Source organism: Camellia sinensis, chromosome 2, assembly GCF_055761805.1.
Source record: "Camellia sinensis isolate YWXY chromosome 2, ASM5576180v1, whole genome shotgun sequence".
Taxonomy (NCBI): domain Eukaryota; kingdom Viridiplantae; phylum Streptophyta; class Magnoliopsida; order Ericales; family Theaceae; genus Camellia; species Camellia sinensis.
Window position 1 is genome coordinate 229940716 of NC_138962.1, and position 72089 is coordinate 230012804.

A 72089-nucleotide genomic window follows, 5' to 3' on the forward strand; every position below is an offset into this window, starting at 1 on the left:
AATACAAACAAAATCATTATTAATAAGTTTTTTGTATTGATTTTATATTTGTATGTCATTACTTTTTTTTATAAAAAAAATTTGCTTTAAATATTTTTTGATATCATGATATGTGTTAATTGATAATTGATGCAGAGCATTACTTCAAAGGCATATAATAACTTTTCAAAGCTATAAAAAGAAAATATTATTTTTAATCTATTTTTTTAAAACTATTAAACGTGTAAGTCAACTATTTAATCATTTATCTTTAATATATGCGGCTCCTCTCTTCCTTTATGATACTTCTCTCTATACTCCACTGTAAGTTCATATGCTTTTAGAAAAAAATCATAGGTAATTTAAAATTTTGAATAATTTTATATAGGAACTTAAAAAATATATTTTGGAATTTAAAATATAGCTATACAAAACCATATCCTTTTCAATATAGCTATATTTATAATTAATTTTAATCTATCTATTACCTATCCTTATTTATATTATTATATAAATAAAAAATGTTGTTCGATAATTGAAGTTGAAAGTCCTAATCTATTTTTTTTTTTAATTTAAAATTGTTAAAATGCATATGTTGCAATATCATTAATTCCTTCCTGTTATAAATTTTATTTAAATCTTATAAGATTTGTTCAATGACTAATATTTAATTTTTGTAAAAAAATTCCAATATATTCCTTCCAAAAGTTAATATAGCAAGTCTACAAAATCATATTTTAAAACTCAAAATTATTAATACTTTTATTTTTATTTGTTTTTATTTTTGTTTTAAATAAGCATTTAAAGTAGAAATAGCTATCCAAATAGAATTATACTTATTAATAAATATGACATTAGTTTTAATTGTAATCACATCTAAATTTAAGTTTTTAAAATTTCTTTAATTATTTCTCTGTCAAAAACCAAGATGACAATTTTTTAAAATTCATATATTTTTATTCTAAAATAATGAAGTATTCGAACTATGTCATTTTTTTTTATAACACAGCATAATTTTAATTACTAATTGTCAATACAACAATTTTAATCTATTTGTACTCTATATATATATTGAATTGAATCTTTATTATATATTATAGTAAAGGAACATTTGAAACAAAACTTTTAAATTTATATATAAAATTTTATTTATAAAAGACAAAATATAAAAAAATTAAGTATAATTATTATATTTATAATAAATAATATATTATTTTATCCCATACACAGCACAAGTAACATACTAATTTTTATAAATGATGAGACAGATAATAAACTTAATTTCCACACCTAAATGAATGAATGAATACATGCATATATGCAAGAAAATGAAGAGGCTCAAAACGCGACAAATAAAATTCGAATCAAATTAGACAACTTTCACGACCAAAGCTTTTGACGCTTTTAATGACCCAAAAAACTAAAGATGCAAATCACAAAATTGATATTTTGACTAACTTTGGGGGCCATTCATAACGATTCTCTTGCTATCATTCATGAATAAAAAATATATATATGACAATTAATAATGCATCAAAGAGAAGATAACATTTTTTTTTCATTTCTCTTTTTTTTTTCTTTTTTTTTTTTTTCTTTTTTTTTTTTTTTTGTGGCATGACTGAGCAGAGCACGTTTTGAAGGTGGCTCAAATGTGTCATCCATCTGGTATCCGCGTTGGGATTACTTTAGAATAGGGCCCCACATGATTATCTAAATCACTTTTCAATCTTTGCCAATCATCCTCCTCCTCCTCAGTTCTCTCCTTCAAGCCAATCCCATTTAGCATTTCACACAAGGGCCCTTGAATTTTTGGGCATTTTACCAATTTAAGTCGAGATTTGTAAAGAATAAAATTTTCTTTCACTTTCTTTTTTATTCACAAATTTTTCTTAAATATTTGATTCAAATTCAGCTAAAGAATGTCATAAGTAATTTTTTTTTTTTTTTAAGAGTGTTGATAAAATATAGAGCAGTATAATAATAATAAAAAAAAAATGGTTCACTACTAAAAGAAACACTTTTTGCGACCGCTACAAACCATTGCTAATAATAAAAACACAATTGCAAAAGACCTTTTGCGATGGCTCATGCAACTGCAAATGGGAGATGGAAATGTGGGGGTGGCAAATACTTTTTGCGACTGCAAAACAATGGTCGCAAATTATTTGTGACCGCCTAAACTACTTTTTGCAACAGTTATTTTTGTCGTCGTAAAAACAATTAAAAAAATAGAAAAACACTTCTAGCGACCATTTTTTACTGTCGCAAATAGTTATTTATTAAAAAAAATCATACATACGTTTGCTACAAAAAACAAAAAAAAAAATCAATTACAAGTACCAAACAATTTTTCGTTAATGAAAAATAACAAAATGAACAAACTAATTAAATTTATAATAGACATATTAACCTATATTCACACATACATATATAAGTACGCAAATAAAATATAAACTTTCATACATGCAAAACAACCACCCTTAAAATCATTGTACCAAAAGATTCAAGTCCTCAAAACAAAAACAAAAAAAAAAAAAAAAAAAAAAAAAAAGAAGAAGAAGAAGAAGAAGAAGAAGAAGAAAGAAGAGCAACATAATGTTTGGCTCCCAACATCACCCACTCGATCATATCAACTACTCCCTCAACAAAACCGGCAAAAACATATATCAAACTTCACTTGAAAATTAATGCACTTCAATGTGTTAGTTTGGCTTGAAATAATCTAAATAAAACTATTTCAAAAGAAATTGTCAAAAGAAAAAAATGTCATTTTGTAAATTCTTTTACGTAGAATAAATACAAAAAATATAAATGCCAGTAATTTGCACAAATAAATAGACAAGTAAATAGTCACCCAATCCAATTAGATTAATGAATAAACCAAAGAATGTGAAAAATGAACATAATTAACAAAATCTCTGCCCTAGCATAAGTTAATACCAGAAGGAAGCAACAACAAGAAATTTGGCTTCAATATTTAGAAGTTCATTATCACTACCTAGTGACATCGAGTTGTTGACTTCATTATGTAATTCAACAATTATATAGCAATGAAGAATTTGGGAAATAAATTCAATCGATCAATAACAAAGGATTACAAAAGTGATTTGCATCGCACTCAAAATAGATGAGAACACTTGCCTTCTCAAATCAAGTAGCCCATTAGTAGATTGAATTGCTATATTATCCAATCTAAAAGTTTTGCCTCCAAACACATACCTAAGAAGACCTCCTACTTAGCTTCATCGTGGACCTCAAAATATGATTTGCCAAATTTAGTTAATGCCCTGAAATAAAAATACTGAACCATCCATGACGATAAGTAAATAACAATATGAATCAGAGTATAACATCCTTTCATTACATAGTACTCGGTTAGAAAAAAGGGTGACACGTGCAAATATACATTCAAAAATCCTAACCCTGAATCTATAGTGTGTGACAACAACAAAGATATGAAACAGAAGTTAAACAAAAAAAAAGAAAAAAGAATAGAAGTGCCCTGAAGGCTACAACTTTCCAAGACTACACTTGGTTACATCAAAATGGATTTAGATCTAATACAAATGCAGCCTTAGGCTTGTACAAAAAAATATTAGCAGGTAAACAAAATGAAGCTCTTGCTCCAATCCTCCCAAGCTACTGCCTTGGAGGAGGCATCTCACCAACACTTGAAAATAGTTTTCTCATATAGGGTGAGCCAAAGCCTAGTAGAAATAATCCAACACAACATATGAATCTTAACAAAGATATAAGGGTGAAATGCATATGCAATATCCATGCCAAAACATTTAGATTTCTCTCTCAAAAACTGTGTCATGCTCAGTTTATATCACAATTCTCAAATTAAGGTCCTTTACAATAGAAAATAAGGGGAAAATTCTCAAGCTGATACAACCTTTCACAAATATTTCGTCTGCCGGGAACCGTCAAATGCTACTATTGCTATGTTACGGATATTTCGTCTACGGGAATTGGCACCCATGTATACGCGGGTTTTTCGGGACTTTCACCTTAAACACACATGCTAACTTAATTTGGTGATACACATCTCTTTCCACTTTCACCACTTTTTCTCAAAACCATATACATTTGCAATGTATTAAATGAGCAACAATGTTCAATGCACATTGATGAGAAATTAGTTTCAATTCACATAATTCTCATGCAATTTCTACTACAATCATAGATATCCTTCACTGATAGCCCAAAATAGATATTTCTAAACAGATATAAAACCTCCAATATAGATCAACTTTCCAAAATTTAAGGTACGAACGATAATACATATCCAACTCCACCATCCATATCAATATCCATCTAATTTCACATTTCCAACATTAATTCCATTTATTTATACAAAATAAATATTTGAGACATTTAGAGCAAAACTCATTTTTCTTTCAAAATTCATTCCAAGTAACGATATCAATAATTTTATCACAATTAAACCTCATTTCCAATAGCTCAACCATTTTCAATGCATCCATTCGAATAACCCTCTTTTAATTTTAAACCAAAACCCTAGGTTTGTTCAAACTTCTCCAAATTCACAAGATTGTTCCGTAAAAACGAATAGTTAAGTTACAACTTATAAAAGAGTGTAGAGAATCCATACCTCAAAGCTAGAAGACCAAGGAGAGAGTAGAGAAACCTCAAGAAAGCCAAAATCCAACTATATTCGGATGAAAATGACTCTCTAGGTGACCTCTACCTTTTTAACAAAAGGACTAGGGTGGAGAAATTGGTAGATCTTGGTGTATTTGTAGAGAGAGAGTAAGTGCTAGAGCGAGGAGCTCTAGATTTAAGGTTTCGAAATGTTTTAGAGAGAGAGAGGGAGATGAAAAGGTGATATAAAAAATGACTTTTACGAACTGATATACGCACAGTCCGCTCGAGCGTCCAGACACAAAAATAAATACCGCTTAAGCTCAAGAAGTGTCGCTCGAGCGGAGGAAGAACCGCTCGAGTGTAGAATACACTTTCCCAGTAGTTTTGTAGACCTGCAAAAGGCCTGAGAGTTCGAAAGGCCACTCAAGCGTAAGAAGTGATGCTCGAGCATAGAGGCAAAATTATGGGCAACAAGGTTTTTGAAAAACAAGGTACCAACCTGTTCCAAACACAGCCAACACATTTCAGTAGCCAAACTCAAGGAGGGACAAGAAGAATAAGGCATGAACAACAATGCAAAACCAAGAAACCCGAATCTAGAACATCAAATAGGCCAAGTCTAAACCAGAATCGCTATATTCAACAAGCTTCAATTCTCCATTGCCATTCTAATAATTTAAAAAAATAAAATAAAATATAGGAAAATCGATTTATAAAAAATCAAACTCTTATTCAGAACAGGGAATTAATAATATGAAGACAAACTAAAAAAATCCAAGGCAACATTTAGGTAGACACATAAAAATAGACTTACAGGTTCTGTAAATTTTTAAGCCAACCAAGCTGAGGGACCAATTCACTAGATAATGTTGCATTTCCAAGATCACTGAAGAAGAGACAAACAACCATCATAGAAGGCCTAAAAAATTGGGAGAAAGTTATGTACTTCATGGAAGTTCAAAATGTTTTCATGTGCATTGATATCATCAAAGAAGATATCTTACACTCTTATCACGTTATTTCCATTTTTTATTGGGGTTAAATGGCATAGATCAATCATTAACCCCATGTACATATCCTATATTTTACATATCCAATTAGTCACGTATAGAGTAAAGAGAATTAGAATTGATTGAATTGAATATCCTATTACAGAGATACAATACCACTTATATACAAAAACTATATTAGTTAGCCGAACCATAACTAACTACTAGCTACTAGACTTAACTGTAGTTAAGTTCTAACTAACTAACTGACTAACTGATTACAACACTTGTGTTTTATAACACGTGCATGCAATTGCAATTGTGGCTGAGCCCTTGATTGTGTTGACTGTGATTGCAGCAGCTCAGGCTTAGGCTTGGATGATGAAGAATCAGGTGGCTATGATTGCAGCAGTTCAACCTTAGTCTTGGATGATGAAGGCTCAAGTTCAGCTTGCTTATCATTCCCCCTCAAACTAGAAGGACTATGAAGGACAGAGAGTTTGTGTTGAAGATATTGAAACCGAGAAATAGACAAGGGCTTTATGAAAATATTTGCAATCGGGTCATTGGTGGAAATATAGCTAATGTTGAGCTTCTTAGCTGCCACCATTTCCCTCGCAAAGTGATAGTCAACCTCTATGTGCTTTGTACGAGCATGGAAAACAGGATTATTAGTCATGGCAATAGCAGATAGATTGTCACACCAAAGAGTAGGTGTAGGAACACTAATATGAAGCTCAGCTAACAGCATACCAAGCCAACTAAGCTCAGAGGAAGTATAAGCCAGAGCCCTATATTCTGCTTCACAAGAAGATCTGGACACAGTTGGTTGCTTATTAGCAGACCAAGAAATCAAGTTAGGCCCAAGATAGACATAATAATCAGTGGTTAACCTTCTATCAAAAGGATAGCCAGCCCAATCAGAATTAGAGAAGGCATTAAGGACAAGGCGACCACTGGAAAAATGAAGGCCATAAGATAAAGTGCCCTTAAGATATCTGAGCAATCTTTTTACAATAGAAAAATTGACTATTGGAAGGAGCTTGCATGAATTGGCAGGCATGATTGACTGCAAATGCCAAATTTGGTCTGGTAATGGTAAAGTATTGAAGAGCACCAACTAATCTTTGATAAGGAGATGGTTGAGAAAAGGGTAGATCATCAGTGGGAAAGTGACTAGAATGCTTAGTCTCCATAGGAGAGGAGTATGTCTTACAAGAACTCATGCCAGCTTTAAATAAAATGTTTGAAGCATATTTATGCTGAGTAAGAATGTAGCAAGATGATGTCTTGACAACTAAAATGCCAAGGAAGTAGTTGTTGAAGCCACGTTCTTTCATAGAAAAAGTATAATGCATTTCTTGAATAAGAGTTTGAATATAAAGAGGATCACTCCCTGTGAAGAGGATATCATCCACATATATGAGAAAAATAGCAATGGATGTGGAGGTTTTCTTAACAAACAAAGAGGAGTCACAGTGGCTAGGAATGAAATCTTGAGTGAGAAGAAAATTGGAGAAAGTAGAGAACCAGGCTCTTGGGGCTTGTTTCAAGCTATAAAGTGCCTTGTTAAGCTTGCCCACAAAGAATGGTTGATTGGCATGTATAGATCCTTGTGGTTGATGCATATATACCTATTCTTCAAGAATACCATGTAAGAAAGCATTTGAAATATCCAGTTGTTTAATTTTCCAATTCAAATGAAGAGCAAGACAAAGTGGAATTCAAATGGTGGGTTGTTTGGCTATAGGACTAAAAGTTTCATGATATTCCACCTATTCAGTTTGAAGAAAACCCTTGGCTACCAATCGAGCCTTGAACCTAGGTATGGAGCCATCTGAATTTTTCTCAAGTGTAAAGACTCATTTACAACTAATAGCTTGCTTGCCAAGTGGTAAGGGAACAAAGGACCAAGTACCTTGCCTTTGAAGGGCCTCATATTCATAAACCATGGTAGCCTGCCATGCAGGAGAAGAAACAACCTACTGATAAGTTTGAGGCTCAACAAGACCTGCAGAAGCAATCAAACATGCATATTGCAGTCTAGTCTTCGATCTAGTAAGAATAAGGTGAAGCATGACAAGGACTAGCTGTAGGACTAAGAACTACAAGCGAAGAATAAGGAAGAGCAAGAGGAGAAGTAATAATAGGAGAAAGATGACTTAAAGAAGATGAAAATGAATGTGATGAAGCTGAAGTAGTTGGAGGCGAAGAGTGTGTAGGAGTTGAACAGGACTATGACTGAGAGGAGGACTAGAAAAAATTATGCAAATTAGAAACAGATGATGGTGATGATGGTAATGAGGAAGATGAAGTTGTAGCTTGCTTTTTATGCTCCTTTCTGATACGATAGCCCTACAGTTCGGACTTGTGGTTCTAAATCTGATTTCACAAGTGCAATGTGAAATAAATAAACACAATTGAGTCCAAATCTGACAAATCTTTTGAAAAATCAATTTTAAATCAAACATGCCAAAAATGGACTGCTTTGCCAGATTTCAGAGTCGCCACCTAAATATTTTTTAGAAATTTAGGAAACCCGAGACTCGTGCCAAAGGTCACTTATCCGTCACCACCAAAGTGTCTCGGCTTGGGAACTTAGGTATGAGAGGGGAAGGTCATGAATTGAGCACCCCACGCACCCGATCAAAGATCGGCCTCTACTAATCATGATGTGATTCTTATTTACATTATATGCCCTTGTTCCGATTATTAGGCTAACTTACTATGTGTTGCACACAAGTATAGACTAATTTGTAAAAGTTGGAACACTATGATTTTATGTTTGTTTTGAAAAGAGGTTTTGAATATCTACCACTCGAAAAAGTGATCTCATATGCACATTAATCAAATTATCCCAACTTAAGCAATTAGCCTTTATCCACCGGCATTCAAATAGGTATGTCAATTAAGCATTTAGCCTCATGGTAACATGCTTGATATGGCAACAATCATACACATGCAATATGCTAAAGCAATAAATGCTCACCTAGTACTCTAAGGCAAGCCAAATGAAGCAAAATAATTAGAAAACATGCATGCTCCTAACTAATGCGACATGACTAATGAGACTCAAACAATCATGCAATTTAATAGGCTCGGCTACTAGCATCATGTTTCCTTAGCATTTTCAAGCCCGACTTCAAATATGCATATCTCCTTCATCCGGACTCAATTTTAGATGATTCTTGAGTCCAAATTGAAGCCCCAGAAGTCTACTTTCCAATGGAGGTGGCTTCACATATAAATTCTAAATGTCCAAAGAGATATGTCTAATTTAGTGAAGGCTTCTCATTTCTATCTTAACGGTTTGATGCTCGACCTTTCCCCCAACTAGTTTTCTTCCAATAAATAAGATGTTTTTAAAGATTTTTTAAAGTGTTCACCTCCCTTTCATTTATTTCCACTTTGTCCTTACTCGGTTTACAGAAAAGTGTAATATTTTAAATGAAATGCGATCCTTGGAACATCGTAGAAGCATTTGAAAAAAATATTTTGAAAAAGAGTGTTTTAAGGTCTAAAATAGTTTTGGTCAAAAATGGGGTGTAAGGTTTGGGATTAGAGCTTCTTCTTGTTGAAGAAATCGAACGTTTATACAGCATAACTTTCATCATCGAGTGATTAACCTGAGGCACCCAAGTCTTAAGGGCGGTCAAAAATGGGGCGTCTACAAAATTCTGAAAGGGAAATAAGTGCTCATCAAAAATCACATGTCTTAGAAGTATAAATTTTTCTTGTCTAAGGGTCAAGATATCTGTATCCTTTAGTAGAAGGTTGATAGCCTATGAAAACACAAGGGACTGAGTTTGGTTGAAGCTTATAAGAGGTGTGGGCTCTCAAGAAAGTATAATCAAGTCTGTGTTTGAACAAAACCTCATAACGGGTAAGATTATTAAGCTTGAGAGATGGATGTCTATTGATAAGAAAGACAACAGTTGCAAGAGAATCATACCAGTAAGGTAAATGAAGAGATGAGAGATGCATAAGAGTGATGGTAGTCTCAATAAGATGCCTATGCTTCCTTTCAACCACTCCATTTTAAGTAGGTGTATGAGGACAACTCAACTAATGTTCAATGCCTTTTTGTTGAAGAAAAACTTGAAATTCTTTACTAAGATATTCACCTCCATTGTCATTTCTCAAAAACTGAAGTTTAGTAGTAAATTGAGTCTCAACTAAAGCCTTAAACTCAAGGAATTTGTTAAAAACTTCACTCTTGTAATGAAGAGGGAAAAGCCAAGTAAATTTACTAAAATCATCAATAAACAACACATAGTATTTAAATTCTGAAACAGAGGGAGAGAAAGGACCCCAAACATCAGTGTAAATAAGTGCCAATGGCTTATTTACAGTGGAATTGGACAAACTAAATGTCAATCTATGACTCTTGGACACACAACAATGTTCACAGAGACTAGAGTCTTTATTTGAAAGTAAAGAAGCTGTAGGTACTAAGGCTTGGTTTGGCATGTTAGAAAAAAGTCAAAAAGTCACTATCCTATTTAAGTCACATCATCTTATTTAAGTTACATCACCTCTCTAACACATCACTTCAAACCCAACCCAAACCCAACACATATTTCATAAAAATTCAAAAAGTACACTTATTTAAATCATCCTAAACAACCCCTAAATGACCATGTGAAATGCGATGATGAAGTTTCTTAGGTAAAGGATGTCGAAAATGCCAATTGGGAGCATGAGTAGAAGAAGCAGAACATTTGAGGCATGCTTGTGATGAGGCTTCAGCAGAGGTAAAAGATGAAGATTGTAGACATCCCATTTTTGACCGCCCGTAAGACTTGGGCACTACTAATGGTTTACTTGGTGGAGAAAGGTGTGCAGGGCAAAGGTTCAGTTTCTTCAGCAAGGAGAGAGTCAAATCCCACCTTCATACCCATTTTGAACCCAAACAATCTTGATCAAAATATTTTAGACCTTAAAACCCTCTCTTTCAAAATTTTTTGAAAATAAAGTTCCTACGATGTTCCGACGCTCGCATTTCGTTAAATGTTGCGCTTTTCGGTAAACCGAGCAAGGACAAAGTGGAAATGAATGAAAGAGAGATGAAATCTTTGAAAAATCTTTCAAAACACTTTGTTTAGGGGTTTGGAGTTGAAGAAACGAGGAAAGGAGAAAAGAAAACTAGTTTGGGAGAAGTTCTGCATGAATCCGGGTAGGACCAAAAATGCGCGGCTTCACCAAAACAGGAATAACTTTTTGTACAGTTTGAATTTTGATGCAAGACTTCCACCATTGGAAAGCTTACTTCTGGGGATTCAATTTGGACACACGAATGACCTGAAAAGGAGTTCATATGAAGGAGTTATGCCCATTTGAAGTTGGACCTAGAAAGCAGAATTTTCCTGAAAAACCAGAAAAGTAGCTGGCCAACCAGAAAAAGTGGCTGGCTGACCAGTTTCTCATGAAAAGTGGTCAGCCGACCAGTAAAAGTGGCGGCCCAACCACGTTAACTGGTCTGCGGCCTTCCTGCATATTCTACAGGTGTTGTGGATGCCAGCTGGAGTGCACAGATTGCATCCTCCATACACGTGTATGGAGGGATTGCATCTAGCTTCAAACTTCTTCAACAAGCTTGGTGCTTGTTTTTTCTATAAGAGAAAAGGCTCTCTCTCTTGTCTCAGGTTCTGAAGTTGGCTAAGGGTGATAGATACATCTCCCTCTCTATATTCTTCTCTCCCTCTATATTTTGTGTCTTAAAGAGAGTTATTCTTTCATTTGTGCACACAACCTCCTAGCCAAGCACTCTTACCTTGTTGCTGAGTTGCTGGAGGGTCTTGTGGGAGTTCAAAAGTTGGTTTTGGCTCAGGAAGCCTGCTGGTTTTGCAGTACTTCAAGGGTAACCCCTTTTCTCCTCTTTAAGCTTTGTTTTTGGTTACTCTCGTAGCCATATTTGCATGCTAATTTGAGCTTAACTTCCTACTAGAAATTTTTTTTTTTTTCAGTCCTTGTGATATTTGTTTAAGGTCATTTTTGCATTGGGGGAGGTCCACCCCCTCTTAGGCCTTGTTAGGCCTTGACTTGAGCCATCCTTTTTGGCTCTTGTTCTAACCTTTGTATGACCTTTCTACCACTAAAATCTAGTGGATTTTCAGTGGTAGGTATGTGGTTTTGAGGCCTCAAATCAGAGGGGGGGTGACCCCCTCTCTTTTGGTTTTGTTTGCTTGAATTTTTGGCCTATCAAAGGAGCATGTGTCCCTTTACTTTTGAGGCTTGGTTCAGGCCCTTTTTTGTGACTTCTAGGACCTTCCTTGACTCTTTCCATGGCTAGTTTGGTCATCTTGTGCATGCTTCTTGTATGTGTAGTGTAATCCCATTTGTGGCTCATCAAAGTAGCATGTCTTTCTAGCATGTTTTGGCTCCATTTCAGTAGATTTTTGGTCATCATTTGACATGTCATGACTCTATTTTTGACTGATTTGGTGGTCCTTTGCATGCTCCATGCACTTGTAGAACAAATCTTGCTTACTAGTCTTGTGTGCATGATGTTTTGGCTCATCATTCTAGCATGTTTTGACTCCACTCCAGTACATTTTTGGCTTTGATTTAACATGCTTGAGGTTTGATTTAATTGGTTTTTGTCATGCATGTTTGGTTTTGCATAGCTATAGTGCATTTGGCTTTGCTAGCCTTGCACTATGGGACCCCTAGCATGTCATATTTGAGCCTCTTGCACGGCATGGCATCATTCGGTAGGTAATTTCAGACCATAAACTTCTGCCATGCTCTCATGTTTATCACTCTTTTATTGTGTTTAAGAGTTATGCCCTCATGTCTTGTTTGCGGGCTAATTCGGGAGCCTATCTTTCTCGCCATCTTTGTTGCGAGCCTAGCATGTTTTTGCTACCATATTGACCTGCATTAGGTCTTTTTTGAGTGCTTTAGGTCATTCGAGCATTGCTTGGTATGGTTGTAGTGTAAAGCCCTTGACTAGCTTTGTATTTCAAGTCTCTTGGCATGCTTTATTTGAGCTATTTGCATGATATGGCTTCACTTTGCATGTAATTTCAGAGCATATAGACTTGCCATGCTCCCACTTTTGTCACCCTTTGAGTGCCCCTAAGGGTTGTGTTCTTGTTGCCTAGCTTGTGGACCAATATGTGTGCATGTATGTCTTGCCTTTTGGTGCCTTAGTCCTAGTGTTATGGCCACTGATTTGGGCATGACTGAGGTCAGTCCATTTTGGTTTAAGTCTATCGAGCATTGTGTATGCCATGTGGTTCATTGTGTTGTGTATGCCATGTCCATTTGCATTATGTATGCTAGTTGTTGTTCATATTGTTGCATGCTTGTGTTGCCTTGCATTGTGTATGAATGCATTAGCATTGTGCATGCCATTAGCCTTGTTAGGTTGTTCATGTTGCATTGCATATTTGCATGCTTGTGTTGCATTGCATTTTTGCATATCTCATGTTACGTTGCATTGTGCATGCCATGTTATAGGTTGCATTGTGTTTGGGATAGGAGTTAGCCCAAACATGGGAAACGAGACACGTTTCATACTCGAAGTGATGAAACATACCTCGATTCCCGGTCGCCAACACTCTTGACTATACATGACGGAGTTCTAGGCTTTAGGTGTTTGTATGTGCATTCATTCCATATTGAGTTGTGCAATTCGGCTCCTCAGCCATCATGCATCGAGATGCGTGATTGGTGGCCCGAGGGTCGAGACCTACATTCCCTTGAGCTTATGTAATGATGAGGAGGGTGGTCGCACATACATGTGTTGCGAATACTTTGCCATGCCCCTTTCTTGCCCTCTGTTGCAGAAAACCAGAAACCAGCAGCAAAAACTGGTCGGCCGACCAGATAAAGTGGTTGGCCGACCACTTTTTCTAGTTTTCACCACAAAAAGTGGTCGGCAGGTGGTCTCCAAGGCCAATACCTGGTCGGCAGCATCCCTACAGATTCCCAAGGTGGAGTTTCATCTCTCTGGAGCTTGGTGCAAGTTTCTGAGATCAATTGCAAACAGAGGCAAATCGGGGCGTCGCGAGGGATTTCCGAACAAGGCGACTCGAGCATGCATGCATCCTTTGTCATCCAAAACAGAGCTGAGGCAGCCTACATCATATAGTTTATATGCTTATTTAATTGCTAACTTAGTTAATTTGTTAATTAGTTAGAGTTGTGTAATAATTAGCTGTAGCTTGTTATTCATTCTGTTGTGTAATAACTAGTTTAATTAGACTAGCTTAGATTAGCTAGTTGGTTCTGTATTATTCATTCGGACCCTCCGTCGAGAGGGCACAACTGTTGTACATAAGTGTGCGTATGTGTGATGCATGTCTTCCAAACCCCATTTCTTTCTCCCTTTTATTTACTAGCTTACGATGGTTAGTTTTAGGACATGTTTCAATTAGCATCCTTATGCTCGCATGTTTGCATCCATTCATTTGTCTTGCATGCACCGGGCTCGGTGCATCATACTAACTTCATTGTATTTCAATTCCTGTTTGAATACATATATCAATTGCATTTCACATGACATTTTAGAATATCCGAGCCTATCTTAGTTGCATTATGTAAGTGTTACATTAGGCATTCTTGACATAGCTAGGATCATGCATTGATTTCTAACATAGCTTTTGTTTTGGCTCGGAGTACTCGGTAAGTGTTTATGCTTTAGCATCCTTGCATGTGTGTGAGTGACTGCCCTGATAACATGCTTGCCATGAGGCTAACTGCTTATGTGATATATAACTGTCTGAATGCCTGTGGGTGAAGGTTGGGTTACTTCAATTGGAACAATTCATTGATTGCAAGTTTTAAGCCCACTTGAGAGTGGCAAATCACCGTGTTTTTTTATCTAAGCCCACTTGAGGGTGGCAAAATCCGCATTTTAGCCTACTTGCGAGTAGCAAACCGCTTTCAAAAACAAACATGAGATGTTTTGTTCCAACTTAGGCGATCCAGTCTATACTTGTTTGTTGTGCGCATCACATAGTAATTCTATGTTAATAACCGGAATAAGAGCACATGTGTTTTCAAAAACAAGATATCATGTTAGTAAAGGCCGATCTTTGATCGGGCGAGCGGGGGTGCTCATTGCATGACCTTCCCTTCTCGTACCCAAGTTCCCGAGCCGAGGTAACTTTGGTGATGAGGGACACGTGGCCTTAGGCACGAGTCAGGGTTTCCTAAATTTTCCGAAAATAAAATATTTAGGTGGCGACTCTGTATCTGGCAAAGCAGTCCATGTTTGGCACTTTTTTCTAAAAATCAGTTTTTCAAAACAATTTGCCGGATTTGGACTCTTTGGTGATTTATCAATCTCGCATTGCACTTTGCAAGATCAAATTAAGAACCGTAACATTGAGTCCGAGCTGTAGTCAGCCCAATGAACAAAACGGGATTTTCCCGGGACGTTCGGGCGCGTCTACAAAGATATTAAAGGATAGAGACCATTGGAATATGTCACGACCTAAATCTACCTCTATAGGTTTAGCATCGTAATCGGCCAGTAATCCTAAGATTATCAATGGCCTCTGAGACAGATTAACAAAATAAAGGGCTAGCGAAAACAAATATCAAATATACAATGTCCATAGAGCTGTGTAGACTTATATGGGATAGAAATTTCAAACTTTATATACATATATAAATGCATCATTCTTACGTCACCCATAACAAATAAAACAAAAAGGGACTTAGCCTTATGACAGGTAAACAAAAACTTGTCCAAAAAACGTAAGAAAATAAAAACTTAAGACTTGTTCATAGCTTAGTCACAAACATTGCCCACGGAAACTTGACCACAAAAGATTGTCGAGAACCTCCACATGAGGTAAAATGGTTGGCTTGACAGAAATAGATCTAGACTGGAAGTCTCAAGCCTAGTCACACGCTTGGTCACCTACATACATAATATAAATTATGAGCTAAAACCCAATGAATAGCAACAGAGTAAAGCTTTTGATAAATGATGTCCATAACAAATTCAGAAATCAGAATTCAGATCATAAACAAATTCTTATAAATAATCAGATCAGTAAACAGTTATACGTGGTGCATCCATTAGCTAACAGATCAAATTGGTCATAAAGACCCACGTGTAGATCAGATAGTTAATTATGCATAATCAATTCCATGAATAGAACCCACATAAAACCTTGGTACCCGGCAACAAATAATAGATAGTAGATATAGATAATGCTAAGGATGCCACGATTACATTTCAGAAAATTGGACATTAATTTATGATTCACAAAATAAGATTTCAAAAAACAAATCATATCATATCAGTCAGAAAATACTTATAGTCAAACATTGCATTATAGAGTTGTTACTCACAGATAGCTCCAAAAGTAGAACAAACAACGTAGACAAATCGGTCGAATGATGGCGCATGACCTACACAAACACGTGATGGATACACATCAAAACACACTTTCTGTAATCTTTTAACTCATTATGCTTCTTTCTTAGTGTGTTCCTACTTCTTATCCTCATTATTATAGTTTAATCATGGTTTAAGAATGCCTAGGATGTAATGAGAATGCAATTATGCACTTTGAAGCACTTACGAAAATTTTAGAAAACAAGGCAGTTTGCTTGAGCGAAGCTTTGGTTGCTCGAGTGGACCCCTTGGTCTGCAAAACTTCCAAGAGCTCTCATTGTACGCTCGAGCCAACTTCTTGGTTTCTCAAGCAGTCTTTTGGTCACTCAAGCCAACCATCAAACTCTACAAAACTTCTGAGAGCTCCAAATGTATGCTCGAGCGACAATTTGGTCGCTCGAGCGATGCAACCAAATTCTAGAGTTTCCAGAATGCGACTTCAACTCCAAAACTCAAATCCAAAGCATCAAACTAATTTTTTAGTCCAAAACTCAAGAAAAACACTTAGAAACTTGTAGAAAAACATGAAATGAAGTTCAATTCACAAAATCAAAGCCCAAAAGCATGCCAATTCTTCAAAACCAAGTTGAAACTTCAAATTTATATACATGCATGCAATGACTCAAGCTCCTTACTTTCAAAAAATGAACATAGGACATGATTAAGTATGAAATCATGGTGAACTCTCAAGATTTAACAAAAATAAACACTTGCATGTAAGAATTGAGTGAAAATTAAACTCAAAATCTATGAATTATGCATGCATGCATGGATTGATTTTCCATACTACATTCTAAGCTTGATTCATGTATTTAATTCCTAAACCCTCTTGAATTCACATCCAAATTAGCTTAATTTCATAGAGAGAGAGTTCAATTCTTACCTAGAGCTTTTTATTCCTTCGATTCTAGCAATTTCTTGAGCAATTTTTTCCAATCCTCTACAATTCTCTCCTTCTTTCTCTTTAGAATATTGAATTCTCTCTCTCTCTCTCTCTCTTTCTCTCTCTCACGTTTAACTCAAAGGATGATGGAAAAATGTGTGTAAATGTTTCCTAACACTCATATTAGCCTTATATAGGCTTGCTTAGCATTTACCAATCAAGAGTGATTAAAACTAATCCACCTAGCTTAATTTAATCGTTTTATTTTAATTATTCTGAATTGAATTCTAATTAAACTTACCATAGCAGTTGAAAAATTCCAAATAACACATTGACTTCATCAATTTCGTGTTCGGATGCTGATAAAGCCTTCAATTTTCATATTGAAACAAAATTTTAGAAAGATATTCCTACAATAGACAAATAGAAACACAATATACACAATTAGCTCATAATTCTTCTTAAACATGTATTAGGCATTCTTAATTACGGATTAGTAGTTAATTACGGATCGGGGTTGTCACAGAATAGCATCCTCCATACAGCACTTTCTGAGTACTCTTGTCCTGAACAAGAAAAGAGTTCTCATCAAAAGTAATAGTACAATGTTTGTCTACAGCCAATTGATGGACTGAAAGTAAATTGGAAGAAATATTGGGAACATGAAGCATTTTAGTAAGATGAAAAGGAAATTAAGGAGTAGGAAGAAGTCCTTTACCCGTATGAACAATAGGTAAGGTAGTACAATGGTTGCCTACATTCAATTGATGGACTGAAAGTAAATTGGAAGAAAGATTTGGAACATGAAGCATTTTAGTGAGATAAAAATGAATGAAGGAGAATGAAGAAGTCCTTTACCAGTATGAGCAATAGGTAAGGTAGTGCTATCACCAATGGCAACCTAATCATGGCCTTGATAAGGCTAATAAAAGGAGAGATTGCTGAGATCATGTGTCCTGTGATTTGGGGCTTCTGAATCAAGAAACCAATTCAAATCAGGCTGTGGTGAGCTTGTGGTTGGTATAGAAGTAACATATGCCTTGGAATGGCCTTGAGATGGTGATGAAGCTGGTGAATAGGGTGCAAACGTATTTTGATTAGGCTAAAAGCCTAAATCCAGTCTATGCTAACAATCTAGGGCAATGTGATTCACTTTACCATAGATTTGACAAGTCACTTGTGCAGAAGTAGTGCTTGTCCTACCTCGAGAAAACTGATTAGGACCTCCTCTCTAATAATGACTGGTATGAGAAAGTTGAGGTCACATATACACTAGTTAAAGAACAAGCTTAATCGAATTGTTAAAAAATGAGCAACAATGGAAGATTATCTGAGCCAGTTCAAGGCAATATCAAATTAGCTAGCCTTAGCTTCATCACCAATAGATGATGAGGATTGTCACGCCCCAAACTCGCCCCTAAAAGTTCGGGCATGACCCATACAGAAACGGACACTTAACCTGATATACATATCATATGGGGCCTGAACGGAAGCATTTAATATAATAAAATAACACAGAAAAGCATCCATTGAGCTAAACCTAACATGCCAGGATCACATTCGTGAGAGTCATTTATTTTTAGACATACCCATACACATACATGACCGCATGAACAAACATTGGTATAGAAAGGGATTGTATACATACATTTTAACCTTAGGTAAATAATTAAAGTGCAAGCCAAAATCTTAACAAACTTGACATAAATGCATAGACTTGGTCTGGGAGCCTGGGCATACTGAGGTTGACAACTGAAGGGTGAGCTTCAAGGGTTAAGACGAACTCCCAAAGTGATTACCTACAGAACATACATAATATAAAGTGAGCGAAGCTCAGTGAATAATAGTACATAAACGATTCAATGCTCAACTTGAATTATAATACATATAAATGCATACATAAATAATGAGGCATAAGGTTAATTGATTCTGTATTAATTCTTGAATGGCCTAAGGCCCAGTCTTGAAACATATTGACTTGAAACATAATAACTTGAAACATAATATCTTGGAACATAATGGCTTTAAGCCCTTGGAAAAAAAGTGGCGATAGCCCTTGAACATATTAGCATTAAACTTTTAAACATGGTGGCATATAGCCTTTGTACATATGGCATGAAGCCCTTGAAAAGTTGGCATAAAGCCCTTGAAAGTTGGCATAAAGCCCTTGAAAAGTTTGGCATGAAGCCCTTGAACATGTGGCACGAGGCCCTTGAAACATGTGGCACGAGGCCCTTGAAACATGTGTGTATGAATTCAAGAGGTGTCTCACACGGACTCTAGAGGTGACTCACTCCGTAGTACTTAGTTCCGTATAGCACTTTGTTTCATATTATAATAACTTATCCGGAATGGCCATAGGCCTCATAACTTGCACAAATGTATGGACTCAAGAGGTGGCTCGTACGGATTCTAGAGGTGACTCGCATTGCAGCACTTAGTTCCGTACAGCACTTTGCTTCATACCGAAAATACATAATGGCCTCTGGCCTCATAGATCATATAGAATGGCCATAGGCCCAGATTGGCTATAAGCCTCATTCATATATGTATGGACTCAAGAGGTGGCTCACATGGACTCTAGAGGTGGCTCACAATGTAGCACTTAGTTCCAAGTAGCACTTTGTTTCATACCAGTAACTAACAGGTTTTACAGACCAACCATACATATCATGTTATATCATAAACAGAAACAAATTCATACATATGCATTATGCATAATTCATGAACAAAAATTAGAATTCTAACTTAATTATACCTGGCTCTTCAATAGTGCTAACAAGTCCATATAAAGCATCCTTGTTCCTCGGTACTAAAAACTTGTAATATCCTAGAACTTATAACATACGTGAACTTGTAACAGACTTAAACTTATAACATACGTAAACTTGTAATAGGCTTAAACTTGTAAACTTGTAACATACGTAAACTTGTACCATACTTGAACTTGTAACATATATAAACTTGTACCATACTTGAACTTGTAACATGCGTATACTTGTAACATACATGAGCTTATAACATACTTGGACTTGTAACATACATGAACTTATAACATACTTGGACTTGTAACTTTCACGAACTTGTAACATTCTTGAGCTTGTAACATTCTTGACTTATAGCATACGTAAACTTGTAACTTAATTATTTGAACCACGGTATTATTACCCCCGGGTAAGGGCCTTGTGCTAAAGATGATGTGAATACTTCTGCATATATGAATAATCATTCATTAAGTTATAACGTAACATATCAGAAAACAGAGCATTTCTTGTTATATTACGTCATTATTGTGCGCTTAACAAAATAGAATAATTCATATTCTTATGTGGGTCACATAATGATGTTAAACTTTTACATTCATGTCGTAGATTCCGAATAACTTCGAATTCATATGTAACACAACAAAATAACTACAAATTCGTATGGATTCACATAACTTTCCAATTATTCCGATTCTTCAAAGATGAACATAAGTTCCACTTATTCTTTAAGAAATGACATAGTATGCTTATAAATAACAAAGGGTTAATATTCGTCATTAACAGAACAAGGATTCCAAAATCATACCGACGTACGCGAATCTTTCAGCGTTCATGTAAGTTCACATTGATTTCCAATTGTCATAAATGTTCGTATAACACTTACAAAGAACAGAGCATTAGTGACAATAATTATCAACAATAGATAAAATGTACATTTTTTTGTACTACTACTCACAGTGCTACAACGGAGTGTTTGTCCCTCCTGAAGTGTGCCCTGTACACATATATAACTTAGTCATTAGTTCTTTTTTCTTTCCTTCATTATTCTTCACAAGCCCACCATTAAGCATCCATTTATACTACAATTTCCTCCATCTCAATATATATCTATAAATAGAAGATTACCATTCTTGCAAACACAGTATGGAACTTATAATCAATCACTTTGATTTCAAGATAGAAAAGAATTGTATGGACATCCTCCACATTTTTCCAAAAATCCTTGAATGTCTAGGGTTTTCACCCAAAAACCAAACATTTCCTATCTACATAAAGAAACTCCATTAAATCATTCTCTTGATTTTAATAACTAAGCAAGCCCACAAGTATTTAGCAAAATAATTTGGGATGAAACCCATTTCGGAAAACTCCACATTTTAGGTCACAAAAATTAAAATCAACATAGTTAATACCATCTCACATAATCAACACAATTCAACATAAACAACATGATTCAACTCAACATCATTAAATATAATTCAACATAATTCAAACTAAATCCTTGAATCCCATTTCGACATTCCACAACCAAGTTCATGTCATCCCTATCCTTAATAAATTATTTCCCCAATTTTTCCTTTACATTAAAGCATGAATTACAACATTCATAACAAAGTTCATTCGCAAATTTTAAACATAATTTTCAAACATTTCCAAATTCTAATTAAACTTGAACACATATAATTCAATACCTCAATTTCATTATTCTACTTTCAATTTGGGCCAAATCGTTGGGTATCATCATTAATCAACCTAGGGTTTCAAGAAAAATGAGGATTTTTAACAAAAATTCACACTTCTTAAATCACCACTTTTAATTCCAATTTTCCCAATGATTCTACATCTAGGATTCACAATTCATCATTTTAACCCATCAATTTAACTTCCAACATCTCAAACTCTAAATCCCCAAATCTCATAATATGCCTTAGATGACAAAAATGAAGATTTTTGCATTAATATAATGAAGTTACCATAAATCTATCCATAGATGTAAGTATTGAGGAGATTTAGAACCCCTACCTCGAAGAACAAACAAAGGAGCGAGCTTGGATGAGATTCCACCTCAATTTCGAAATTCAATCGGTTGAAAATGTTGACCCTTTCTTGTTCTCCATCCTTGATACAAGATCCATGGATGATTTGTTGATAAAAGTGGTGGAAATTAAGGTTTTGGAAGCTAGGGTTTCGGACATGGAAGAGGGGAGAAGAAGAGAGGAAAAGAAATTGCAAGAAATGGTCCAAAAATCCCGTTTTTAGAGCTGCTGTCCCGCACAGACCGCACGTGCGGCGCTATTCCCCGCACGTGCGGCTCTGCTTCCAGCACAGATGTGAAAACTTCAAACGGGCATAACTTTCTCATCGGGACTCCGTTCTAGGTCGTTCTTGTGTCCAAATCGAAGCCCCGGAAATAATCTTTCCAATGGTTCTAACCTCACATTCAAATTCCAAGTGTGGAAAAAGAAAAGGAAAAATGAATGACGGCTGATCGTAGGTTAACTATTCGAATTAAAGTTTTTGGTCCAATCTTACTTTACCATCATATTACCACCTCAAGCAACACCCCAAAATAAAATGAGGAGGTTCCAAACATACCAATAAAAATGTCAAAAATGAACCCACGTGTCTCCTTATTCAACAGATATGAATCCATAGTCATAAGGTTCACTTACTTAAACTTAATTCCACGTGACATTTCATAATAAGCATATAAATACACATAATGAGGGACTGAAAATATATCGGGAACACATACGAGGGTTGGGTTATTACACTCTTCCCCCCTTAAATAAGTTTGGTCCCTCAAACTTGCTTTATCATGTAATACAAGGAGAATCATATTCCAAATCAAAGCTTCTCACGATGTTTACTAACATCTACCGGATACAAAGATGACATTCTCGACAAAACAAAAGAATAACCGCCCCGGATTCGAAGCACACTCGTTCATGACCGTCGGTGGCCGGTCCGAAATCAGTTAACATAACCCACCCGTACAAGACCGTCGGTGGCACCATCCGTACTAGACCGTCGATTGCAAAACATAATCCACCCGTACAAGACCGTCGGTGGTAAAAGAATTCTCAACAAGGGTGCTACATAAGTTTAACGTCCCCTAGCATGAAAGGACCTTCCAAGAATGTCATCAAAAGAAAGCTAATACTTACTGCGGAAACTCATGGATATCATTCATTCTTTTGAGGAAAGTAAGCCACTTATAATCGTAAGGTGGGACATCTTCCCCTAAGAAGCATTTCTTCTAGTTACAACATCGATTAATCTGATTTCTTTTTATTTTTATTTTTTAATCGCTTCAGTATTCACAACTTATAATTATAGACCAGTCGTCTGGCTCAATCAATTAACACGATAGAGTATCTAGTTACTTCATATGCATAGGTCCTACTAGGTTCGTTCATAGGATCAATAAATTCATTACATATACAGTAATCACATCCATTCAGATTGCATAATATCTAGGAATTCCATAATAGCCTAACAAAATAATTTGACCATCAATATCAGAGTTAGGCTTCTTAGCAAGGTCAGTTCAACATGACAATAAGTCAATTCGTAATCATATCATGAGTGGGGTACATATCGGTACCATCAACATAAAATATCTCCATGTCCTCTCTTTTTAACAAAGTTTACCACATCATACAGAACAGTTTATATTAGAACTTCCAATACAAAATAGAGGACCAGAATGGCAATTTATAATATCGAACATTTGCCTATTTACATAGAAATATTTCACAAATGGTTTCCCACATTTTAATTCTTACGGTAGTCAATAACTACCTCTCTTTTTACAAGTCTCATGTAGGCAGACACATAATATGGATAAAGTCCTTTATGTCGTTCAATCATTCTTTCGACAAAATCCTAATTACGGTACTTACCCTTTTTACACATAACTGTCTCGTACAGCCGATTACTCTTAATATATTTCTACTATCATATAAAGCACAACTTATCCAATATCTAACACAATAGTTTTTCAAAAGCATAGCTCCAAACATTACTACGGCATGGAAGACATAACTATATCATAAAAGTTAGAGTACCACATATATCAGTTTCTTTGGTCTTAGGCATATTCCATACTTAGTGTTTAAACAATTCATCTAAACTGATGGGAGATAACTATCAATCCAGAAATAACCACCGATAACATATAGCTTGATTAATCATTTGCATAAAATTGCCTTACCAATCATTTTCCCTTTTCATTTTGTCCCACCAAACGGAGGTAGGATCCTCCGGATCCTCTATCCTTATTCTTGCCATGATCTGATCAACAATCAATTACAATATATACAAGGGATGTTCAAGAGACATGGATCATAATCGTTAGCATTAACATATTACATATAACGTTGCTATCAGTTTCTTCACATATTCTAAGGATGTCATGCATGAGGCCTAACTCTTTTCTAGACATCCTAAAGCTCAATGGATTCGTGTGTGAGATAGCAACTCGTGCTCTGATACCACTTGTCACGCCCCAAACTCGCCCCTAAAAGTTCGGGCATGACCCATACAGAAACGGACACTTAACCTGATATACATATCATATGGGGCCTGAACGGAAGCATTTAATATAATAAAATAACACAGAAAAGCATCCATTGAGCTAAACCTAACATGCCAGGATCACATTCGTGAGAGTCATTTATTTTTAGACATACCCATACACATACATGACCGCATGAACAAACATTGGTATAGAAAGGGATTGTATACATACATTTTAACCTTAGGTAAATAATTAAAGTGCAAGCCAAAATCTTAACAAACTTGACATAAATGCATAGACTTGGTCTGGGAGCCTGGGCATACTGAGGTTGACAACTGAAGGGTGAGCTTCAAGGGTTAAGACGAACTCCCAAAGTGATTACCTACAGAACATACATAATATAAAGTGAGCGAAGCTCAGTGAATAATAGTACATAAACGATTCAATGCTCAACTTGAATTATAATACATATAAATGCATACATAAATAATGAGGCATAAGGTTAATTGATTCTGTATTAATTCTTGAATGGCCTAAGGCCCAGTCTTGAAACATATTGACTTGAAACATAATAACTTGAAACATAATATCTTGGAACATAATGGCTTTAAGCCCTTGGAAAAAAAGTGGCGATAGCCCTTGAACATATTAGCATTAAACTTTTAAACATGGTGGCATATAGCCTTTGTACATATGGCATGAAGCCCTTGAAAAGTTGGCATAAAGCCCTTGAAAGTTGGCATAAAGCCCTTGAAAAGTTTGGCATGAAGCCCTTGAACATGTGGCACGAGGCCCTTGAAACATGTGGCACGAGGCCCTTGAAACATGTGTGTATGAATTCAAGAGGTGTCTCACACGGACTCTAGAGGTGACTCACTCCGTAGTACTTAGTTCCGTGTAGCACTTTGTTTCATATTATAATAACTTATCCGGAATGGCCATAGGCCTCATAACTTGCACAAATGTATGGACTCAAGAGGTGGCTCGTACGGATTCTAGAGGTGACTCGCATTGCAGCACTTAGTTCCGTACAGCACTTTGCTTCATACCGAAAATACATAATGGCCTCTGGCCTCATAGATCATATAGAATGGCCATAGGCCCAGATTGGCTATAAGCCTCATTCATATATGTATGGACTCAAGAGGTGGCTCACATGGACTCTAGAGGTGGCTCACAATGTAGCACTTAGTTCCAAGTAGCACTTTGTTTCATACCAGTAACTAACAGGTTTTACAGACCAACCATACATATCATGTTATATCATAAACAGAAACAAATTCATACATATGCATTATGCATAATTCATGAACAAAAATTAGAATTCTAACTTAATTTTACCTGGCTCTTCAATAGTGCTAACAAGTCCATATAAAGCATCCTTGTTCCTCGGTACTAAAAACTTGTAATATCCTAGAACTTATAACATACGTGAACTTGTAACAGACTTAAACTTATAACATACGTAAACTTGTAATAGGCTTAAACTTGTAAACTTGTAACATACGTAAACTTGTACCATACTTGAACTTGTAACATATATAAACTTGTACCATACTTGAACTTGTAACATGCGTATACTTGTAACATACATGAGCTTATAACATACTTGGACTTGTAACATACATGAACTTATAACATACTTGGACTTGTAACTTTCACGAACTTGTAACATTCTTGAGCTTGTAACATTCTTGACTTATAGCATACGTAAACTTGTAACTTAATTATTTGAACCACGGTATTATTACCCCCGGGTAAGGGCCTTGTGCTAAAGATGATGTGAATACTTCTGCATATATGAATAATCATTCATTAAGTTATAACGTAACATATCAGAAAACAGAGCATTTCTTGTTATATTACGTCATTATTGTGCGCTTAACAAAATAGAATAATTCATATTCTTATGTGGGTCACATAATGATGTTAAACTTTTACATTCATGTCGTAGATTCCGAATAACTTCGAATTCATATGTAACACAACAAAATAACTACAAATTCGTATGGATTCACATAACTTTCCAATTATTCCGATTCTTCAAAGATGAACATAAGTTCCACTTATTCTTTAAGAAATGACATAGTATGCTTATAAATAACAAAGGGTTAATATTCGTCATTAACAGAACAAGGATTCCAAAATCATACCGACGTACGCGAATCTTTCAGCGTTCATGTAAGTTCACATTGATTTCCAATTGTCATAAATGTTCGTATAACACTTACAAAGAACAGAGCATTAGTGACAATAATTATCAACAATAGATAAAATGTACATTTTTTTGTACTACTACTCACAGTGCTACAACGGAGTGCTTGTCCCTCCTGAAGTGTGCCCTGTACACATATATAACTTAGTCATTAGTTCTTTTTTCTTTCCTTCATTATTCTTCACAAGCCCACCATTAAGCATTCATTTATACTACAATTTCCTCCATCTCAATATATATCTATAAATAGAAGATTACCATTCTTGCAAACACAGTATGGAACTTATAATCAATCACTTTGATTTCAAGATAGAAAAGAATTGTATGGACATCCTCCACATTTTTCCAAAAATCCTTGAATGTCTAGGGTTTTCACCCAAAAACCAAACATTTCCTATCTACATAAAGAAACTCCATTAAATCATTCTCTTGATTTTAATAACTAAGCAAGCCCACAAGTATTTAGCAAAATAATTTGGGATGAAACCCATTTCGGAAAACTCCACATTTTAGGTCACAAAAATTAAAATCAACATAGTTAATACCATCTCACATAATCAACACAATTCAACATAAACAACATGATTCAACTCAACATCATTAAATATAATTCAACATAATTCAAACTAAATCCTTGAATCCCATTTCGACATTCCACAACCAAGTTCATGTCATCCCTATCCTTAATAAATTATTTCCCCAATTTTTCCTTTACATTAAAGCATGAATTACAACATTCATAACAAAGTTCATTCGCAAATTTTAAACATAATTTTCAAACATTTCCAAATTCTAATTAAACTTGAACACATATAATTCAATACCTCAATTTCATTATTCTACTTTCAATTTGGGCCAAATCGTTGGGTATCATCATTAATCAACCTAGGGTTTCAAGAAAAATGAGGATTTTTAACAAAAATTCACACTTCTTAAATCACCACTTTTAATTCCAATTTTCCCAATGATTCTACATCTAGGATTCACAATTCATCATTTTAACCCATCAATTTAACTTCCAACATCTCAAACTCTAAATCCCCAAATCTCATAATATGCCTTAGATGATAAAAATGAAGATTTTTGCATTAATATAATGAAGTTACCATAAATCTATCCATAGATGTAAGTATTGAGGAGATTTAGAACCCCTACCTCGAAGAACAAACAAAGGAGCGAGCTTGGATGAGATTCCACCTCAATTTCGAAATTCAATCGGTTGAAAATGTTGACCCTTTCTTGTTCTCCATCCTTGATACAAGATCCATGGATGATTTGTTGATAAAAGTGGTGGAAATTAAGGTTTTGGAAGCTAGGGTTTCGGACATGGAAGAGGGGAGAAGAAGAGAGGAAAAGAAATTGCAAGAAATGGTCCAAAAATCCCGTTTTTAGAGCTGCTGTCCCGCACAGACCGCACGTGCGGCGCTATTCCCCGCACGTGCGGCTCTGCTTCCAGCACAGATGTGAAAACTTCAAACGGGTATAACTTTCTCATCGGGACTCCGTTCTAGGTCGTTCTTGTGTCCAAATCGAAGCCCCGGAAATAATCTTTCCAATGGTTCTAACCTCACATTCAAATTCCAAGTTTGGAAAAAGAAAAGGAAAAATGAATGACGGCTGATCGTAGGTTAACTATTCGAATTAAAGTTTTTGGTCCAATCTTACTTTACCATCATATTACCACCTCAAGCAACACCCCAAAATAAAATGAGGAGGTTCCAAACATACCAATAAAAATGTCAAAAATGAACCCACGTGTCTCCTTATTCAACAGATATGAATCCATAGTCATAAGGTTCACTTACTTAAACTTAATTCCACGTGACATTTCATAATAAGCATATAAATACACATAATGAGGGACTGAAAATATATCGGGAACACATACGAGGGTTGGGTTATTACAAGGATTAAGCTTGTTCTTTGACTGGTGTTTATGAGAGCTCGACAGAGAAGTGAATCTTTTTGCAAGAACACTCCAAACCTAATGGCTTGTTTGATAGTGCAACATAGTTGTAAATACAGATGGAGACAAGGTTATAGTTAAACAGCTCAAAAGGTGTGCATCAATGCTGAGCCACTGAGTATGATTTGGATTAAGAACTTCATGATTACTTGAGTCTAATACCATAGATGGAGGACATACCTCAGATCCATCAACATATCCAATAAGCTTTGTTCTCTTAACATGTTCTGCATATGACTCCTCCATACTATATAATTTGTTGAATCAAGCTTTGTGAAGACAAAAGCATTGAGATTCGATATTAATAGTGTGAGATTCAAAGGCAAAACAGAGGTTAAAGATGAAGAACCTGTTGTAGCTGTGATGGTTGAATTAGGAGAGGCCATTGAAGTTTCTTGCTTCAAAGATTGAAACTCATGAGAGCCTAGGGCTCTAATACCATAAAGATAATTAGAATTGATTGAATTGAATATCACATTACAGAGATGCAGTACTACTTATATACAAAAAACTATGTTAGCTAACATAACCATAACTAATTACTAACTACTAGACTTAACTATAGTTAAGTTCTAGCAAACTAACTGATTACTTGTGTTTTATAACACATGCATGCAGTTGCAATTGTGGTTGAGCCCTTGATTGTCTTGACTGTGATTACAGCAGCTCAAGCTTAGGCTTTGATGATAAAGACACAGGTGACTGTGATTGCAACAGCTTAAGCTTAGGCTTAGATGATGAAGGCTCAGGTTCAGCTTGCTTATCATAGAGTACACCAGCATTGTTAATTTAATTGCCCTTTATTCTATCTCCATGTGTACTAAGGTCTAGCCTACACACACAAACTTGCAGGCACACTGTATATTAAGAACATAAGATTATGACTGAATATTAGATTTGTTATAGAACTTGACATGGCCTGAGATGCAGGATTAGAGATTTGAAATTGATAACTTAATGAGTTGCTACAAGCAATATAGGATTATGAACGTGATTCATGCTTATATTAGTTAGTGCTGTTAGTCTATATAAGCTTACAATTTTGACTAATCATGTATGCTTTGGTTTAGAGAAGAGTAAGAGAAGTATCCTGTCACAATCTTATTAACCAGTCTTCAAAGAAAGAACATTTCCACAATTTTATATTTATACCAAAATTGATATAAACACTCAAAATATAAAAAGATACTAGTCAGTAAAGTTTAGTGTTATAAAAATTACCTAATAGACTAAACATAGATGTTCCAATCAGAACTCAGAAGCTCTCTCTTTAAATCCATTTATTTTCTAGCATTGTGTTTGGCCTTTGTGTGAGATTCCAAAGCATTTTCCAAGTTAAATGACCTGCAAGAAATTTTGGGAGAGGGAAAATTGAGATAATATTTTTGGTAACATTCATACTATATCAGTGTCCAATAAATATCAACAATTAACAAAGAACATTTAAAATACACATTAACAAAGATAACAGATTGTTATCCCAACAATATGTAGAGACAACATGGGTGTATATATATTCCCAAACAAAAATAAGAAATTAAAGGAAGTGTTAGAAATCATGAACTCCTTTAGTAATCTAATAATCTGAAACCTAAAACTTGCAGGACCAAACTTTCCCTAACAGTATTTGCAATATGCCTTGGATTCGAGATTGGAAATAAGCAAGAGAGACTACATACCATACCAATCTCAGCAATTTCTCTAACAAAATCAAATCCATACCATACACACTTGACTCGACATAGGGAGCAAAACTCATGGTCATTCTATAGTATATGTTTATAATCAATTAATTTCAATTGCCCAAGAGCTAGAAAAATAAAAATAAAAATAAAAATATTACATATCAAAAGATTTGTGCATTGCCACAAGCACCAGCTTCTTCCATCTACTTGATTGATTCTGTCTAAGAACATGTATATAGTCCCTTACCTTAGTTCTTACTTCTTCTATGAATTTTTAGAATGTAAATAAGGGGGAAATTATTATTGTGCTTCACATATTAACCTTAATATGAAACTAATTTTATTAAGCTGTAAAAAATTCAATAAATAAACAAAACACTAACTGTACTACAAAAAATTTCAATCAAAATTCCAATGCACCTTCATCAGAAAAATACTAAAATAAAATAAGTCTATACAAATTTTTTCTTTGAATAGCGTGTCATAAATTCTTTTTAAAAACTATATGTAATTGTGAGTAACAAAGCCATATATATATATATATATATATATATATATAGAGAGAGAGAGAGAGAGAGAGAGAAAGAGTGGGAGAGAGAGATGGGAGAATAAAAAGTAAATGAATCAAACCCTAACTTTTGCTTTCTCACAGTATCTCTCCTAAATTCTATGAAATTTGTGAAATTGGCTATGAATCGCAAAACAAAAAATAATTGAATTCAGATGTGTGTATATAAATATGCATGCATATGTGTGAAGAATTGAAAATAGATAGAAACATTTCAGATGAGAAAAGAAAGAATTGCAAATAATTGAAAACCTAGCTTTCCTAAGTCAGATAAAGAGAGACACAGAGGTGATAGAGGAGGTCAAGGATTGAAAAATTACTTGTATTCTCACAAGACACCGATGAAATCACCTAATTTGCAATGAAATCACCTAAAAATTCAACAAACTGACAGGTACATTACAAGCTTCTGAATTCAAAAACAATTTGAGAGAGAGAGAAGAGAGATTAAGAAATCGAGAGAGGGAGAAAGAGCGAGAGAGAGAGAGAGTGCCATACCTGTGACGACCATGGGTGAGTGCGGGAGAGAGCTAAGGCACATTGAGAGCTTCCATCATAGGGAGAGAGAGAGAGAAAGAGCATTATGAAATTGAAATTGGGGAAAATTAATTAAAGAAAGCCGTTTAGCCACTTATTATTGGCATCACTTACTGCGGTTGCTAATATATATATATTGGTGACTGCTTACTTGACAGTCGCAAACGAAGTAGACGCAAAAAGTCCCTTTTTCTAATAATGGTTCATTATAGAAAAATGCTTGGGAGCACTAAGTAGTGCTCCCACTAATTAGGTGGCAGTGGGTCCCGCTTTTAATGATGTGATGTTTTGGTCTTGGAGTTGTATTTTTTTTTTTTTTTTTACTTTTTTAATGCATTAGTGCTATTAGTGGTGATGTTTTTAGTGGGATGAATCATTGTTGGTTCATTATAATAATGACATAATTTTACCATAGAAAATCAATAACATTATTTATTACTGCTCAAATGAATATACAATCATATTTATATAATAATAAAGATCGAGAGGAGATTGGATTGTTTAAATATATCTTAATTCTTAAGGTTATCTTAGTTTAGTAGTTTCTAGAGATAAAATATAATATTTTAAATCTTATCTCTAACAAGTATTGAGTTTAAAAATTCCCATAACCCGAAAATAAATAATAATAATAATAATAATAATATTACGAGGCTCATGCCATGATGCTGCAAGGACGAAACAAGGACTTTGTGCCAACAATATCAATTTGATTATTTTTGCAACAATCACAATAATTTTCTTTGAGATTCCTTTGATTAAAAAGGAAGTAATGAACCCCCCCTCTAAAAAAAAAAAAAAAAGTGAAGGGAAAGAAATGGGAAAAACATTATTTTCTTTCATGTATTTGTTTAGAGAAATTGTGTATTAAAATGAATGAAAATTTTAAATTTGTAAATTGTAAAGTCAGAAAGTTTCCAAAAAAAAAAAAATTCTCAAAAACAATACATAATTTACTCTCCAACCATTTTAATTAGGACTCTCTTATTAATCAAGTGGACTCTTAGAACAATTTTTTGGAACCAAGTAGGTGGTGCCATAATTGTCAAATTTGATGGATTTTTATGGTTATATTGGTATTTTATTTAACAATAGGGATAAGAATTAGTGATTAGTGTATTAGGGGATAGGCTCTCTCCGTACCTCATCTCTCCATACGTCTCTTATAGGGCTCAATTCTGAACCCGTACTGTAACTTGTGTTTCGTGCTCCTTTCGGATACAACTAGCCCTACAGTTCGGACTCCCGTGGTTCTGAATCTGATTCCACAAATACAATGTAAAATAGATAAACACAAATAAGTCCAAATCTGGCAATTCTTTCGGAAATTTGATTTTGAATCAAAATGTCAAAAATGGACTGCTCTTCCAGATTACAAAGTCGCCACCTAAATATTTTTGAGAAATTTAAGAAACCTGAAACTCATGCCAAAGGCCACTTATTCGTCATCACCAAAGTGTCTTGACTCGGGAACTTAGGTACGAGAAGGAAAGGTCATGAATTGAGCACCCCACTCGTTCGATCAAGAATCGGCCTCTACTAATCATAATGCGATTCTTATTTACATTATATGCTCTTATTCTGATTTATTAGGCTAATTTACTATGTGACGCACACAAGTATAGACTAATTTGCAAAAATTGGAACACTTTGATTTCATGTATGTTTTGAAAAGTGTTTTGAATATGCTCCACTTGAAAAAGCGATCTCATATATACATTCATCAAATTACCCCATTTTAAGCAATTAGCCTTCATCCACATACATTCAAGAGATAGATCAAGTAAGCACTTAGTCTCATGGTAATCATGATTGATATGACAACACTAACACTCATGCAATATGCTAAAGTAATAAGTGTTCACCTAGTACTCTAAGGCAAGCCAAAAAAACAAAAGAGTTTAGAAAAAATGCATGATCTTAACGATACAAGATGGCTAATGCAACACATACAAGAGTGCAGCTAATAGGTCTGGTTGCCTAATATGTCATGTAAATCACTTTGACAACATGTAGTGGTGCACGTATTCAAGAAAGTAATAAATGACAATGACGTTAGAATGATGAACCGAACCTTATGAGTACAAGACAAATGAATGCAAATCATGCAAAATGCTAAAAGAAACATGATGTTCTATACTATCCATCATAAGCAAGTAAATAAAAAGAAGAAAGGCGTGGGGTTGGAAGATATGCACATTATTACAAGTTGCCCTCACGTAGGAGGGTTCAAATAAATGTCTAGGTAATTACCAAATTAACTAACTATTACATAAGAAATGAATTAACTACACTAGCTAATTTATGACAAATTTGAATGAATCTAATTAATTAATTACAACACGAAATTAATTACAAGTTCAAAGGAATTAACTAATAAGAGCTATGTAAGCTTAATTAAAATTGAGCAAGGGTCAAGGAACCATGCATGCCAATCCGAACATCCGCCCGAAAATGCCTCTGTTTTGCTGCCAGAACCGTTCTGTCTGTAGAAAATCCTTCCATTTTTGCCTTAACTTCTACTCTGTTTTGCAGGAAAACGACACTACCATGCTGAAAAGAGGTGGTCGGCCGACTAGTATAAGTGGTCAGCCGGATTCAAATGGTGGCCGGTCAGCCACTAATTTTGGTACTGCCCTGTTGCAACAGAAAATGAACAGAGCAGAAACAGAGTGTTTCCAAGGGATGTTTATCCTCCCTACCTCTTCTTATCATAAAATTGATCAAAGAAGGAATCGAATCGATTCATGAATCATCAATGGTCGCAAGGTTATTGCATGATGGTCCACGACTCGATTGGACAAAAGTTCAATTAGGGAAAATAAAAGACCAACAAAATCTCCTCTCTATCATGGAATTGATCAAGGGAAGTTGTTGACATTGATTCACAAACCATTGTCATCACTAACAAGTATGAAATGGCCTAAGACTCAATGGGTTTAATTAACGTTCGATTGAACCCAAACCAATTTTATTCTTGCATCTCTTTTAGTCTAATTTTATTACCTTTTTTAATTACCTTTCCAATCCTTAGTCATTTTAGTCCAATAATGAAAATTAAGTCCGCTAATGGAGAGAAGTGTCAAACAAAGGGTTGTCTTAGGCATAAAAGAGAGGTAATGCCCTGGTAATGAACCTCTGAAGAGATTAAACCATTTAGCATTGTATGGTCCCTTCTCAAGCTCAAACAACACTCAATTGAAACAATTCTCAAAAAAATAAAAAGCCATGAAAAGAAGGAGAGTGCAGAGATGATTTTGAGTGAACACTAGTATGAAAAGCATGAAATAAATGCTATCAACTCAAATGGTTGGTGGCTAAGGCTTAAACCACCAAACCTATGAGGACTACTACACTACAACCATGCTATTCAAAGCATAAATGAAATAAACAACCTGAAATAGTCCTAAAATAGCTCAAAATAGTGCTGGAAATAACATGGAAAAGCTTGAAAAAGTAAGCTAAAATAATGGAGAAACGAAGATAGTAAATAAGCTTAAGGAGGGGTGGCTAACCCCTCCACTTTTGGAACCTCTGTTTGCACTATTTTTAGTCTCTAAATACCTCTGAAAAATAGTGGTAAAAATGTAGAAAAAAAGTTGAGAAAGAAATGGGAAACACAAGGGCAATGTTATATCTCTTGAAGAGAAGTAACTCCTTCGTTCACAAATCAAAAAGCTTACACTCTCAAACACTAATATTTGAGCTCAAGAACCTCAGCAAGAAGAGCTAATTTTTTGGTTTAGGAAGTGTAGAGAGAGAGTGTGTAGGTTGCAAGATAGAGAAAGAGAGAGTGCCATGCAAATATTGAAGCTTTAGGAATTTTTTCTAACCTAAAACCAAGAGGGAAATCCCCCTATATATAGAAAAACATGTTACTCAGTTAGAAATATCTGTATATAGACAGTTGGTGTAGTGCATGCACCTGTAGGAAAAGCTGGTAACAAATATCTGCAAAGATCTGTTCTACCGGAACAACTGGCCGGGAGGCCACCTTTAGTGGACAGCCGGCCACCAAAATTGACCTGTGGGGACACTTGGCTGGCCAACCCACTCAAAATGGCCAAATTGTTCAAGCCTGACTTCAAATGGGTGTATCTCCCTCATCCGGACTCGGTTTTAGGTAATTCTTAAGTTTAAATTGAAGCCCCAAAAGTCTACTTTCCAATGGTGGTGGCCTCACATCTAAATTCTAAGTGTGCACAGAGATATTCTTAATTTAGCGAAGGCTGTTCATTTCTTTCTTAACGGATTGATGCCCTACCTTTCCCTAAACTAATTTTCTTCCCTCCCCTCCCATTTCCTTCAGCTTCAAACTTATAAATAAGATATTTTTAAAGATTTTTTAAAGAGTTCACCTCCATGTCATTTATTTCCACTTTGTCCTTACTCGGTTTATCAAAAAGTGTACTTTTTTAAAAGAAATGCGAGCTCCGGAACATCGTAGAAACATTTTAAAAAGTATTTTAAAAAAAGAGGATTATAAGGTCAAAAATAATTTTGGACAAAAATGGGGTATAAGGTTTGGGATTAGAGCTTCTTGCTGAAAAAAATTGAGCGATTGTATAGCATAACTTCATCATCAAGTGATCAACCTGAGACCCCAAGTCTTAAAGGCGGTCAAAAATGGGGTGTCTACAATTGCCTCTCTTTGACAGAGTTTGAAGTCATTAAATGACGTGAGTGAATGTCAAAGCCTGAAGATGGCCCATTTTGACAAGGCTGTAAGACTTGGGCAAACAAACAAAATGCGGATACAATTGGTTGAACTAGAGGGTTGCCTACGTATCTCGTTGCAAGGAATCAAACCAGCATAGTTTAGGGGCAGGATGCAAATGATACACAATGTAATGAAATAATATAACCACAAGCAATGCAAAACACCAAATACCATAAAGAAATGAAGATGCAAATCAAACTACGTTTTATACAGAAAAGAAGTGGGCACAACCAAACAACGCCGAACACAGGCTAAGTGCCTACATCCTCAATACTAGCCTCAACGCAGTGCGGATGCTTACACATAACAAAACCATGTTTCAACATGAAAGGGGTGCGAGCACGTGTAGAACTATGTCTTTCGCAAAAAGAGTACAAGTAATTGGCAAAGATAATGATCCTAAATGCTGAATACAACAAGACAAAGTACAATGCAATGGATGTAGTGAATAAAAGGAGCGCGAGCTGAACCACATCTTACCTAGAAAAGGCATGGATACAAAACAAATCACGTCTAACACAGAAAAGGTGTTGATACCCTCAATACTAGCCTCAGCACAGCATGGGTACTTACACATGACAGAACCATGTTTCAACGAGGGAAAGCTATGAGCCCATGCCAAACTAAGCTTAACATGGAAAAGATGCAGGTGTGTAGACACCCAATTTTTGACCGTCCTCAAGACTTGGACGTCACCGTTTGAACACCTGGTGATCATCCATGTTTGTGTTCGTTTGGAGTTCCCGGAGGTCTCGGCTATGCGCCTTGCCTCAGGATCTCCGAACTCGACTGTTTAGTGTCTGGTTTTGCACCAAACACTTGTGTTTTGCCTTGGAGGGGCAGGGAATACCTTGTGAGGCATCCCCACACATCACCGGCCATGGCCAGAGGCCACCGGCTGGTGTTTTGTTGCCATCGGCAATTGATATTGCCGGTCGGCATTCTTTGTTGCCGGTCGGCAGTATATTTTGTCAAAATGGCAATTTTGAGAAGCCGACTACTGTTCATCTACTTTTGCAGATATTTTAATACAGCTGGCTCGCATTTTGTTCCCCTCCATACACGTGTATGGAGGGATGGCTTCCTTGTTAGCTTCTTGAGTAAGCTTTACAAGATTGGCTTCTCTATAAGAGGAGCTCTCCTCTCTTGGCTTTAGGGTTAGACATTTTAGAGAGAAAAACATTATTAGAAGCTCTGGTTCTAGGGTTAGAGCTTATATATACTCCATCTCTATATATCTCTCCCTCTTGAGTGTTCTAGGTGTATTTGTTCTTAGTTTTGCACACAAACACCTACCATTACACCTTCCCTTGGCTATTGAGGTTCTAAGGGATTGTTTTCAGAGTTTTGGAGCTAGTTTGGAGCTCAAGAAGCTACTGGAGCTTCATTTGTGAAGAAGGTCTTCAAGGGTAAGAAGTTTGTCCCTTTATTCCCCATTTTTACATTGTATTTTTGCCTATCTTAGAACTATTTTTGAGCTTAGTGTATAATATAAAAAAGTTCTATTTTTAGGCCCTCTAAATAGTTTGTTTAGAGTGTTTTGTGGTTTGGAGGTGTTTGACCCCTCCTAAGCCTTGAGAGGCTCCATTTTGTGCTATTTTGTGTAAGTTTCGAGACCTTGGTGTTTGGGCCTCCTCACCACTAAAATCTTGAGGGATTTCAGAGGTGAGGATGGTGCCTTGAGGTCCCAAGAAGGAGAGGGCCACCCCCTCTCCTTGTTGTCCTTGAAAAGGGCCATTTTTGCCTCTTTAATGAGCACCTAGCTAAGCCTCATGTTGACCATGTCTTGGCTGTTATTTATGCTTATTTTGCCATGAAATAACATTGTTGTATGTTGGTTTTGGTACACCATGCATGCTTAGCATACCTACCTTGTAATGTTATGTTTAGGCCTTAACATGCCTTAGGTTGTAAACCATTGTTCAAGCATGTTTTAGGTCTAGCTTTGTGAAGCTTTTGTGCTTATTTTGCCATGTTAGAGGTCTGTCCTTAGTTGTTTTGGTCGGCCATGACATGTTTAGTATAGCCCCTTTGCATTTTGGCTTGTTGGCCTTAAGTATGTGAGGGTATAACATGTGTTACTTGCTTTATTTCAATGGTTTGGCACCATTTGTAGCATCATTTCAGTCCCTTTAGCATGCTTGTATGCTTGCCTTGGATGCCTCCTTGATGCCTTATGAGCTTGTGTTGTATGCTCCTTGAAAGTGCATTTGTGCATGCTTTTGAATTCAAGCCATTTAGATGACGTCTAAGTGGTCTTTTTGGCTTTGTTTTATGTGCTACAACTTTGTTTTTGGTCATTAAATTCATGCCATGTTTGGTCTTGTTAAGTGTGGTCAAAACCCCCGTTTAGCTTGCCTTGAATCTTGGACCATTGTCACATGCCTAGCCTATCTTGTTTGCTTGGTTTGGCACCATGTTCTTGCATGATTTTCAGAGCTTAATGCATGACATTAGTCCATGTTTGCATCCTCTTAAGTGTGCTTGAGAATTGCTTTTAAATGCTTGAAGTATTGGAGATCATTTGCATGCATGCTTGCATGCCATTAGTCCTTCATTTTGGGAACTTTGGCCACTGTCTTTGGGCTTAGCGAGGGCTGCCTAAACCATGCTTAAGTCCACCCTTTGCTTGTTTGCATGATTTGCCTCGCATATTTGCTTACATAATTGCATGAATGCATTGCATTGCCATATTGCATCCTTAGCTCACATGCCTAGGATTGCATTCCATTTGCATGCATGCTTGGCCTCTTGAAATGCTTGTGATAGAGGTTGAGTCCCATTGGTTTGTTCATGTGCATTGCATTCCATATCAAAAATGCATACTTGATTCTTTGGGCCATCACGCATTAAAATGCGCGATTGATGGTCCGAGAACCAAGAACCATATCCCTTTGAGTTATACACATGATAAGGGATAGGATTGGTGCACACATTGCTTGAATTGCATTGCCATGCTATGCCTTGCCCTCTGTTGCTGTCAATTGTAGATTCTGCAGGAACTTTCTGCCGACCGGCAGTGTTAAGTGCCGACCGGCAATCCTTCATGGGCCGATAGCTTCATAACCAGCCGATGGTCACATTCTACTGCCGGTGGACATTCTACTCAGCCGGTGGTGTCTCCCAATGTCCAGGGAAGCAATTCTGAGACTTTGGCAGTCTTCCAAGAGGCAGTGCAGGGAAAACAGAGGCAGCTTATGGATGGCAGTGCACTTCCGAGCAAGACCCGAGCGCGCGTGCATCGAACCTTCTTCCCGAGGCCCTTTTTTTTTTATTATTATTACTTTTCTTATGCTTAGTTAATTTCTTAATTAATTAGGTGATTTGTAATAATTAATTAGCTTGCAAGTTAGTTAATTCGTATTATTCTTTCGGTCGTTGTATTATTCTTTTGGTCCCTCCGAGCGAGGGCAAACTTGTAATAAGTGTGGGTGAGTGTGTGCATGTCTCCCAACCCCCACTTCTTTCTTCCCTTTTATTTACCTGCTTATGAAGGTAGATTAGGGCATGTTTAAATTAGCATACCTTATGCTATGCATGCGTGCATCCATACATTTGTCTTGCATGCACCAGGCTCGGTACATCATGCTAACTGCATTTGCACTTCAATTCCAAATTGAATACGTGCATCAACTGATTGCATTTCACATGCCATGTTTAGGTTAGCCGAGCCTACTCTAAATTGCATCCTGTATGTGTTGCATTAGTCAATTTAACATGACCTAGGACCATGCATGTTGGCTAACTAGTTTATTGTTTTGGCACGGAATACGATGGAAGTATTTTATGCTTTAGCATACCGCATGCGTGTGAATGCTATTATGACAGCATGCTTACCATGTGGCTAGATGCTTATGTGATAAACTGTTTGAATGCCTGTGGGTGAAGGTTGGATTGTCTGAGTTGGAAACACTCGTTGAAATCTGTGTTTTAGCCTACTTGCGGGTAGCAAATTCCAAAGTTTTTTTCAAAACAAACGGATATGCAATGCTTATTTCAAAATTAGGCAATCTAGTCTATACTTGTTTGCCGTAGGCATAACATAGTAATTCTAGGCTAATAACTGGAACAAGAACACATAACGTTTTCAAAAACGGATATCACGGTTAGTAGAGGCCGATCTTCGGATCGGGCGAGACGGGGTGCTCATAGCTGACCTTCCCCAATCGTACCTAAGCTCCCGAGCCAAGGCAACTTTGGTGATGACGGACACGTGGCCTTTGGCACCGAGTCAGGGTTTCCTAAATTCCCCATAAAAATATTTAGGTGGCGACTCTGTATTTGGAAAAGCAGTCCATGTTTGGCACTCTTTTTTCTAAAAATCTATTTTCTCAAAACGATTTGCCAGATTTGGACTCTTTGGTTCAGATTAAGAACCGTGACACAAATCGAGTCCGAACTGTAGTAGTGAGGCCCACGGGCGCGCGCTACAAGGTGATAAAATGGATAATGCAATAGATGCATGCAATAAATTCTATATGTAATGTGATAGAAATACTAGATAATAATATATATGATGTAGCAGCTAGGTGTAGACCACCAGAACGTCCCGGCTCTGCGTGCGAAATGGCGCGGAATCCGTTTTGTTCATTAGCTGCTACAATTCGGACTCAAAGCCATGATTCTGAATCTAATCCTGCAAAGTGCAATGCAAGACCGATAAATCACCAAAGAGTCCAAATCCGGCAAATCGTCTTGGAAAACTGATTTTTGTAAAGAAGAGCTAAACCTGGACTGCTTTGCTAGATACAGAGTCGCCACCTAAATGTTTTATTTTTGGCGAACTTTAGGAAACCCTGACTCATTGCCTAAGGCCACGTGTCCGTCATCATGAAAGTTGCCTCGACTCAGGAACTTGGGTACGAGAGGCGAAGGCCATGCAATGAACACCCCCGCTCGCCCGATCAAAGATCGGCCTTTACTAACATGATATCTTGTTTTTGAAAACACATGCGTTCTTATTCTGGTTATTAGCCTAGAATTACTATGTGATGCGCACAACACACAATTATAGACTAGATCGCCTAAGTTGGAACAAAATATCTCATGTTTGTTTGTTTGAAAATGGTTTGATGGTGCTACTCGTAAGTAGGCTAAGATGTGGATTTGCCGCCCTCGAGTGGGCTTAGAAAACATGATTTTACCACTCTCAAGTGGGCTTAAAACTCGCATTTCGATGAATTGTTCCAATTCAAGTAATCCAACCTTCACCCACAGGCATTCAGGCAGTTTAACACATAAGCAGTTAGCCTCATGGCAAACATGTTGTCATATTAACACTCACACTCATGCAAGATACTAAAGCATAAAAGCTTACCTAGTACTCCGAGCCAAAACAATAGCTAGTTAGTAATCAATGCATGATCCTAGCTATGTTAAGATGACCAATGCAACACATGCAAAATGCAACTAGAAATAGGCTCGGCTATTCTAAAATGGCATATGAAATGCAACTTGATAATCATGTATTCAAGTAGGAATTGAAATACAATGCAGTTAGTATGATGCGCCGAGCCCGGTGCATGCAATACAGATGAATGATGCAAACATGCACAGCATAAGGATGCTAATTGAAACATGACCTAAAACTGACCATTGTAAGCGGTTAAGTAAAAGGGAGAAAGACGTGGGGTTGGAAGACATTCACACACTCAAGCACACTTATGACAAAATTCGCCCTCTTGACGGAGGGTCCAAATAAATAATACAAGCTAGTTACGCTAAGCTATTCTAACTAATCTAATAATCTAATTAGACTAATTAATTATTACAATCCAAATTGGAACAAATAGCTACACTAAGCTAAATGAATATTACAAAATCAATTAAATGATTAAATTACACTAACTAATCATGAATACTGAAATGGCCTCGCAGGCGAGGAAGAGATGCATGCTCGGTCGGCTTTGCTCAGAAATTCGTTGCCAGGCCTCATGTTGCCTCTGTTTGCACTATATTAGACTGCTGAAAACTGTGCCAACTTCTGAAACACTTCTGATCCACCTCATGGATATGCTAAGAGGTCATCGGCCAAGAGGTAAGGCCATCGGCCAAGAGATGAGGGTCATCGACCAGTTTTTAGTCCATCAGCCAAATATTGTTAGCCGATCAGCACTACAGATAGTCGATCTGCCATCCTTCCTGCAGACTGCTCCTTTTTGCTACAGCAGAGGACAAACAAGAGCATGGCAATACATTTGCAAGAAAATGTTGTGCAACTACACCCCTTATCATGTTTGAGACTCAAAGGAGTATAGTGTTCGACTCTCGAGCCATCAATCACGCATTTCGATGCACGATGGCCAAAGAGGCCGAATTACACAAATCAATATGGAATGAATGCACAAAACACATGAATACCTCACACTCTATCATGTTGGATCAAGAGTGTCGGCGACCGAGAATTGAAGCACGTTTCGTCACTTCAAGTATGAAATGTACGTCGTTCCTCGTGTTTGGTTTACACTACAACAAAAGTAGTCTTTAGTGACGAAAACTAATGACGAAAATAAATTTTGTCACAAAATACGTATCTTTTAATGACAAAAATAATATTTCATCTCCAAATGTACCATTTTTAGAGACAAAAATAAAATTTCGTCACCAATCTAAATACATAATAAAAAAATTAGGTGATGAAATTATTTTTCGTCATTATTTATATTTTTTTGTCACTGAAGATTTTCCCGCTATTTTTTCGGAGGGTATCAAAATTTTGAGACTTTTGGTGACGAAACAATTGGTCACCAATTATAAAATTATTAATGACGAATATATTTTTGTCACCAATAATTTTTTATATTTTAATATCATTTAGTGACAAAACTATTTTTGTGGCCAATATTTTTATCTTTGGTGAAGAAATAATTTTGTCACCAATAAATGATTTATTGCTAACTATTTTAGAGGGAAATGAAAATATATTGGCGCCTATGGAAACAGATCTGTTCTTCTTCTTTTTTCTTTTTCTTTTTAAAAAAAAATGCTTGGTTATACACAGAGACCTTACACACACACATACACACACACACACAATAATTTCTCCATCAAACCTAATTTCACACACACATACACCTTATACTCATTCACAGGACTGAGTTTCCTCACCGCCGCTGCTAACATTTCATCGATTCACACACATCGCCGGTGTGCCGATCGGCTCACCGCCGATAGCCTTTCACTACAAAACTGATCTAATCACATAGCTATCGATATCCGATCAACGTGATATTTTGTAAATATATATTACTCGACGAATTCTACAAATTAAACGGTTCGAAATATCAAAACGGGATCCGTGGTGGGCCCCCACGAGCCCAACAATACGCTTCAGTCCTAAAGTCTTATCCTATTTTTTTCGTTTTTGTTAATTTGCGACGACCTTTCAAACCGTTGCAAAAAATTAATTTGCTAATATTCCACCAATACTACAATAATACATATTGGTCACACCTAAAAATTTAAAACCATCCCACTTTTAATTCAATGTGTGATTAAAAAAAAATGTAAAACCATCCCACTTTGAATTCAATGTGTGATAAAAAAATAATGTGTGAATGTGAAGTAACTTATTTATTTATTTCAGCAGCCCACACCCCCCCCACAAAGAAACAAATCATTTTTTATTTTATTTTTGAGATTCCAAACATATCTCTCAATCCTCTGTCCCTCTCTCTCTCTCTCTCTCTCTCTCTCTCTCTCTCTCCCTCTCTTCAAGCCCTAACCCTAGTATCCTTGATCACCCGGCACCCGTTTGACCAGCCGAGAGTGACCAGCGGCAGCGATCGGCGAGCGGCGACAATGGCAGCAATCGGCGAGCAATAGCGGCGACTGAGGTATTTTCTTCTCTTCTATTTTCTTCTTATCTGATCTTCTTCTATTCTTCTACTATTTTGCTAATTCGATTTTTGTTGAAATCGACCCTTGATTTTCGATTTTTGTTGAAACTAGCCCTTGATTTTTGTTGAAATCAACCCTTGATTTTTGCTCTATATATATATATATCTCTCTCTCTGACCCCTCTCCCCCAATTTCAAACCCTAACTATAATTTTCGATCTCTCATATCTCAGCCCCTTCTCTGTTCTATATCACAAAAGTCATTTTGATTTCATTTCGCTTATTTTGAAGTGTTTCATATGTTAAAAATGCTAAATGTTCGATGCTTTCATTTATATGTTTCTTTATCTGCATTTTGTTGAGATTTACCTCTCTTTCTCTCTCGTTCACTCATCATATTATTTTCATTGTGGCCTTCACTTTGTGTATTTAATTCAATTCAAAATATGAAACCAGGTGCCATAGTGATTGTCTCTTATGTTTTGAATGACTTACGATTGAAATTTGCACTAATTATGGCCCAGCAATTTAGTAAATTAAAGACAATCTTGAAGGCATAAAGATTTATGGGCTGTGAGTATCTGAAGGAACCAAAAAGTCATGGTACAAAAAGTTTACTCTTAGACTGCCCTTAAATTTGAAATTGAGGTTTTATGGCTTTCAGTACATACCCAAGTATATAATTATTGGAAAACTATATAAATTTGATAGAAACCCCTTCTATTTGAATGCTTTGTTTCCTAATGATGGCATTGAAATTAAACATATAGGATTCACATTGGAATTACCCAAGTATTTAAATGTTTCCTAATGTTTTGTTTCCTATGCAACGATCAGAAAATTGGTAATGAGATCACTTCTAATGCCCATCTACTTCCAGCAACCAATGCCAATTACATAGATGGTCTTGCTATTTTTGCCTATATGAATTTGACAAGGTGTCACTTTCTCTCTCTCTCTCCTTTTCTCATCTTTGTTCCTGTGCATATATTTCAACTTACTCCTTTTGTTTTCTTATTGGTTCCATTACATAACAGTGATCCACGAGGTCGTATAACGGCTACAATTATACAACTGAAGCAAAAAACCTGCTCCAATCATGGCCATTTTCTCCTCAAGGGGTCCAAACTAAATCACACCAGAGATCCTTAAGGTTTGACCAAGATTTTCATTTTCCTTGATGGAGTTCCATTGTATTAGTCATTTCGTAATTTCGTATATGTATCACAATTATAATAATTTGATTTCTTAAATATTGTATTTTCTTTCTTCTATATAAATTGAAGTTTAGTAATTCTTTTGTATGATCTTTTCTGCTAGACCTTCATTACTATATATGCCTGTCACATATCCTCTATGTGGTGTACTAGGTTTCTATCCATAGTGATTTACATGGTGTTTTGACTTGTCTACCTTCAAAGGCCTTCTATGCAATTTTACTAAAAATGCCTTTCAAGATCATCTTCTAAACAAGGTTGTCAATTATGAAATTATGAAATTTTCCCTTGCTAGGTCAAGATTGTATTTGCAACAGGACATTATGAAATTTCGTTTTTAAAAATCAAAAATAAAAAGCCTATCATTTCCAAGTCCTGTTTCTTTTTTCGTTTTTGGTCTTCCGTAATAAAAGCAATCAAGTGTCATTCTAAACAAATTTTCGCTTCTCAGTTATGGCATGGGTTTTATATTAGTAATAATACATTCTTGTGTATTGAACTTGCATTGTTTTATAAGAATGTAATATGGAATGAAAGATGTGAGAAATATTGTTGCTCACCTGCATGCTGCATCTAATACCTGTTGTTCTACTGATTCTCTGCTCCATGAATTTGAATTGAGTTGTTGCTGCAGGTGATTGAGATATACAACTTCAACCAAGACGATTTGATGACTGAAGATATATTCGTCCTGGATTGTCACTCAGACATCTTTGTCTGGGTCGGGCAACAAGTTGACTCTAGGACTAAAATTCATGCTTTAACTATTGGAGAGGTATGATTTAACGGAATTGGCTTGAAGAAAATTTCATGCTTTCATTTAACGGACAAAGAACAGCTACTTCTTTATCTACAACCACATTCATATTTTTGGATTCTTAGAGGATGCTCAATGGGTCATAGAACATGCCACTGGATGGCAAAATTACCCAACCCGATTTTAATTAAAAAATGTTTGGGAGAACATTGATGGGGTAGGGTAAATGACAGGGGTAAGAAGGTCAAAACTGTCAGGATTTTAGTAAAATATGGAATTGTATCACCAAAATAGTTGAGTTTAAAATCAAGAAATCGCGTGTGAAACCAGAAAAACCCCGGCCCATTGCCATCCCACTGTTGCATCCATGTTTATTAATTCAAATATAAATTGCAGCTTTGCATCGATGGTTCTGAGCCAATGCTTTGTCAGTCCTGAAGAGGACCAAGACCAAAGTGAAGGTCTGGTTTCATGGGCTGGGCACATTCCATGGTCACCTTTTGTTCTGGTGTCTCACATGTTCATAGATCTGATTTAAACAAACAAAAAACCCAAGTTACATAATTAGTATGTATGTAGCAACCATCTCTTGAGATTTCTGATTCCTACAAGTCTTGATCATATTTGCCATATCTTACTATTATCAACAGAAATTTCTTGGACGTGATTTTCTTATGGAAAAACTATCTTCTGAAGCTCCAATATATATTGTTATGAAAGGGGAGTGAAAGGCATTTCTTTTGCAATTTTACTTTGAATAAGCATTTGAGGTGGCTTGTGTTCACTGTGCCTGTTATTTTATATTTTTGGAATTTGTTGGATCATGCCTAAGCTCTTGATATGATGGGATATTGGCATATAGGTTCTGTGAGCAACATATATGGACAGGCTTCGATGACGGTACCCTTTGAGGATTATTTGTTAAACTTAGTGGAAAGAATAATTGCATATTACTTATATTTATTTGTGTATATATATACATTTTGGTTTTGGAGGTTGAGGAATTCCTAATATTCTTTTATAAGTTCTATGGGAGATTTGAGTCATTTGGTAGTGACTTTTTGTTTTTTGGCTCATCTCAATGTACATATGGTGGTTTGCATCCCAACATTTTTTTTTTTTTGGTGGACTTTTCTTGCTATGGAAAGTGGCAAGGGGAACTGTTTCACTATAGTCTCTAGTGAATTTCTCCAGCCAGTTTCCAATTAAGGCTTTGGTCTTAAGGAATGCATTCTGCAAAACAAGACCACCTTAGTATTCCACCACACACAACTTTGACTAGCAAAAGGTGCCTATTTGGAGGAAATAAAAACAAAATAAGATGGTTATTTTCTATTTCTTTATTATATATATATATAAGCAGGGAGCTGCCATAAATGCCCTTGATTCTCAATTTGCATTGGATCAAACAATGCCTTAGACTAATTACATATATGAAAAATGGCACCATATCAATAGTATGGCCAGATATGTAAGCTTACCGATTTCGTGGTTTCAACATAAGCTATCATAGGATTTAAGTTTTGAATGCAGTAGATAACTGTAGATCCTAAATGAAGGATACTTGGGAAGTGACTATTTTAGTTGGCTTTTTGATTGGGTGTTTTGACTTTTGGCTATTTTAACCAAAAAACCACCATCCCAAATGGGGCCTTAATCTTTTACTACGTGTCATAATATGTTGTATGCGTTTCTTTTTCTTATTTATTTTTTTATGTGATGTGAAGCTGTAATTACCCTTTCTGTATTATTTTGGTAATGACAAGCATAAAAACTTTATTGATTTTGGTGAAGATACTTCTTTTGATGAGAAAGTTAGGTTTCCTTGTTCTTTTTTATCATGCCCTTTTTTTTTTTCATCGTTCTATATATGATAATTCAGCACCAAGGCACACTATTGCCTTTTGACACTAGAAAAGTTCTAGTGTCATATATTCATTCAAATTCACTTCTAAATGTTCCAAGGCACTTTGTGTTTAACACTGCATTTTTACATTTATTCCATGGTTGTTAAACTAAGCTAGTGAATTATGAAACCCTTATTGCGGAACCATGTATTATTAGATTCATATTTTCATTGACTGTGATAAAGTTTTCTCCTATTTTAAAACTTGTTATGTTAATTTCTACTTTATTCTGTCTTTTAGGATACTGCTGACAGTCCTCCACCTGATGAACATGCAAATAGCACAGCAAAATGAACAAATTGTAAAGTTTCAAAAGTCAGAGAGGAAACAAAGCACGGTAAAATTTGGTTTCAAATTTACTTTGAAATTTTTATTTTCTCTCTTCTAGGTTGCATATTAACATATTTAGTGAATGGTTACCTTAACTTTTTGTTGTTGTCGTTTTTTTTTTTTCTTTTTTAAATGGCAGATTGGAGATGAACGAATTTGGTAACCTACATAGCGAGAGTTTTTTTGTTGATATTACCAGACACATCCATCACAGTGTAGTTGTACTTTTTGTTGATATTACTAAACATGTATTTTGACTATGTTGTTGTGGGTTATGATTATATTGTGATGAATTTTATCTTTTTGTTGATATTTTATTGAATAAATTAAAAGAACAGGTTTTTGTTGATATTACCAAATGAACAGGTTTTTGTAATGATTTGTAATGGGTATTATATTCAGCAGGTTATTAAAAGCACAAGTTATTTTGATTGTGTTGTAGTTTTTGATTTTACTAGAATAGATGTTATGGTTTGGATGTTATATATTAATTTTTTAATACTATGGGACATGTATTTTGCTTGGGTTGTTTTATGATAATGAACAGTTTAATTTTATATTGATTTGTATGAGATATTTTATTTAATAGATTATTAAAATGTACAGGTATTGTTTATTGAAAAAAATATATAAATTGCAAATATAACCCTCCCCCCAATTTTTAAAATTTATTTATTATTGGTGACGAAAAAAAATTGACACTAAAACTTTATAATCCCAACAAATAATTTCGTCACACATATTCACTATTTTATCACTAAATTAAAATATTTGTTGACAAAAGTTTTCGTCACTGAAGGGTCTTTTTTTTCCATCTTTTGGTGACGATATTTTTGTCACTAAAAATTCTATCGCTATTTTTAATGACGAAATATTTTGTCACCCAAAACAAATATAATAAAATTTTATTTAATTTTAGTGACGAAATGAACGTTATAGGTGACAAAATATTTAACATTTAGTGACGAAATATTTCGCCACCAAATACCAATAATAGGTGACAAAATAAATTTTCGTCATCAGGTACTTTTAGTGACGACGAATTAATGACGAACGTGGTGACGGAATTATTTCGTCACAGATAAATTTGGTGACGAAAATTTCACTATTGGAGACGAAATGATTTTGTCATTAAAGAACCATTTTGTTGTAGTGTTAACACCCAAACCAAACACAATGCAATGCATGCAACATGGAGATGTTATGCAATGCAACATGAGCTTGCCAAATGCAATGTAAGAAGTATGCAAAATGCAATGCAACCTAGACATGCAAACATGCAATGTAATAAGCATGCAACAACAATGCGAACAACAAGCATATGACAACATGCAAAGATGGACTAGCATGCAACAAGATGCAAACTAGCAGGCATGCAACAACATGCAATGTGACAAGCATGCAACAACATGCAAAGATGGACTTAAACCAAAATGGGCAGACCTCAGCCATACCCAAATCAGTGGCCATTAACACCAAAACTAAGGCACCAAAAGGCAAGACATGCATGCATACATATTGGTCCCTAAGCTAGGCAGCAATGAATAACCCTTAGAGGCACTCAAAGGGTGAAAGAAGTGGGAGTATGAAAAGTCTATATGCTCTGAAATCATGCATGAAATGATGCCAAATCAACCAAACAATACAAGTATGGCATGCAAGAGGCTTAAAGCTTGAAGCTAGCAAAAGGGACTTACACCACAGCTATGCAATGCATGACGCATATAGCCAATACAACCCAAAACAGTCCTAGAGCATGCCAAAACAATGACAAAGCATACATGGAGCAAAGCCAAAACGAGCTAGCATGAAGGGTCAAAACATGGAGTATGCAAGGCCAATAAGGAGGTTTACACTACACCTACCAAAGCCAAGCATGAGATGACTTAACCAACAAAAATCAGAGTTATGGCATGTCAAATCAACACCAAAAATGGGCTAATACTAAGTCAACACATGCTAGAATAACAAGCTCATTCATTAGGCATGCAAGACTAGTAAAGAGAACTTACACTACGAGTGTAAGAAGCAAATGAGGGATGCCCTAACCAACCAAAAACAGAGTTATATGATGGCAAAATAAAACCCAAAACACACTGAATGGTGGTCCAAAAGCCTAGGCAAGATGGCACACACATGGGCTCTTTTTAAGGCATAAAGCATGAACCCTTCAAAGCATTGAAGGAGTGAAAGATGTGACTGCATGGCAATGAAACATACTCTGAAATCACATAAAAAATGATGCCAAATTGTGCAAATGGTCCAAGTAATGCATGCCAGATGCTTGGAAACTCAAAGCTAGTGAGCTAGAATGCACTATGGCTATACAAAGCATGGCATGCATAACCAACAAAAACATAAATCAGACCTTAAGCATGATAAAACATGGCCAAAATCTTCTTGGAGTTAAGCCAAAATCACACTAGAATGATGGTCTAAAGCATGATGCATGTTAGGCTAGTGTGCAAGTTTACACTACAAGTGTATATAGCATACAAGAGGTGACCAAACCAGCCTAAAAAAGAGTTATGGCAGGTCCTAAATGTCATAAAAAAGTGCTTAAACAAAGCCACAAAGAAGTAAAAACACATGCTCATTTGGTTGGCCATCAACACATGCTAACAAGACAAGAGGATGGGGATCACCCCCTTCTATTTTGGCCCTCAAAACAAGGTTTCTTCCACTGAAATTCCTCTGGATTTCAATGGTTTTAAATCCAAAAAGAAGTTGTTTGAAAAGCTTGAAAGTTAGCTCAAAAGGGCATACAAGCCAAGGAGCAAAAGGGAGGAAACACCCCCTAGCCAAACAAGGCTTAAACCAATACTTTTAGGACTGAAAAACAGAGGGAAAAAAAAGGTTTTTGTAGTTCAACACCACCCCAAAAAATAGCCCCAAAAAACAGCCCCAAAAAACAGCCCCAAAGTAGTTGAAAACTATGGCAAAGCTAGTATCCAAAACAAGCTAAAAGGGAGAGAGATATACCTCTTGATGCACAGCAGCAAAACAACCACTTTTCTGAGCCAAACAACCTTCAATCAGCCCAAAAATAGGTTCCAAGGCACCTCAACCCAATGGTGATCAAATTTGATGAAGGATGCCTATGCAAACTAGACGTATTTCTTTACTTCCATGCACTTCTATGCACAAAATGGGCAAAAGAGAGTGAACTATAGAGAGAGGGGTAGAGATTCAGCTCTGGAATTTCTAGAGAGAGAGGACTTTTTAGAGTGAGAAGCTCTCAAAATTTCTCTAAGCCTTTCATATGTTCTAACCCTTGCAAAATGGGTGATATATCATCATATACAGCAAAAGCAAGACTCAAGGTCGAAAATACCTGATTTGGGATAGCTGGAGCAAGCTGGAAACAATTGGAGGAGAAATATCTGCAATAAATCTGAGTTTTGGACATTTTTGGCCGATCGGCCAACATTTGTGGCTGATAAGGTTCACTTTTGGCCGACCTATGGCTGATGAGGTCCAATTGTGGCCGATGCACTTCCATAGAGGCCGGTGGAAAAAATCAGTCCTGGTCCCTGACTTGAAGCAAGCCCAATTCCTTCATCTGGACTCCTTTTCAGGTCATTCTTGAGCCTAAACTATAGCCCCGGAAGTTTTATTTCCAAATTTGGTAGCCTCACCTCAAAATTCCATGTGTGCTAAGAGATATCCCTCTTTTAGTGAAGGCTGCTCAGTTTCGGTCCAACCGGAATGATGCGCAACTTCAACCAATCATATCCCCCATCCAGACTCGGCCTTAGGAGATTCTTAAGTGAAAAATGAAGCCCCAGAAGTAATATTTCGAACAGTGGTGGCCTCATATCTGAAATCCAAGTATTCAAAAGGATAGGCCTGATTTAGCAAGGGTTGCTCGACTCTCTCTTAACGATTCATGCCCAACTCCTTCCGCAACGGGGTTTCTTCCCTCTTTTCTTCTTTTCTTCAACTCCAAACCCCTAAGCAAGGTGTTTTGAAAGATTTTTCAAAGATTTCAACTCTCTTTCATTCATTTCCACTTTGTCCTTGCTCGGTTTACTGAAAAGCGCAACATTTGACAAAATGCGAGCCTCAGAACATCGTAGAAACTTCTTTTCAAAAATATTTTGAAAGAGAGGGTTTTAAGGTCTAAAAACCATTCAAAATAGCTTTGGTCCAAAATGGGGTGTGAGGTTTGGATTAGACTCTTCTCTTGCTGAAGAAATCGAACCTTTGCCCTGCACATTTTTCATCACCATGTAAACCATCAGTAGCACCCAAGTCTTAAGGTCGGCCAAAAATGGGGTGTCTACACTAGGAAATGGCGCTTTCAGAAAGTACCTTACAAGGGCAATTGACGATGACTCACCTTATGCAGTTTGGGGATCTTCCTCTTCTTCTTGGTTTTAAGACTTCTATCTACATCTTGCGCTTCTAAACTGCAGGTACTACTTTTCTCCCTGGCTATGTTTACAACTTTCCTTATTCTCCAACAGGGTGACAGACTAGGTTGGTTCAGTATCTAGAATTAAGGCATATGCAAGCTACCTCAACCTATGGGGTTGCCATACAGATTTCAAGCCGAGGATACACCATTGGGTATTTAAACCAGACTTTAGTCACGAAAATTCTAAACCTTTACATTCTAAGCCTCAGCCATTCGAGCTCTAGTTTTCACCGTCTTAGCTGATCTCCTAAGAACTCATTACAAACACAGTCAAGTGGCTATACCAGACTGCCTGAAGCCGTTCGGGCATGACAAACACCAAAGGAATTGCACCTTTAGAAGATTTAAGGTTTCCTAGACCCTATGAGTGCACATGACAATGCGATGCAAGGTGAATACACAAAACAGTACGATACAGTATGCAAGGTGCACAAAACAATGCAATACAAAGTGCCATAGGATAGTGCGATATAGGACGCACAAAACAGTACGATACAAAGTGCATAGGATAGTGCGATACAGGGTACACAAAGCAATGCAATGTGAGTTGAATGCACAAAATAGTGTTATGGATTGAATGCACAAAACAGTGCGATATAAGGTGAATGCACAAAATAGTGGAATACAAAGTGCACAGGATAGTGCGATACAGATGCACAAGACAGTGCGATGCAAGTGCACAAAATAGTGTGATACAGGGTGCACAAGATAATGCGATGTAAGTGCACAAGACAGTGTGATGCAAGGTAGAATGCACAAAATAGTGAGATAAAGGTGCACAAGACAGTGAGATGTAAGTGCACAAGACAGTGCGATGCAAGGTAGAATGCACAAAATAGTGCGATATAGGTGCACAAGACAGTATGATACAAGGTGAATGCATAAAAAAATGTGATGCAAGGTGAAGACGTATGGTATGCAGAGGGAAATGAGCAGTACATAAAGTAGTGCATCATATACCTTATGAAATGAGTGTAGGGGAACTAGCCACAACTCATTGAAATGTAACACAAAGGGAGGCAACTCGACAAAACTCTGTTTAAGTGCAGAACAAAGTCAAGAGCAAGAGCAACCTATCACGCAGTTCAAATTAACCAAAGTGTATGAGCATACATGCATAAAGCACATGTATTAATCAGTGGAAAGATGGCAATCCCAAGAGAGTTTTGAAATGATCGGAGACAACTTTCGTAAGCTAAATCACATTAGAATCATCATGGGGGTGAGCTCACCCTAATCTAGGGGGAAGTGCCCGACAAATGGCTTTGAGCATATTGAGAGAAAGGTTGCGTTCATGCCCCTTGTTCAATTGATGACCAGATCAGATGCACTGAAAATTGCCCCTAGTGTCCGGTCATTGGACACCAGTTGGGTTCATGCCCCTTATTCAATGGATGGCCTGGTCAGATGTACTGAAAAATGCCCCTAGTGTCTAGTCACTGGCCACTTTTTTCAACATTATGCAGGCACGTGTGATGGGGATCATCAGATCTTGGAATAGTTGCCCATTAATCAGATTCATGCTTATCTTCTTGCCTAGCATGTTGAGAACTTACTCTGGTCCCCTCCAAAGCAATGACAGATTCCTCGTATACACTTTACAATGATCATGAATGCAATGCCCCTTGTATGGGCATTATCAGTTTGTTTATGAATTCCACACATGGACTTGTTTTTGAGTTTGGAGTGAACACTTGTGTATGGAATTTTGACCATGCCACTTTGTTGAACTTGAGCGACAGACACGCTATGGTGACTCGATGAGGAGCGTTTTTGAGTGACAGACACGCTATGGTGACTCGATAAAGAGCACAGACTAAGATAAACACCAGGCACGACACAACAGAACTCACAAGACCTAAAAGCAGAAAAAGACTCAAGGTGACTGATCATTCATAGTGCTCCTAGTGTTACTTATGTTCCCTTTAGAAATCAATCTCGCAAAACTCTAGTTTTGATTCCCTTCTTTTTGCCTAAGATAGAGATTTTACTAATAAGTTCAATTGTTGAAAATTTCTTCACTTGTTGATTCAAGCTAGTTCTTTCTTACCAAACGCAAGTATGTGATATGCACAACAATCGGTGTAGCTCATTGATTGATGCGAAGCTGATGACGTGAATTGGGCAGGATGATCGGGTTGAGATGAATAAGATGGATATGGTTGAGACCACACTTCAAGATGAAGTTGCCTATGTATCCCAAGATGGGAATCAGGTCTACATAGTTCATGGTTAAGGTCCACTCGAGTGTTAACACTCTTCTTTTGCGCTCTAACTTTCGCCAAAGTCACCTCTTCGGGGTTTTCAACCTTGCAAGCTATATTTTTTGATTTCTCATTTTTTATGCTTTAACGTTTGCCTAAGTCACCCTTTCAGGTTTTTGGCCTAGCATTACAACACCTGTGGTGAATTGGATCAATAGTCATCTTTATCCTAACACTAGAGCTACCTTCGCCTTGATTTGAGTTTGATTCTCCATTCTTTAATGCATGTCTTTGCCCTTTCTTTTGCTCCATTTGGCCTCCCCGAATTTAGATAGAAGTTCATTTCCTCTAGTTGCTTGGATTTCATTCCACTGATTACCACTGGCTTGATGGTTGATTTCTTTCTTTTTTTCTTCTTTTTTTTTTTTTTTTGCTTTTTCCTTTCTCTTTTCTTTTCTTCTTTTTTGGTTTCTTTTTTTCGCTTTTGGTTTCTTTTATCCATTTCATTTTGAAGTAATGAAAACACCAAGGGGAGAAATTCTATGATGGTGAGGTCTGAAAGTCGTCTTCTGATTGCCAAAATGATTGTCTAAAGGTGAAGAACATTCCAACGACAATGCAGAATACCACGCACAATTCTGAATCTATCTTCGCAAGTTTTGTAGAAGAAACAGCTGAAGAAGGAGCTTAAACTTTTGAGATCATGAAGGACTTTGCGCCGATAAGTCAGAATTCACTCAAGCCATTTGGACGATCCTTCTCAACACTCAAGCTTATTAACAAAATGTCATTCAAAAAATAGTTTCGAAGCTTTTTCACACATGAGTTACTATAAGCATAATAAAATGATCAAAAAATTGACTTCTTCTTTCTTATTATTAAAACAACAAAATAAGGACCTAAGGGTACACGGGAGAGACTTAAAGGAGTGATGCAAGAAAAGACACAGAAAACAAAACTCATAACACAACTATTTGCAGGACACGACTCAAAACAAAATAAGCATTTCTGAGACAAAAGGGGCTTTCCTTCTCCAAGTCCACTGTAGAATTTCAAAAACAACTTCAAGTAGCCCACAGGAAGGTCTAGAGCTGCCTTCAATTCAGCAGTACTAACATCCACACATAGAATGATTGATTTTCAACTTTCAAATCGAATCTCACAGATTGAATCTCACAATTATGTTGTCCCCACATATCTTCTTGACCAAAACAATTGCTTTTTTACACCATGGCCCTAGTTCAGAAGGTCCTTTCTAAATGCTTTCAATAATTCCCCTAGCTGAGACTAAGGTTCATTATTCCAACCATCAGTGCTGGCATCTCTAGAGAGCCCAGTGCTTCATCAAGCTTGAACTTACCAAGATGGAGTAAACTTTCCATCTCTTCAAAGATTTTGTTCCTTTTGCACAGATCGGAATCAGAAGATTCAGGAATTAACACAATAAGTTTGGGCTCATTGGCGGGTTTGATGTGTTGGCTAGAGTAATGGTTGGTTGTTGGCAAGCGTGGGTGGATTTTATGTTATGAAGTGGCAATCTATTGAGGTCAGGGAGAGGGTTATTAACAGCTTTGGGACTTTCAGGTGGGATGATGACCTTATTGTCAATCAAGTCTTGAATTTCATGGCGAGGACGGAAACAACAGTCAGTATGGTGACCGTACTGCTAATGGAATATGCAATATTGGGTAATGTCATGTCTAGGTGGGAGAGAGTTAGGGAGAGGTCGAGGATTGAGTAGTTTGAGATACCCTTTCTCTATCAGTACCTTCAATGCACAGGTTAAGCTCATATGGACATGAGCGAAGGTTCGATTTTGGGAGCAGGAAGCACTAGTTTTGGAAGTATTGGCAAATGTGTTGGCGAGTATTGGTTGGGTATTCATAGGCTTGGGACTGGAATCAGGATGGGTGTTTCTGGTAAAGCATTCCTTTTCACGACTTGCCCCCTAATTTAAAATGCTCTCAACCTGAGCGATAAAAGTGTCATCCACAGTCTTCTCAACAACTACGAGCACCTACTGCTTGTTCAACCCTTTGACCTTCAAAGGCACAATAGCCCATCGAAGACGTGCATAGGGATCAATACTTGTCCCAGACTTGTTCTTGCAACTTGCTTCTGCTTGACCAAGGGATTGGGTGGCTGTATCGAAGCGAGGCCCATTTGTTGTTGATCTGCCATCACCCAGACTTGAGGCTTTGGGTTGGCCCTTTTCAACTACAGCTCACCCCAAGATTGGGGAGCTTTTTGATGGGATAGAAACCCCTAATGTTAAATCTGCCACAGTTCCTTGAAAGTCTTTAATCATTTCCAACATCTCAACAGTAGTGGGTTCGGCCGTTTGGCGCTCTTAGCATACCCGAACCAGATCGGGTGCATTCCTCATGCACAAATCAGTACTTTCAACAATGGACGCCTTTGGCTTGGGCAGATGGGCTAGGGTGATGTATATTCTAGGGTTGAAGGTAGGTGGCAATGTATGGATAAGGTTAAGGTGAATAAGAGGTACTTGGTTATGAATGAGAGGTGGGTTGGTGGCAGCATTGGGTTCTTGAGATGGAGCTATCGTCTTGTTGTCGATGAGATTCTGAACCTCATGAAGAAGGCAGTAGCAACAATCGGTACCATGACCGTGCTGTTGATAGTATGCATAGTATTTGATGGGGTTATGTCTAGTAGGAATTGGGTCAGGAAGAGGTTGGGGATAAACGTGTTTGAGATACCCTCTTTCTATCAAAACTTTTAGTGCTTTAGTTAAGCTCATATGGAGGGAGTGAAAGTTCTGCCTTGAGCTCGGGTTGGGTTGGCTATTTGTGGGTTGGATTTGGCAAAGGGGTTGGCAGTTGTGGGAGTGGTGATGACGGTATTGATTTCAGTGGGTTTGGGAATAGTGCTACTACTAGCATTGGTACTCCTGGAAAACACCCTCCTCGTTGGTTCACTTGCTCTAGGAATAATTCCTCTGTTAAATGCACTCTCAATCTGAACCCCTAATTCATGCAAAATTTTGAAAGTGAACAGTGGAGTGACTATTAACTTTTGTAGCATATCAGGCTTAAGGTTCTGCACCACTATTCACACTTGGTCCTTTTCAGAAGGTCAATCTGTCAATTGTGCTACCTTTGCTCTCCACCTTGCAACGAATTCCACAAAAGGTTCTTCAGGATTCTGATGGGTTGCTTCAAGCTCTTGGGTGGTCATTTCGATTTGGGTATTGTAAGAATACTGATTGACAAACGCCTCAACCAAATCTTCCTGGTTTTGCTTCACTTTATCCTCCAACTTAGCGTACCAAGTGGCTACTATACCTGACAGGGTTTTTCCACACAGACAGAGAGTTTCTGAGGCTTAGTCAGACCCATTAGTTTTAGGACGTCCAAGAAAAGCCAAATATGTACCATAGGATCTCTAGACCCATCAAAACGGTCAATGGGTGGCATTTTGAATCTGTCTGGGAGCGTTACGGCCGCCTCTGAGTGCTAATCCTTAATGTTGGGAGCGGAGTTAATTCCCTATGCATTTTTTAATTGCTTTTCAAGGTTAGAAATTTTTAACAAGGTTGGGTCAAGATCATTAATATCAAGGGGAAAAAGCCCCTCATTAGGTTGCACCAGGGGTCTGAAAACTTGAGCTTGAGCCAACCCTTCTTGAGGATCTGGACCCTGCAAATCTTCAACTGGCGAAAATGGGTCAAAGTTCGGCTAGGGGCCCGGGATTGGATATGTGGTAGATGCCCCAGATGGGCATTACAATTCAGCATTAGTCTCATCTTGCATGGCAATTCCCTATTTTAGGGTTGTTATCATGGCCATAACTTCTTTTACACTCTGCGTCATCACAGGTCTGCTGAGTTGGATAGGTGTAACCTAAGAGCTGACTAACAAGGATTTTGACCCAATTATACTCGATGTATCGGAACTAGATTAGTCTAGACAGGTTCAACCAGATTGGGCATTTTAGAATAAGTCTTTTGGCATTGGATGGATCTTTTCTGAGTTGGCTTTTGGGGATCAGATGGATTAGACCTTTACTGAATAGGTTTATTTCTAGGATTGGATAAATTGTGATGGGTTAAGGCGGATACTGCTCTTTCTCTGGCTCAGACAAACCTAGCATTAAAACCAAATGCCTCATTAGATCAGGATACCAGGTATGCCAGTCAAAGCAAAGCAAAATACAATTTTTTGGCCTTGGTTTTGGTTTTGCTAAAAATTCATCCATATTAAACACAAACCCCTAGATTTCGACCTAAATTCTGATTATAATATGACCCTCAGGTTTTGAAAGGAATTGCCTCAAGAAAGACTTTCCCAGGATTGCATCACACATTTCCAAAGATTTCACATTTTGCACAAAAGCATTCAAAACACCCCTATGAGAGGTTAGGGTTTCCCTGTCCTAGCTTTGGCATGACCTACAGCTTTGCTATTCAAACAAACGGTATCACAACATCCTGAAAAATTGGGGAGTATCCTGCCCTAGTTTGAAAGGTCACTAGAGCTCACTACATGCACTAGGCCAAATGGTCAAGAGGGTATCTCATCAAGATTACCTAATATACCTCTCACACCTAACACCAAGAAGTGAAAGGAGGCTCAAGCGGTATAGCAGTAATCCAAATCCAAGGGTTGTATTTCCAACATGACAGAGCCCGACTGGCCAACCTTTTGGCAAGCTTTTTAGGCAAGCCTATCGCAAGTCATCTAGGAGTAGTAGATAGAAAACACAGTGACTTAGAGTAACAATGCAAATGCAATCCAAAGAACATATATATGTAAATAAAAATTCACATCATGAATTACAAGTCAAGTTTTCAAAATCTTAGCAGAGTCGCCAGAAACTGTAGCTTGTTTTTCATGATCCTTTCAGATCCAAATAGCCTTACAGTTTAGACTCCCATAGTTCTGAATCTGATTCCACAAGTGCAATGTGAAATGGATAAACACAAATGAGTCTAAATTCAAAAATTCTTTTGGAAAATCGATTTTGAATCAAAATGACAAAAAATGGACTGCTTTGCCACATTACAGAGTCGCCACCTAAATATTTTTGAGAAATTTAAGAAACCCGAGACTTGTGCCAAAAGCCACTTATCCATCATCACCAAAATGTCTCGACTTGGGAACTTAGGTACAGAGGGGAAGGTCATGAATTGACCACCCCACTCGCCCGATCAAAAATTGACCTCTACTAATCATGATGTGATTCTTGTTTACATTATATGCTCTTGTTCCGATTTATTAGGCTAATTTACTATGTGAAGCACGCAAGTATAAACTAATTTGCAAAAGTTGGAACACTTTGATTTCATGTATGTTTCGAAAAGTGTTTTGAATATGTACCACTTGAAAAAGTGATCTCATATATACATTCATCAAATTACCCTAATTTAAGCAATTAGCCTTCACCCACAGGCATTCAAGAGATAGATCAAGTAAGCACTTAGTCTCATGGTAATCATGCTTGATATGGCAACACTAACACTCATGCAATATGCTAAAGTAATAAGTGCTCACTTAGTACTCCAAGGCAAACCAAAAGAAACAAAAGAGTTTAGAAAAAATGCATGACCCTAATAATACAAGATGGCTAATGCAACACATACAAGAGTGCAGCTAATAGGTCTGGTTGCCTGATATGTCATGTAAATCACTTTGATAGCATGCAGTGGCGCACATATTCAAGAAAGTAATAAATGACAATGACGTTAGAATGATGAATTGAACCTTATGCGTACAAGACAAATGGATGCAAATCGTGCAAAATGCTAAAAGAAACATGATGTTCTATACTATCCATCATAAGCAAGTAAATAAAAAAAAGAAAGACGTGCGGTTGGAAGATATGCACATTATTACAATTTGCCCTCGCGCAGGAGGGTCCGAATAAATGTCTAGCTAATTACCGAATTAACTAACTATTACATAAGAAATTAATCAACTACACTAGCTAATTTATGGCAAATTCGAATGAATCTAATTAATTAATTACAACACGCAAGTAATTACAAGTTCAAAGGAATTAACTAATAAGAGTTATGTATACTTAATTAAAATAGAGCGGAGGTCTAGGAACCATGCATGCCAATCCGAACATCCATCCGAAAATGTCTCTGTTTTGCTGCCAGAACTGTTTTGTCTGTAGAAAATGCTTCTGTTTTTGCCTCAGCTTTTGCTCTGTTTTGCAGAAAAATGACACTGCCATGCTGAAAAGAGGTGGCCGGCCGACTAGTAAAAGTGGTCAGTCAGATTCAAATGGTGGCCGGTCGGCCACTAATTTTGGTACTGCCATGCTGCAACAGAAAATGAACAGAGCAGAAACAGAGTGTTTCCAGGGGATGTTTATCCTCCCTACCTCTTCTTATCATAAAATTGATCAAAGGAGCGGTAGAATCGATTCATGAATCATCAATGGTCGTAAGGTTATTGCATGATGGTCTATGACTCGATTGGACAAAAGTTCAATTAGGGAAAATAAAAGACCAACAAAACCTCCTCCTTATTATGGAATTGATCAAGGGAAGTGGTTGACATTGATTCTCATACCATTATCATCGCTAACAAGTATGAAATAGCCTAAGACTCAATGGGTTCAATTAATGTCCGATTGAACCCAAACCAATTTTATTCTTGCATCTCTTTTATTCCAATTTTATTACCTCTTTTAATTACTTTTCCATTCTTTAGTCATTTTACTCCAATAATGAAGATCAAGTCCGCTAATGGAGAGAAGTGTCAAACAAAGAGTTGTCTTAGGCATAAAAGAGAGGTAATGCCCTGGTAATGAACCTCCAAAGAGATTAAATCATTTAGCATTGTATAGTCCCTTTCTCAAGCTTAAACAACACTCAGTTGAAACAATTCTCAAAGAAATAAAACGCCAAGAAAAGAAGGAGAGTGCAGAGATGATTTTGAGTGAACACTAGTATGAAAAGCATGAAATAAATGCTATCAACTCAAATGGTTGGTGGCTAAGGCCTAAGCCACCAAACCTATGATGACCACTACACTACAACCATGCTATTCAAAGCACAAATGAAATAAACAACCTAAAACAGTCCTAAAATAGCTCAAAACAATGCTGGAAATAACCTGGAAAAGCTTAAAAAAGTAAGCTAAAACAATGGAGAAATAAAGCTAGTAAATAAGCTTAAGGAGGGGTGGCTAACCCCTCCACTTTTGGGACGTCAAAATCACATTTTTAGCATCTGAAAACCTCTAAAAAACAGTGGTAAAAATTTGAGAATGAAATAGGAAACACAAGGGCAAAAGCTTAGAGAATAAGGTTCAAGGAAGGGTGGTTAACCCCTCCACCGTTTATTGCTTTAAGCCACAAGTTTCAACCCATAAAAAAAGACTAAAAATAGTTTTAAAAGCCAAGAAAAGAGAAAGAAGAAGTAGTGTAAAGATAGACAAAGTTATGCCTCTTGAAGAGGAGTAACTCCTTTGTTCACAAACCACAAAGCTTACACTCTCAAGGGCTGAGATTTGAGCTCAAGAACCTCAGCAAGAAGAGCTAAATTTTTTGTTTAGGAAGTGTAGAGAGAGAGTGTGTAGGTTGTAAGATAGAGAGAGAGAGAGAGAGAGAGAGAGCTATGCAAGTATTAAAGCTTTAGGAATTTTTTTTAACCTAAAACCAAGAGGAAAGGTCCCCTATATATAGAAAAACATGTTACTCAGTCGGAAATATATGTATATAGACAGCTGGTGCAGTGTGTGCACCTGTGGAAACAGTTGGCAACCAATATTTGCAAAGATCTGTTCTACTGGAACAACAGGCCGGCAGGCCACCATTAGCGGATGGCCGGCCACCAAAATTGACCTGTGGGGACACTTGGCTGGCCAATCCACTAAAAATGGCCAAATTGTTTACAGCTGGCCGACTGGCCACCTTTAGTGGTCCGCCAGCTACTTGCAGACAAAAATCTGTTTTCAAGCCCAACTTCAAATAGGCACATCTCCCTCATCCGAACTCAGTTTTAATTGATTATTGAGTCTAAATTGAATCCCCAGAAGTATACTTTCCAATGGTGGTGGTCTCACATCTAAATTTTAAGTGTGCAAAGAGATATGCCTAATTTAGTGAAGGCTGCTCATTTCTTTCTTAACGGATTGATGCCCAACCTTTTCCTAAACTAGTTTTCTTCCCTCCCCTCTCATTTCCTTCAACTTAAAACCTATAAATAAGATGTTTTTAAAGATTTTTCAAATAGTTCACATCCTTTTCATTTATTTTCACTTTGTCCTTACTCGGTTTACCAAAAAGTGCACTTTTTTTAAGGTTTAACGTAATTTTGGTCAAAAATGGGGTGTAATGTTTGGGATTAGAGCTTCTTGCTGAAGAAATTGAGCGATTGTATAGTATAACTTCATCATCAAGTGATCAACCTAAGGCGCCCTAGTCTTAAGGGCGATCAAAAATAGGGTGTCTACACGTACCGATAATTCAAATCATCTACGTTGTAGATATCACAGTAAAGGTTATTCATGCAAAAAATTAATTTCATCGAATAACTATAAACATATAAATAAATAGTATTTTATTTTTAAAATGGATGGTTTAAGTTTACAATCACATTTATCATTCATTTTATAAAACAAAATGTGATTTTTTCTTATATTAATAAATATCAAATGAAACTCTTTTTTTTTTTTGTATGAATGGCCTTTATTGTGAAGTCTACAAGATAGACAATTTGGATTATTAGTGTGATTTTAGAATTAATTTCTATAAAAAAAAAGTACGGAGAGATAATATATAAAGGGGAGCCTATCACATTCGCATGATAAGATAATGCTCATTATTCCTAATAGAGTTAAGAGTCCCAATGCAATACAACCAAAGAGAAACGATGATCTTTTGAAGAAAAATTTATAATTGAATAGATTATTTGTGGAACCAATTTTTTAATGAAAAATGATACATAACCAAAATTTTTATATAAAATTTATTTTAGAATGATGTTTAAAATGGTAAGGAAAGATGACCATGTGCCCCTCGAAAAAGGTACATATAGTATATAATTTATATAAAAAGTATAATTTTTATCCTAAAAAAATATAACTTTTACAACTAAAACATAACTTTAGAGTGTACACCATAACATTGTTGTACATAATTTTTTTTCATAAAAATCATAGTTTTTTTTTTTTTTTAAGACATGTATTTTAGGGGTACACATTGTGACATTTTCCAAATGGTAAGAGAAATTGAATAACTATTTTCATAATAAGAGTTTTAATCAAGGTCCTATATATTTGAGAATGAAATAATTGTTGGAACAATCTTTTGTATAAAATAAATAACTTGAAACAAATCAAACAAATAAAAATAAATTACTTACAGAATTTATTTTACCAAAATGTAAAAGTACAAAAGGATCAAGTTAAGTGTGTGACACTCTGTCTTCAAAACAGATTCGCCCCGCTACGGTGCTTACGGATAAAAAGCATCTGTCTCCCAAGATACAATGAACTTCACAAATGGTAGTAGCATTCCAAACAATTTGTACGGCGAACCAAACTTGTGCTCAATACTCTCTTAATTTTTTCCTAAAAAAACTAGTATGAAGAGAATTTATGTAAATGAGCAAAACCGAAGGGAACCAAGAGAATTTCAGAGTTTTTCTGGATGTTTTGTGATTATTACAACTACTAGAATAGGCCTAGATTTTATAGACCCGATCAGGTCTGAATTTCAAACTGAACAAGTAGGTTTTGAATTCAACAGGTGCAGTAACTGTTTGAACAGATAACTACTAGATAGTTTCTATCTGTTTGAAACTGCTAGCAGATTTAAATCTTTCTAGGCAATTTTAAACCTATAAAAATAGTTTGAATCTGTTGTGAAATTCGTAAGAGACACATATTTTCGACAAAAATTTGAATTCAATTTCAAATAATTTTGTTGCAAGAATTTGGACAAATTACTATTAGAACTGACTCGACCCACAACCCACACCCACGCCCGGCACGGCTCGGCTCGGCCGGATGGCGGCGGTGGCGCACGCACGTGTGTAGTGATTTAGGTTAAGGTTCACATTGTCCATAACTCCTCCCTTCTACAAACTTGGGGTGCCCTTTGGGACCCAACCCAAGTGTTGTCACCTAGAGCTTATTTACATACCCAAGCTCTCTTAAAGTTTCAATGTGGGACAACCCTTTTCAAGGAAACCTACATTTTACTTCTTGAATTGTCTATTCCACGAACCTGAAAACGACCTCAACTTCCCATTCACTCATAAATGGTTTTGACGAACCGTCTTCACTGTGTGACTTGCCATGTGGCGAGGAACACGTTACCTCTTTGGACCCACCCCAAAAAACGTTTGGGACCCACTCAAATTTGGGCTCAAAGTTGATCCAAAATAAGCCTATATAAAACCAAAATTTTCAACAATTCCCCACATGAATGGAATTTGACGGGGAGAAAATGTAACAACATGATCTAATTACAGAGAGTACAGAAATTGGGAATATTCTACAAAGGATAGGTAGCTTTTGACTTTGATCCTTCCCTTGTGAGACACTATCGGATTTACTAGCTAACTAGTAAACATAATGTCTTGAACTGTTCATCTATTTGTGTAAACCAAGACAATATAACTCACACAGTATATCACCAGACATAGTTTAGTTCTCATGATTGTGTCCATTTTGCCCCTGAACAACCTGGTCTTTCATGAGTGCTCTAGATAATTGTAGCCCTTCACAAATCTCATAGAACTGGCCCAGCTCACACTCACATAGGTGATTCTTATGAAGAGTATCCTGCCATACTCTACTAGGTTTAATTAGATATAAGAATCATTAAAGTTTTACTTAACCTAAAATGCTACAAACATCGTTATTTCATCATAGAAATGGGTAGGAGTTTGACTTTCTAGTGATCCTTATGAGTCATACACAACTCGGTTGTCCCTTTGAACCTAGATCTTGGGATCTCCAGTCAACTAGGGTTGGGTTGCCATTGTGGTAACTCTTATATAATAGGCTTACGTCCCATTCCCCAACTAAATTCTCAACTAGCTCTCTTTCTAACCCTTTGGTTAGTGGATCCACTATGTTATCTTTAGACTTCACATATTTAATGGAAATAATTTCATTGGAGAGTATTTGTCTTACAGTGTTATGTCGACGACGAATGTATAGCGACTTACCGTTATACATATGACTCTATGCTCTACCTATTGCTGATTTACTATCACAATGTATGCATAGCAGGCAGCAGTTTTGGCCACATTAGAATAGCTTCAAGGAAGTGGTGAAGCCATTCTGCTTCTTCTCCAGCTTTATCTAAAGCTATGAATTCTGATTCCATAGTAAACCTAGCAATGCAAGTCTGTTTGGAAGATTTCCAAGATACCACTGCACCACCAAGAGTAAAGACATACCCACTGGTAGACTTTGACTCTCTAGTATCCGATATCCAGTTTGCATCACAGTATCCTTCAAGTACTGCTGGATATCTAGTATAATTTAGCCCATTGCTATGAGTAAATCGAAGATATCTTAGAACCCTTATAATTGCTTTCCAGTGTTATATTCTTGGATTCCTCGTATATCTACTTAATATACTTACTGCATAGGCTATATCTGGGCGAGTGCAATTCATCAAGTACATTAAGCTTCCAATAATTTGGGCATACTCTAATTGAGAAATACTTTCATGTACATTCTTAGAAAGAAACAAATTAACATCCATAGGTGTTCTAGCAAGATGATCATCATCTTTGTTAAATTTATCAAATATTTTCTCAATGTAATGAGATTGTGACAAAGCATAACCGTCTGATGTTTTGGTAATTTTTATACCAAGTATTACGTCAACAATCCCTATGTCCCTCATGTCAAAATATTTATTCAACATTTTTTTGGTAGTTTTAATCATGTCATTATTACTACTTACGATGAGCATATCATCCACATAAAGACACACAATAACATAACCGTTGCTAGTGTTTTTAATATAAACACATTTGTTAGATTCATTAATTTTGAATCCATTTGACATCATTGCTTTGTCAAATTTCTCATGCCATTGCTTTGGCGATTGTTTTAAACCATATAACAATTTAACCAATTTACACACTTTCTTTTCTTTTCCTGGAACAGAAAATCCTTCTGGTTGTTCCATGTAAATTTCTTCATCTAACTTACCATTTAAGAAAGCAGTTTTCACATCCATTTAATAAATTTCTAGATTATACAATGATGCAATAGCAATTAGCATTCTAATGGATGTTATTCTACTAACCGGTGAGTATGTGTCAAAGTAATCAAGACCTTCTTTTTGTCTAAAACCTTTGACCACAAGTCTTGCCTTGTATTTGTCAATTGATCCATCCGCTTTAATTTTTATTTTGAAAATCCACTTATACCCAAGAGGTTTACACCCTGATGGTAAATCCAACAATTCCCAAGTGTGATTTTGCAGGATGGATTCAACTTTGCTGTTTACAACCTCTATCCATAAAGGAGCTTCAGGACTGGGCATAGCCTCTTTAAAAGTTAAAGATTCATTTTCTAACAAAAATGTTAGAAAATCTGGACCAAAAGATTTTGAGGTTCTAGCACGTTTACTATGGCTAGGTTCCTCTTCCTCATTTTGATCTACCTCTTGCTCTTGTTCTTGATCATGTTCTTGATCCTGACTAATGATAGCATCATCAGATCTTTTGTTAGTACTAATCTCTTGTCCAATGTTATTTGGAAACACATGTTCAAAAAAAGATGCATTCCAAGATTCAATAATAGTATTTACATGCATTTCGGAATGTTCTAACATATGAATCAAAAATTGATATGTACTACTATTCATGGCATAACCAATGAAAGTGCAATCAACAGTTTTAGGACCTATCTTAGTCTTTTTAGGACTAGGAATAGCCACTTTAGCCAAACACCCCCACACTTTTAAATATTTGTAGGATAGTACTCTCCCATGCCACGTTTCATGAGGTGTCTGATTCACTTTCTTTCGGGATACTTTATTAAGTATATGATTAGCAAAAAGTATTGCTTCCCCCCACAAGTTTTGAGGTAATCAAGAACTGATTAACATGGCATTCATCATTTCCTTTAAAGTTCTATTTTTTTTTCAGCAATTCCATTTTACTAAGGTGAGTAACGAGCGATGGTTTGATGAATTATTTCATGTTCTTTACAAAACTCACCAAAAGGTGATTCATATTCACCACTTCTATCACTTCTAAGTTTTTTAATTTTCATACCAAGTTGATTTTCAACTTCATTCTTGTATTGAATGAAAGTTTTTAAAGCGTCATCCTTGGCTCGAATTAAATAAACATGACTATATCTAGTATAGTCATCTATAAAAGTGATAAAATACTTTTTCCTACCTTTAGCTTGAATTGATTTAAAATCACAAATGTCACTATGAATTAATTCAAATGGTTCTGTACTTCTTGCAATTGTATGAAAAGGAGATTTGGATAATTTTGCTTCAACACAAATTTCACATTTATAATTTAAATCAATATCAAATTTAGGTAAACATTCCATATTAATTAATCTACGCAATGATCCATAATTAATATGTCCAAGTCTACCATGCCATAAATTTCAAGACTCAAGCAAGTAGAAAGAAAATGTATTTTTATTAATAATAGAGGGCACAACAGTGATTACATTCATTTTGAAAAGACCATCAGACATATAACATTTTCCTACATACATCCCGTTTTTGGTAAGTACAAACTTGTCACTTTCAAAAACTAGCCTAAACCCATTTTTACTTAACAAAGGTCCAAAAACAAGGTTCTTAGGAATGTTCGGTACATGCAATACATTGTTGAGAGTGAGTTCCTTTCTAGATGTCATTTTCAGAAAAATCTTTCCTTGTCCTTCAACTTTGGAAGTTGAGGAGTTGCCCATAAAAAATTGTTCACCGTTATCCACTATAGAATAAGATATGAAAATCTTATTGTCAGCACAGATATAGCGAGTAGTACTAGTGTCCATCCACCATTCTTTAGGATTTCCGACAAGGTTTGCCTCGGAAACAACTGTAGAAAGATTTATGTCATCTACACCATTGGAAATTTTGTCCACTTCGGTCTTATTAGCTTGAGCAGGCTTCTTGTTTGTTCTTCTTTTGCTTTTGCCTTTGCTACTACAATCTTTGGTCCAATCTCCCTCTTTATCACAAATATAACATTTACCATTAAACTTGTACATTTTAGTTTCTCCTCCTTTAGAACCTTGTGAGGAACTTTCTCCAGCAAACTTTCGTTTCTTGGCTTTTGGAGCATGTTCCACCATATTTGCCTTTAACTTCATTGGATGCTTACCAGCCCGCTTTTTTGAATTGCGGTTGTCCTCCTCAATCCTCAAACGCACAATTAATTCCTCCAAAGACATTTCTTTGTGCTTGTGTTTGAGGTAGTTCTTAAATTCCTTCCAGCCTTGTGGTAATTTCTCAATTAAGGCTGCAACTTGAAAGGATTCACTGAGAGACATACCTTCTGCGTAAATGTCATGCAGAATGAGTTGGAGATCTTGAACTTGACTGATCACAGTCTTAGAATCAACCATCACAAAGTTCAAGAATTTGCCAACTACAAATTTCTTTGAGCCAGCATCTCATGTTTTGTACTTTTTCTCCAAAGACGCCCAAAGTTCCTTTGCCGTTTTGATAGGACTGTAGATGTTGTATAATGTGTTGTCAAGTCCGTTCAAGATGTAGTTCCGGTAAAGGAAATCAGCATGTTTCCAGGCATCGACCACAGCAACCACTTGCCAGTCGGTTTCATCATCTTTCAGAGTAGGAACATCCTCATGGAAGAAATGTTCCAGGTTGACAGTAATAAGATAAAACAGCATTTTCTGTTGCTATCTTTTAAAATCAATTCTTGATAACTCCTCTGGTTTTTCACCGTGATTGTCTGGCACAGTCACAACATGAGGGGTTGGAGTAATTGTAACCACCACACTAGTACTTGTTTGAGCATTATTTTGACCAGTTTCAGTAGCCATGAATTTTAAATTATAAAACAAAATTATAATTAGAATTTTATACTACACAGAAAATTTAAACCAAAACCACGGAATTAAATTCTGTAAAAATAAAAGAAACAAGAATTGTAACTTTTATTTCCAATTAATTTGAAAATAAAATAAAATTTTATTTAAACAAATTAATTTCACACAGAAAATTAAATTTCTATAACACTTCAAAAATTAAAATACTAAAACAGAATTTTAATTAATAAATACTCAAAAATTATTTTTGAAAATCAAAAATTAATTTTTGACTAACTTCACAAATAAATATTCTGAATTGTTAATGACACCAGTATACTACTAGTTGTCAAAGAAAATAAACATTATATTACTATTATTTGTCAAACAGTGGTGATGTTTGGGAACCTTTTAGACATGCTATTTTAGCCTCAAATTGCCCCGCCTAACTCATTGATTTAAAAAAAAAACAAAACAAAAACAAAGACAAAAAAGAAAAGCAGTGGTTGTCAGCAGCAAACAACCTACATTGTCACCAACACAGTGTAGGCTTCATATAGTTAAATAACTATTTTACCCCTATAAATCAATTTTGGAAAAAATAAGGTTAGGGGTAAATTTGTCATTTCAACCTTAAACATCATTTCAAACACATTTTTCAATACAACAATCAACTCAAAAATTTAACCCAACTTCCTAAACACAAAAACTAAAATAGCCTACTAAAATAGTCAAAATGTCAAAAAGCCTAAAAAAAAGCCACTTCCCAAATACCCACAGTATATTACTACTATTTGTTTTTCCAACCAGAATATTATTTTGTAAAACCACAGAAAATAATTGTTGTAAGAAGAAGAAAAGAAGAAAGGAAACAAACGAAAAATTCTATATAAACAGAATAATTCGGATCTGTCTTGAGATTGTTGGAACAATCTTCTGTGTAAAATAAATAACTTGAAACAAATTAAACAAATAAAAATAAATTACTTACAGAATTTATTTTACCGAAATGTAAAAGTACAAAAATATCAAGTTGAGTGTGTGACACTCTGTCCTTAAGACAGATTTGCCCCGCTACGATGCTTACGGATAAAACGCGTCTATCTTTCAAGATACAATGATCTTCACAATGATAGTAGCATTCCAAACAATTTGTACAGCGAACCAAACCTGTGTTCAATACTCTCTTAATTTTTTCTTAAAAAAACTAGTATAAAGAGAATTTATGCAAAATGAGCAAAACCGGAAGGAACCAAGAGAATTTCAAAGTTTTTCTGGATGTTTTGTGATTATTAAAACTGCTGGAACGGGCCTGGATTTTATAGACCCAATCAGGCCTGAATTTCAAACTGAACAGGTAGGTTTTGAATTCAATAGGTTCAGTAACTGTTTGAATAGATAACTGCTGGGCAGTTTCTATCTGTCTGAAACTGCTGGCAGATTTGAATCTATCTAGACAGTTTTAAACCTATAAAAATTGTTTGAATCTGCTCGAAATTTGAATCTGTTGTGGAATTCGGAAGAGGCACAAATTTTGGACAAAAATTTGAATTCAATTTCAAATAATTTTCCTGCAAGAATTTGGACAAATTAATATTAGAACTGACCCGACCCACAACCCACAACCGCGCTTGGCATGGCCGGACGGACGGTGGCGGCAGCGCACGCGCACTTGTGTGGTGGTTTAGGCTAAGGTTCACATTGTCCATAGCTCCTCCCTTCTACAAACTTGGGGTGCCCCTTGAGGCCCAACCCAAGTGTTACCACTTAGAGCTTATATACAATACAAGCTCTCTTTAAGTTTCAATGTGGGACAACCCTTTTCAAGGAAACCCACATTTTACTTCTTGAATTGTCCATTCCATGAATCCAAAAACGACGTCAACTGCCCATTCACTCATAAATGGTTTTGACGAACCGTCTTCACCGTGTGACTTGCCATACAACAAGGAATACATTATCTCTTTGGACCCACCCCAAAAAATGTTTGTGATCCACTCAAATATGGGCTCAAAGTTGGCTCAAAATAAGCCTATAAAAAATCAAAATTTTCAACAATAATTTGGCTTGATAGTTTATGGCAAAAGACTGAAAACTCGCGCCTTCCAATTAACAACTAGTAAATTTGGTGGGTTTAGGTAATGCTTAACGATAACCACTGGCAAATATATGTACTTGGGAGGATTAATTCACCAGGTCTTTTTAGTGTAAGTGGAAATTGACAATTTAAAGAAAATGTTTGAGCACGTTATACTTTGTGGAATATCATGATCATGCACATATGTAAATACATATTATCTTCTAAAATGTTATCTTAACAAACTATATATTCACTCTACGTAGCTGAAATTTTTTTCAAGTGTTGATGGCCCTAACCTTGAGATGAGGCAATGAAATATGTGCATGATCTAGAAGAGCTCTATTACTTTGTAGGCTTTGGGCCATCTTTATAGGTCGAGTGCCATTATTTTGTAAGGGTTGAGCCCTATTGTTGATGTATGCCTAAGGATATTTTACTGTATTACTGTCTTGCTTTACATACTGTATATTCACTCCATCTAAATGATGAATATAGAATGTATATAATTGAATAACCTCACGGAATGTATGACATTATTATATCCATCTATATGAG

General features: G+C 36.3%; 1 protein-coding gene across 32 annotated transcripts; it reads right to left on the minus strand.

Annotated features, from left to right (window-relative positions):
- Window positions 1-15128: 15128 nt before the first annotated feature.
- LOC114300972 (uncharacterized) lies at window positions 15129-31223 on the minus strand. 32 transcript variants are annotated; one of them, XM_082917288.1, is made up of 12 exons: window positions 31042-31217; window positions 30864-30914; window positions 29512-29634; window positions 28471-28722; window positions 26413-26451; window positions 25753-25901; window positions 23804-24491; window positions 17541-20581; window positions 17331-17388; window positions 16127-17232; window positions 15894-15953; window positions 15129-15456 (listed from the first exon to the last, which is right to left on the minus strand). In XM_082917288.1, the coding sequence occupies exons 4-7, from the start codon at window positions 28674-28676 to the stop codon at window positions 24466-24468; spliced, it is 420 nt and encodes a 139-aa protein (XP_082773414.1). In that variant the 5' UTR covers window positions 28677-28722; window positions 29512-29634; window positions 30864-30914; window positions 31042-31217; the 3' UTR covers window positions 15129-15456; window positions 15894-15953; window positions 16127-17232; window positions 17331-17388; window positions 17541-20581; window positions 23804-24465. The 32 variants fall into 32 exon arrangements, 16 of the variants coding, with proteins under 16 accessions (XP_082773414.1, XP_082773425.1, XP_082773421.1 ...); XM_082917299.1 differs by having other exon boundaries at window positions 16127-20581; window positions 28471-28559; window positions 28640-28722; XM_082917295.1 differs by having other exon boundaries at window positions 16127-18621; window positions 20393-20581.
- Window positions 31224-72089: the final 40866 nt, after the last annotated feature.

What these genes read in the sequence shown, in the direction of transcription:
- LOC114300972 (XM_082917289.1), bottom strand. Translation starts at nt 28,676, where the DNA reads ATGGCCTCTCCTAATTCAACCATCACAGCTACAACAGGTTCTTCATCT. An exon ending in GATATGTTGATGGATCTGAG is followed by an intron (nt 26,452 to 28,470) that starts GTATGTCCTCCA and finishes ATATGTGTACAG; the next exon opens with GGCACACTTCAGGAGGGACA. An exon ending in AAGCACTCCGTTGTAGCACT is followed by an intron (nt 25,902 to 26,412) that starts GTGAGTAGTAGT and finishes TCATATATGCAG; the next exon opens with AAGTATTCACATCATCTTTA.